General features: G+C 36.7%; 1 protein-coding gene across 1 annotated transcript; it reads left to right on the plus strand.

Annotated features, from left to right (window-relative positions):
* The first annotated feature begins 48,616 nt into the window (after window positions 1-48,616).
* On the plus strand, window positions 48,617-52,079 carry LOC132286319 (BTB/POZ and TAZ domain-containing protein 1-like). Its single transcript, XM_059788639.1, has 5 exons — window positions 48,617-48,864; window positions 49,211-49,344; window positions 50,080-50,383; window positions 50,876-51,192; window positions 51,799-52,079. The coding sequence occupies exons 1-5, from the start codon at window positions 48,718-48,720 to the stop codon at window positions 51,977-51,979; spliced, it is 1,083 nt and encodes a 360-aa protein (XP_059644622.1). The 5' UTR covers window positions 48,617-48,717; the 3' UTR covers window positions 51,980-52,079.
* Window positions 52,080-60,948: the final 8,869 nt, after the last annotated feature.

Consider the following 60,948-nt stretch of genomic DNA (forward strand, 5'->3'; position numbering starts at 1 on the left):
TGAAGTGTTCGAGCACTCGAAAATGGACTTCGAGTGCGCGAAATGGAGACAGTAGCCTCAGGATGATGTGCTGACATTGGTGCACAGCTGCGAGCACTCTAACTTGGATCTTGAATGCTCAAAATTAGGACAGTAAGCTAGAAATGAGCACAGAAAGCTGGAATTTTGAGCATCATAGAAGTTGAATTTTTCATTTGACAGGGATGCATGCAAATTTTTATTTTATTTTTATGCATGTATGAATGCAAAATTTAAACCTTACATTATGAGTGACCAACCGAGCACTTAGGCATACATATCTTATGCATACATATTTTAGAATGCAAACATATATTTTTATTTTTTTATTTTTATTTTTTTAATGATGCATGCATGAATTTCAATTGCGTGGAAAAAATTTCCAACTTGTACAACATCACATATAACATGGATGAATGAAATTTCTGGAGAAAATTTTTTTTTTTAGAACTTTGCAATTTCATTCTAATGTAATGCATGGATGGAAAATTTTGAAAACTTTTCAACTTCTTTTTAATGCATGGACAATTTGGAAAATTTTTTAAAATGTAGCACCTTTCCAACGCATGGATGATTTTGAGAAACCATGATCCAACAATGCATTGAAGATAAGAGGCTATGCATGTGAGAGCCATGTCGAAAGTCCGAGAAAATTGCCTGATAGAGCCAAAAACTTCCGGGAATGAAAACAAGAATTAAGAAGGTCTGCGAAGCCAGTCTAAAAATGTGGAACACAACTTAAGATAGTTCCAGAGAAAGTTAAATTTTGGCATTTCTACACCGTTTCCCAGAAAATTTGCAAGGCACGAGCAATTTCAAAGAGAAGGAAGCTTGGAAATTGAAAGAATTGCTTCCTTTGCTTTGCTAAATTTAATGTCGATAGTTAGACAAAGTTAGAGCTGGCACTAATCCTCATAAATTGGGTCTGTCAAGAGGACTTCCTCAACTTTTCGGGTTGGGATTGTGCCATCAATGCAAGGCTTAAGCCGTTGGCCATTAACCTTGAAGAGTGAACCTTTTGCAGGATCATGAAGTTCGATTGCTCCATGAGGAAATACAGTAGTGACAATGTATGGACCATCCCTTCTTGACCGGAGTTTACCGGGAAAGAGTTTCAAGCGGGAATTGAAAAGCCAGACCTTTTGTCCCGGGGCAAAAGACTTCTTGACGATGTGTTTGTCATGAAAAGCTTTAGTCATTGCCTTGTAAATTTTTGCGCTTTCATACGCGTCATTACGCAATTCCTCAAGTTCATTTAATTGCAACGCACGATTAGAGCCGGCTTGTTTGAGATCAAAATTGAACCTTTTTATGGCCCAATAAGCACGGTGCTCTAATTCTACCGGGAGATGACATGCTTTGCCAAAGACAAGTCGATATGGTGACATGCCAATGGGTGTCTTATAAGCTGTCCGGTAAGCCCAAAGCGCATCGTTTAGCCTTACTGACCAATCTTTGCGATCCGATCTAACCGTTTTTTCCAAAATGTGCTTAATCTCCCGGTTAGAAATCTCTACTTGACCACTCGTTTGAGGGTGGTAAGGTGTAGCAACCTTATGAATGACGGAATACCTAGCAAGGATGGATTTTAGATAACGATTTCGGAAATGAGATCCGCCATCAATAATGATTGCTCGGGGCGTACCAAAACGACTAAAGATGTGAGACTGAATGAAATGAATCACGACTTTATGATCATCGGTTTTGGTAGCCTCGGCTTCAACCCATTTAGACACATAATCCACCGCTACAAGGATATACTCATAGCCATAAGAAGATGGAAATAGTCCCATGAAGTCAATCCCCCACACATCAAAAATTTCAACAATTAAAATGTTGGTGAGGGGCATCATGTCTCTTCGGGACATGGATCCAAGTTTTTGACATCGTTCACACGATTTACAAAAATTGTATGCATCTCGAAACAAGGTAGGCCAAAAGAATCCGCTTTGAAGAACTTTGTTAGCGGTCTTTTTGGCACTAAAATGGCCTCCACAAGCAAGAGTATGGCAAAAATTTAGAATGCTTGTGGCCTCGGTTTCAGGAATGCATCGCCGTATGATTTGGTCCGGGCAATACTTGAATAGTTCCGGATCTTCCCAAAAGAAATGCTTGACTTGGGAGAAAAACCGGTCCCTCTCTTGTTTGGACCAATGAGCTGGAATTTTGCCAACCGCAAGATAATTGACAATATCCGCAAACCATGGAAGAGTAGAATGTGAAACTTGAAGAAGTTGCTCATCCGGAAAGGAATCACGGATGGCTGTGAATTCTGAAGATTTCTCGATAAGTAAGCGAGAGAGATGATCGGCGACAACATTGTCGGTCCCTTTTTTGTCCCGGATGTCAATGTCAAACTCTTGAAGTAAGAGGATCCATCGAATTAAACGGGATTTTGTCTCTTTTTTCGCTAACAAATGCCTAAGAGCGGCATGATCTGAAAAGACGATGACCTTGGAGCCAAGAAGATAAGAAAGAAATTTATCCAAGGCATACACCACAGCTAGCAATTCTTTTTCAGTGGTGGTGTAGTTCAATTGGGCATCGCAGAGAGTTTTGCTAGCATAATAAATGACATGCGGAAGTTTATCCACACGTTGGCCCAAAACCGCCCCTAATGCATAGTCGGATGCATCACACATGATCTCAAAGGGAAGAGACCAATTAGGGGGTTTCATGATTGGGGCAGAGGAGAGGAGAATACGAAGTTTGATGAAAGTTTCCATGCAAGCGTCATCAAAATTGAACGGAACAGCTTTGGCTAAGAGATTACACAAGGGCCGTGAGATTTTGCTAAAATCTTTGATGAAGCGACGATAGAATCCGGCATGGCCAAGAAAAGAACGGATTTGATGGACGGAATTCGGAGGAGGAAGATTAGAGATTAACTCAACTTTTGCCTTGTCTACCTCGATTCCCCGCTTAGAAATGACATGTCCTAAAACAATGCTTTCTTGGACCATGAAGTGGCTTTTCTCCCAACTTAGAATGAGATTCGTCTCTTTGCATCTTTGGAGCACAACAGATAAATTTTTGAGACACGAGTCAAAGGAGGAGCCAAATACAGAAAAATCGTCCATGAAAACTTCCAAGAACCTTTCAACCATATCAGAGAATATGGACATCATGCACCTTTGGAACGTTGCCGGTGCATTGCATAGACCAAAAGGCATGCGTCGATAGGCAAAAGTACCAAAGGGACAGGTGAATGTTGTTTTCTCTTAATCTTGGGGGGCGATTGCCACTTGGTTATAGCCGGAATAACCATCCAGAAAACAATAGAAGCTTTGGCCAGCTAACCTTTCTAGGATTTGATCAATAAATGGGAGTGGGAAATGATCCTTCCTAATTGATGAATTGAGTTTCCGATAGTCAATGCACACACGCCACCCGGTGGTGGTTCGTTGTGGCACGAGCTCACCCGCTGAATTTTTAACAACGGTGAGCCCGGATTTCTTGGGGACAACTTGCGTGGGGCTCACCCACTTGCTATCAGAGATAGGATAGATGATTCCCGCATCTAGCAATTTGATCACCTCTTTCATGACCACTTCCTTCATATTTGGATTTAACCGGCGTTGGACCTCTCTAGTAGGCTTTGCGTCATCCTTCATATGAGTGCGGTGCATACAAATGGAGGGGTCAATTCCTTTCAAATCTGCCACTGTCCCACCAATAGCTTCTTTATGCTCTTGGAGCACCGCTAAAAGGTTGGTCTCTTGGTCTTTTTGAAGGTCCGAGGCAATAATGACCGGAAGGGTTTGCTTTGGACCAAGGAACACATACTTGAGATGGGCTGAGAGCGGCTTAAGCTTAAGTTGTGGCGGAGATAACAATGATGGGACAGGAGGAGTGGTGGAAAGTTGGGGAAGTGGTTCTTTTGGAATTTTCCAAGGAGGTACATCCATGATAGCACTAATATCAAGCAAGGAATTGACTTCTTGAATGGCTTGATCAACATCAAAGTTTGAGAAGTCAAAATAGGACATGCAAGTTTCAAGAGGATCTTTGCTTAGAATGAAGGGGAGAGATTCTTCGACCACTTCATCAATGACATCCACAAGAAAACAATCATCCTCATTGGAGGGATGTTGAGTTGCATGAAAGATGTGGAGTTTGACTTGCATGTTTCCAAAAGCAATGTCCATCACCCCGGTTCGGCAATTAATTGATGCATTAGCAGTGGCTAAAAATGGCCTACCAAGGATCACGGGAATGTGCTTTTTTGGGTCATGGACCGGTTCCGTATCAAGAACCACAAAATCTACCGGGAAGTAGAATTTGTCCACTTTGATGATAACGTCCTCGAGAATACCTCGTGGATGCTTGACCGATCTATCGGCAAGTTGCAAAACCACGGAAGTTGGCTTAAGATCTCCCAAACCAAGTTGTAGGTAGACTGAATATGGAATTAAATTGACACTAGCTCCTAAGTCAAGGAGGGCCCTCTCGATTTTGCTGTCACCAATGACGCAAGAGATTGTGGGGGCACCCGGATCCTTATACTTCGGAGGAGTGTTGTGCTGAATGATAGCACTAACATTTTCAGTCAACCTCACTTTTTTTGGCAAATGATTTTTAGAAGTGCGCTTTTGAGTGCACAAATCTTTGAGAAATTTTGCATAGGGAGGGATTTGCTTGATAGCATCCAAGAGGGGCAAGTTAATTGTAATACCCCATATTTAATTAAAGAGCTTAGTTTAGTTTCATTTATGTGTAGATTTTTCTACCTATTATTGTGCATGCTACATTATTATCTTAAGTTCATTTAATTATGCATGTGAATTAATTGTGTATGTTAAAGTACTCAATTTATTCATTTAAGTGTGCATGTAATATTGATTTTATGTTCTATATAGTATAATAATTAGTTTTGAAATTTTTATTGGTTATGTTTTAGATTAATTATTAGTATTTAATTAAAGTATTTAATTTGTATTGAATAATAATAATATTTATATAATAATAATAATAATATAATAATAATATTTATAATAATAATAATTATAATAGTTTATTTATAATAATAATAATAATAATATTTATAATAAATAATAATAGTATTAAATCAATGTAATGATGAAGAAATTAAATCTTAGGATAGGATTTACCTTAGGACATCTTGCTTGACTTGACTTGCTTGCCTTAAAGCCTTATGGTTGGGAATGTGGTTAATTAAATGCAAAAATAGATATTTGTAATATTTATATTATATAAATTGTATATAAATTAGCTAGCCTACCTTAAAAGGAAGGAAAGGGAGTTAGACACAAATTATAAATTTTAGTAAGCCATTGTAAAAGTGTGGAAAGGAAGAGAAAGAAAGAAAGGAGCTTGGACCGGTGTAGGAAAAATTTACCCGACTACGCGCAACCGGCGGATTTATTTTAAATCCAAAAAGGCAAGTTATTATCTACTTTTCCCCTTTGAATTAATAAATTAATTGTTTAGTTTATTTGTATGCATAGAGCCAAGGTTAGTAGATTAATAAATTATAAATTTTATCTTATTAAATTAATGAAATTTTAATTATATAGGATGGTATATATTTATTTAATATCCTATGAAATTAATAATGGCCGAAAATAATTAAATAAAGCTTTAGGGATTTTTCTAGAATTTTCTAGATTTTTCCGGGGCTTTTCTGCAATTTCCGGCGACCTTCCGGCGAGTTTTCCGGTCGCCGGCAATGGGGGAGATGACCGGAGTGATCCGGTGTGATGCGGCGCACCATAGGAGGGTATGCGCGCGCATCTGGACCATCAAACAGCAGCGATTGATCCGGTGCACCGCGGTCCATGTTACCACGGTACACCCGGATCCGTGAGCGTTGAATGGAGGGAAGGTAGGTGGATTGATCCTGTGTGGCGCGCATGTAGGAAAGATGATGCAGCCAACCAACCGGAGGTCGCCGCGTCAGCAAGGAACCATTAGTGCGCGCGTGGCAGCGCGTGCGCGCGCGTGACTGATTCCAGACGCGCGTTGGAGCGCGTGCGCGAGCGTGGAACTCTCCAAACGCGCGTGCAAGCGCGTGGGAGAGTGGGAAAGCTTGGCTGCGCGTGGGGAAGCTTAGGGCGGCGCGTGGGGGCGCGTGAATGGCCCTGTCAGCTGCTGGAAATTACCAGAATACCCCTAGGGCCTGTTTTGTAATTTCCAGAACCTTAAACTTGCACCTTTGGGCCTATGGTTGGTACTTACGGGTTTAACGGGACATTAAATTATTATTTTATTAACCGTTAGTTATTATTATGTCCGATTAATATTTTTAAATATTAATTGTATTGTTTTCAATACAGATCACCATTAAACGGATGTAGTTAATTTAATAACATTGTTAATCATTAATTGTGTTATTATTTTATTAAACAGTGTTAAATCATTAATGTTAAAATTAAATGATTACATGGTTTTAATTCAAATAAATTGTCCGTTATACATTGCAGGATTATTTATGTTGTTAATGATATACAAACCATGATTATTATGCTGTGTGCATTTCAGGAAATAAATGGACTGTTTAATTATGTCACATTTATATTATATGGATGAGTTGCCATATAGAACCATGTGAGCTGGCTAATAAGTTTAGACTCATTTATACCTTATGCATTCGTTGCTATAGACAGATGTGTGGCTGTCGGGGTATGTGGTTTAATATTATTGGCATGTGTTGCCTAATTGACATACTCAGTTTATTTAGTATTATTATTGGCATGTATTGCCTAATTGTTATGCTCGGTACCTCATTAGTACATTGAGATGTGTTACTACTGTGTAGTATTTACAGTCTGTGTTGTCAGTACCGTGCACCATGTATAATAGCTGATTTCCCGGGTAGGGAAAGACGACACTTAACCACCTAGTGTGAGTCTAAGTGATCACCGTCTATTCTGGTTGAGGTCATGTTATACATTGGATAGTTCCCTTAGGATGTATACAGATATAGTACTCATCCGATTCTTAATGATTAATTTATTTGATTCTCTGATTTGGGTCATAGTAGAGAGGACTTGCTCGTGGGGTTGACCCACCATTGTTGTTATTTCAGGATACGGTCAGTACCCGTTCTAAGGTTGAGGTTAGCAGTGAGGGACCACCATCCGAACTCATCTACTCTTACGATCCAGTTCAGGGTAGAAGTTTTATGTATTACTTCAGTTTCAGTTTTTATTTACTTTTGACGTTGAACTCTCAGGGTTATATTTAGGGATCCTTGACATAGGATTTCCAAGTTGTAATGAAGTACTGTATTAAATAAAGGATGGATGGATGTTGTATTATTTAGTGTTCCTTTCCTGTCTAAATTCTTTTATTATCATCATTTTGTATTCCATGCTTGTATATTGCCAATTGTTTTTGATATCACTCGTTTTTCGTGTATAAGCCTGATCAACTTATGCGTGGAAAATGTGGGGGTGTTACAGTTGGTATCAGAGCATTCCAGGTTCGAGTGTCTTAGGGATCTGTGATTACTATACTTCCGCGTTGTGTATTCTGATAATTAGAGCCTAAGTATTAGGGTTCTTTGTATTCTTTTAGTCGGTCCATTATAATGTACTGACGTTAGATTTTTCTGAATTTAAAAGAAGGATGTCTCGGCGTGGGACAAGGAATGCGAACCGTCATCGCAGTATTTCCCCAACTCAAAATGAGAATCAGGAATTTTCCCCTCAAGTTGCTGATATTATTGCACGAGCTGTAGCAGCAGGAGTAGCATCTGCTCTACGAAACCAGCAACCTCCTCCGATAGTACCTGTTCCTGAACCAGTGGCGCAGCCAATGTCATGGGACAAAACTCGTCACTCGTTTATCAGAGGGAATCCACCGACATTTGCGGGGTCCACAGATGTCTTGTTAGCATATCAGTGGAAACAGGAGAGCGAGCGTCATCTTCGGATGGTAATCTGTACCGAAGTGCAGAAACAGATGCTAGCTACGTTTATGCTGATAGGCAATGCATTGCAGTGGTAGGAGTCTATTACTACTGTCGATGAGAGGACCAGATTGACGTATGCTGAATTTCAGACTCACTTTGACGACAAGTATTTTCCTATGTCAGTAAGATCAGCGATGAAGACTGAATTTCTGGATCTGCAACAGGAGGATATGACTGTGGCTGAGTATGAACAGAAGTTCATTAATTTGTCATTATTTGCACCAGAGGAGGTCAATACGGAAGAAAAGAAGAGAGACCGCTTTGTGAAGGGGTTGATATGGCCGATTAAAGTGGTGATCATAGGTAGTCCTGCATATACTACTTATATCCAGGTGGTTAATGCCGCTTTACAGCACTGCCAGATGAGGAGTGATTACCGGAAGTCCAAGGGAGATAAGCGGGCTAACCGAGGCTACCAGACAATGGAGAAAGGAAGCAGCAGTGGTACAAAGTCCAATGATCGGGGCAGATTTCAAGGACATCAACCTTGGAAGAAAAACAAAGGAAACCCAGATATGCAGAGGGATGGAGTCCCTAATCAGGGTAGACAAGGTGGGGTACCTCAGACCGGACAGGAACAGTGGTCGGGAAATCAACAGAGAAGGCAGGCAGGTCCTTTTACGGGACGTTGTTATCACTGTAGAGAGATTGGGCATCCGGCCAAGATGTGTCCCAAAGCTAAGCAGGGACAGTATGGGCAGCCGAGACCTAATCAGCCATTACCTCTACCGGCCCCACCGATGCCACGTGGGTAAGTTCAGAATTTTCCGGCACTTCCAGCACCACCATTTCCTCCGGGACAACCTCCACAGCAGTTGCATCATGGCAGAGTTTATAACTTCATGCCACATAATGCGCAGGCTCCTCAGGCTATTGAGGGTATGTTTTCTATACATGGTAGAACTGCTCGTATACTGTTTGACACTGGTGCATCACATTCTTTTGTGTCTAGATCTTTTGTTATCTTATCTGGTATGACGACTCAGTTATGTGACCAACCTCTTAATATTTATACACCATTGGGAGTTGGCGCAATTTTACGAGAGTGTAGCGGTGATATCCTTATAAATATGGGCCGGCTTCGATTTCTTACAAATTTGTTAGTGTTAGATATGCATTCGTATGATGTTATACTTGGGATGGACTGGTTATCTCAGTACCATGCTCAGGTTAACTGTTATGAAAAATCTATTGTATTTGCTATACCAGGACAGGAAATGTATCTTCTTGTTGTACCACAACCTGATAAAGGGCCTAGCACTTATTTATTCGTTCTTGAGGAGGACTCACAGGAAGTGACTGCGGTATCTCTTGACAGCATCCCGGTAGTACAGGAATTCCAGGATGTATTCCAGGAAATTCCAGGCTTACCACTGAGTCGAGAGATAGACTTCGTTATTGATTTAGCTCCAGGCACTACGCCTATTGCTAAGGCGCCGTACAGAATGGCACCAGTGGAGATGCGAGAGTTGAAAGATCAGATTCAGCAGTTGCTCAGCCAGGGATTTATTCGCAGGAGTACTTCACCATGGGGAGCACCAGTACTGTTTGTAAAGAAGAAGGATGGATCTCTTCGTCTTTGTATTGATTACAGAGAACTGAACAAGGTCACTGTTCGCAACAAGTACCCGTTGCCCAGAATTGATGACCTGTTTGATCAGTTGAAGGGAGCTACTTACTTCTCAAAGATCGATTTGAGGTCTGGTTATCATCAGCTACGAGTCAGAGAACAAGATGTTCCAAATACAGCATTTCTCACAAGGTACGGATCTTATGAGTTTCGTGTTATGCCTTTCGGTTTAACGAACGCTCCAGCTGTCTTTATGGACTTGATGAATAGAGTATTCAGAGAATACTTAGATCAGTTTGTCATTGTTTTCATTGATGATATTCTGGTTTACTCTAAGTCGGAGAAGGACCATGCCAAACATTTACGCACAGTGTTGCAGACACTTCGAGAACATCAGTTGTTTGCAAAGTTTGAGAAGTGTGAATTTTGGCAGAAAGAGGTCAAATTTCTGGGTCATGTAGTGTCAGAAGAAGGGTTAGCAGTAGATCCAGCCAAGGTTGTAGCCGTTATGGAGTGGGGACAGCCTACCTACCGACAGAGATTCGCAGTTTTCTGGGATTGGCGGGGTATTATCGCAGGTTCATCCAGGGATTTTCCAAAATTGCGGGTCCACTTACTCATCTGACTAAGAAGAATGTACCATTTGTATGGGATGATTCTTGTCAGACTGCTTTTGCTGAATTGAAGAGTAAGTTAACTTCTGCACCTGTTTTAGCCACACCTCAGAGTGGAATCGAGTATTTAGTATTTATCGACGCTTCTCTGAAGGGTTTAGGTTGTGTGTTGATGCAAGAAGAGCGACCAGTTTCTTATTGGTCTAGGAAGCTTAAGCCTCATGAGCTTAATTACCCGACTCACGATCTAGAGCTCGCAGCAGTGGTTTTTGCCTTACGTATTTGGAGACATTATCTTTTGGGGGAGACTTTTCGATTGTTTAGCGATCATAAAAGTCTACAGTATTTGTTCACACAGAGGGAACTGAATATGAGATAGCGCAGATTATTGGAGTTTGTGAAAGACTATCATTTCTCTATTCAGTATCATCCAGGGAAAGCGAATGTTGTAGCAGACGCACTCAGCCGCCGACCCTATGTCAGCCTTTCAGCTTTGTTTGCAACAGAGTGGGATGCTTTGAAGACTGTTGATGAGTTAGCAGACGCTTTTATGGCATGTGTGGTAGTAACTCCTTCTATCATTCATCAGGTCATTCAAGCGCAACTCTCAGATCAACAGTGTATTGATCGGGTTTCGGAGTTAGCCTCCGGAGATGTTCCTTTTTATTCTATAGGGACTGATGGAGGATTGAGGTACAAGGGACGTTTAATTGTGCCTTCAGCTGACAATTTGAGAAATATTGTGATGAGAGAGACACACACTTCTCAGTTCTCTGTACATCCAGGGGGAGACAAGATGTATCAGGACATGAAATGCCAGTTTTGGTGGGCCGGCATGAAAAGAGATATAGCTATCTTTATCTCTAAATGTAGCACCTGTCAGATGATTAAGATTGATCATCAGAGACCGCCAGGATCGTTACAGCCACTTCCCATACCAGAGTGGAAATGGGAGAGTATTTCCATGGACTTCATAGAGGGATTACCTACTTCACAGCATAATCACAACTCTATTTGGGTCATTGTTGATAGATTGACCAAGTCCGCTCATTTTCTGCCTGTTCGGTCAAACTTTACGTCAAAACAGTATGCTAAGCTGTATATTGCAGAAATGGTGAAACTTCATGGCGTACCATTGTCCATCGTATCAGATAGAGATCCAAAGTTTGTATCAGGATTTTGGAGGAGCTTTCAGCAGGCTTTGGGTACAGAACTTTATCTTAGCACTGCTTATCATCCTCAAACAGATGGACAGACTGAGCGAGTTAATCAGATTTTAGAAGACATGTTGCGGGCATGTGTTCTTGATTTTAAGGGCAATTGGGAGGAATATTTGCCGCTTTCAGAGTTTGCTTATAACAATAGTTATCAGAAAACTATTGGTATGGCACCATTTGAGGCTTTGTACGGCAGACCGTGTCGGTCTCCTGTCTGTTGGCTTGGAGTTGGTGAGAATAGCTTTTTGGGTCCTGAATTTATTAAGGACATGTCAGAAAAGATCGCTATCATTAGGGATCGGATGCGTACAGCTCAAAGCAGACAGAAAAGTTATGCTGACCGTCGAACTCGTGCTTTGGAGTTTAAGGTTGGTGATCAGGTTTTGCTTAAGGTTTCTCCCCTGAAGGAAGTAATGCGGTTTGGGTCAAAGGGTAAGTTATCGCCTCGTTTTGTGGGTCCTTTTATGATTACAGATCGGATTGGGGCAGTAGCTTATCGTCTGGCTCTACCAGATAATCTTCATAGGGTACATAATGTTTTTCATGTATCTATGCTGCGAAAATTTCTACGGGACGAAGATCGATATCAACACATTGATGTGGGTGAAATTGAGTTGCAACCCGATGCAACCTATTTGGAACAACCTTACTGGATTCTCGATCGTAGGAATCAGATACTGCGCACGAAGACTATTCCATTAGTACGTGTACAGTGGAGTCATCATAGTGCTACAGAGTCTACTTGGGAACGGGAAGATATTATCCGTGCCAAGTATCCAGAGCTCTTTAATATAGGTATGTAGTGAATTTCGGGGACGAAATTCCTTTATTAGGGGGGGAGAATGTAATACCCCATATTTAATTAAAGAGCTTAGTTTAGTTTCATTTATGTGTAGATTTTTCTACCTATTATTGTGTATGCTACATTATTATATTAAGTTCATTTAATTGTGCATGTGAATTAATTGTGTATGTTAAAGTACTCAATTTATTCATTTAAGTGTGCATGTAATATTGATTTTATGTTCTATATAGTATAATAATTAGTTTTGAAATTTTTATTGGTTATGTTTTAGATTAATTATTAGTATTTAATTAAAGTATTTAATTTGTATTGAATAATAATAATATTTATATAATAATAATAATAATATTTATAATAATAATAATTATAATAGTTTATTTATAATAATAATAATAATAATATTTATAATAAATAATAATAGTATTAAATCAATGTAATGATGAAGAAATTAAATCTTAGGATAGGATTTACCTTAGGACATCTTACTTGACTTGGCTTGCTTGCCTTAAAGCCTTATGGTTGGGAATGTGGTTAATTAAATGCAAAAATAGATATTTGTAATATTTATATTATATAAATTGTATATAAATTAGCTAGCCTACCTTAGAAGGAAGGAAAGGGAGTTAAACGCAAATTATAAATTTTAGTAAGCCATTGTAAAAGTGTGGAAAGGAAGAGAAAGAAAGAAATGAGTTTGGACCGGTGTAGGAAAAATTTACCCAACTACGCGCAACCGGCGGATTTATTTTAAATCCAAAAAGGCAAGTTATTATCTACTTTTCCCCTTTGAATTAATAAATTAATTGTTTAGTTTATTTGTATGCATAGAGCCAAAGTTAGTAGATTAATAAATTATCAATTTTATCTTATTAAATTAATGAAATTTTAATTATATAGGATGGTATATATTTATTTAATATCCTATGAAATTAATAATGGCCGAAAATAATTAAATAAAGCTTTAGGGATTTTTCTAGAATTTTCTAGATTTTTCCGGGGCTTTTCTGCAATTTCCGGCGACCTTCCGGCGAGTTTTCCGGTCGCCGGCAACGGGGGAGATGACCGGAGTGATCCGGTGTGATGCGGCGCACCATAGGAGGGTATGCGCACGCATCTGGACCATTAAACAGTAGCGATTGATCCGGTGCACCGCGGTCCATGTTACCGCGGTACACCCGGATCCGTGAGCGTTGGATGGAGGGAAGGTAGGTGGATTGATCCTGTGTGGCGCGCATGTAGGAAAGATGATGCAGCCAACCAACCGGAGGTCGCCGCGTCAGCAAGGAACCATTAGTGCGCGCGTGGCAGCGCGTGCGCGCGCGTGACTGATTCCAGACGCGCGTGGGAGCGCGTGCGCGAGCGTGGAACTCTCCAAACGCGCGTGTGAGCGCGTGGGAGAGTGGGAAAGCTTGGCTGCGCGTGGGGAAGCTTAGGGCGGCGCGTGGGGGCGCGTGAAGGGCCCTGTCAGCTGCTGGAAATTACCAAAATACCCCTAGGGCCTGTTTTGTAATTTCTAGAACCTTAAACTTGCACCTTTGGGCCTATGGTTGGTATTTACGGGTTTAACGGGACATTAAATTATTATTTTATTAACCGTTAGTTATTATTATGTCCGATTAATATTTTTAAATATTAATTGTATCGTTTTCAATACAGATCACCATTAAACGGATGTAGTTAATTTAATGACATTGTTAATCATTAATTGTGTTATTATTTTATGAAACAGTATTAAATCATTAATGTTAAAATTAAATGATTACATGGTTTTAATTCAAATAAATTGTCCGTTATACATTGCAGGATTATTTATGTTGTTAATGATATACAAACCATGATTATTATGCTGTGTGCATTTCAGGAAATAAATGGACTGTTTAATTATGTCACATTTATATTATATAAATGAGTTGCCATATAGAACCATGTGAGCTGGCTAATAAGTTTAGACTCATTTATACCTTATGCATTCGTTGCTATAGACAGATGTGTGGCTGTCGGGGTATGTGGTTTAATATTATTGGCATGTGTTGCCTAATTGACATACTCAGTTTATTTAGTATTATTATTGGCATGTATTGCCTAATTGTTATGCTCGGTACCTCATTAGTACATTGAGATGTGTTACTACTGTGTATTCTTTACAGTCTGTGTTGTCAGTACCGTGTACCATGTATAATAGCTGATTTCCCGGGTAGGGAAAGGCGACACTTAACCACCTAGTGTGAGTCTAAGTGATCACCGTCTATTCTGGTTGAGGTCATGTTATACATTGGATAGTTCCCTTAGGATGTATACAGATATAGTACTCATCTGATTCTTAATGATTAATTTATTTGATTATCTGATTTGGGTCATAGTAGAGAGGACTTGCTCGTGGGGTTGACCCACCATTGTTGTTATTTCAGGATACGGTCAGTACCCGTTCCAAGGTTGAGGTTAGCAGTGAGGGACCACCATCCGAACTCATCTACTCTTACGATCCAGTTCAGGGTAGAAGTTTTATGTATTACTTCAGTTTCAGTTTTTATTTACTTTTGACGTTGAACTCTCAGGGTTATATTTAGGGATCCTTGACATAGGATTTCCAAGTTGTAATGAAGTACTGTATTAAATAAAGGATGGATGGATGTTGTATTATTTAGTGTTCCTTTCCTGTCTAAATTCTTTTATTATCATCATTTTGTATTCCATGCTTGTATATTGCCAATTGTTTTTTATATCCCTCGTTTTTCATGTATAAGCCTGATCAACTTATGCGTGGAAAATGTGGGGGTGTTACATTAATCTTCACTTGCTTGAAAACTTCCCACATGTCTTGAATTTTACAATTCTTGTTCCCAAAATGTGTCGACGCTTGAAGACGTTGAGGAAACGGAGCTTTTGGCTCATAAGTAGTTTCCACATTTGGGGTGACATGTGTGGGGGTTCCGTGAATGGTATTTGGACAAGAATTTGGATTAGAAGAGCTTGGATTCGGATCTTTCAAAGGAGAAACTTCCTCACTTTTGTCTCCATCGACTTTGTTGTCAACCACTCTACCACTCCAAAGGGTGGTGATAACTTGAACTTGTTCATGAGTCGGCCCACTCGGAGGAGGGGTTTCGTCAATCACATGCATTCCTCTAGGATTTTCAAAAGGTTGAGAGGGAAGCTTGCCCTTGTCCTTTTGAAGCAATTGATTCACCGAGTTAGCTATTTGGCCCACTTGATTTTCGAGATTAGCTATGGATTGAGTATGAGAGTGAACCATTTGGAAAGTAGGCTGCAAGGATGTCAAGAGTTGCTTGTTGGCATCCATTATTTGCTTATTTAATGATTCCATCATTTGCTTGTTTGCAGCTACTATCTCGTCAGTCGGACACACAGGAGGTTGATTGGAGACATTTGGATTGTAAGGAGGACGGTAGCTTGAAGAGGCTTGGAAAGGTCTACCTTGATATTGAGAAGAAGGCTGATTTTGCCGCCCTTGGTTTTGGAATTGGGAATTTTGTGGGGCTTGTTGCCGCCACGAGAAATTCGGATGATCTCGCCAACCCGGATTGTAGGTGTTGGAATATGGATTGTTCCCGGGCCGCGAGAACATGGCATTAGCTTGCTCTTGGTTGGGATTGGGAAATTGCTCCGGTGTGGGGCAATCTTCCGAGAGATGGAATGGACTAGTACACGAAGCACAAACTGAACTTGCTGAATTTTGAGACAACGAAGGAGGAAGATGTGGTGCCATCAATTGGTAGAATTTATGAACGATGGCATCCACTTGAGATGATTCCTCCCTTATTGATTTTGGTTGACAAGGGTTGGTGTTGTTTGGAGTGGTTGAGGTCGGAGCCCTACGAGAATTGTGTTGAAGTGAATTTTCACTCAAATTCTCAAGTAAGGTCCAAGCCTCATCCGCATTCTTGGACATGAACATCCCACCACACGAAGAGTCAACCATGAATCTATGGGTTTCGGTCAAGCCAGCATAGAAAGCTTGCACTAATTGCCATTTTGGGATCAAATGATGAGGACATTTTCGAAGAAGATCTTGTAGCCTTTCCCAAGTCTCGTGGAGTTGTTCTCCATCAACTTGAGAAAAGCTTAGAATGGAACGCCTCATTTGGTTGGTTTTACTCACCGGATAATACTTCTTAAGAAATTCTTGTTGCAATTGAGCCCAAGAAGTAATAGAGTTGGGAGCGAGGGAGTTCAACCAATATTTTGCCCTATCCTTTAGGGAGAATGGGAAAAGATGGAGATGAAGTGCATTGTCAGGAAATCCTCTCAACCGGATGGTCGAACAGATTTCAAGGAACTCATCGAGATGCTTATATGGATTTTCATTATCTAAACCATGAAAAGAAGGAAGCATTTGGATGGTACTAGATTTGATCTCATATTGAGCTGCATCAATGTTGGGCATCACTATGCAAGATGGAGAGGCATAGGTGGTAGGGATGAAATGATCTCTAAGAGTCATTGGCTCGATATTAGGAATTTTAGCCCTTTCATTCCCCGGATTTCCTATATTATCCCCCATTGTAGTAAATTCAGATTCAAGATCCCGTGTAAGAGTAGGTTCCCTAGGGTTCCGTCTAAGAGTTCTTTCAAGAGAGTTAATATCAATGGGAGAATCGATTGTGGGTAAGGAAAGTGACCTACGACCGAACATCAACAACAAAGCATATACTCAACAAAGCAATTCATCAACCACAACTCCACATACGATGTTCCCTTTCTCCTTAATTATCAAGACAGAAAATAAATGGCCACGACAAGGACCGATGCTTGAGCACGAAATTAAAATAGGATAAGAGCCTCAACAAGGGCTTCACAACTAAACTAAAACTAAATTTAACACATGCACGATATTCATAATTCGAAACTAGAAGTCACGAGACTTACCTGGGGTCCTCTAAACTTACAATTTGCTAGCAATCCCACGGTGAGCTTCGAGTCCCTAGAATCTTGCAACACGAAGATGATCAAAACATACAAGGAATATTCACAAGACACAATATGCACAATCAAACTAAATTTAACCCTAAACTTTGGTTGCTAAACCGTTTGCAAGTCCCCAGCAACGGCGCCAAAAATTGATCGGTTGATCAACTATACATCAACCTTCGCAATAGCACGAATCATTGTAAGATAGGGCTATTGGTCGGGTAAGTCGAACCACTGGGACTGCGCTAGTCTATGGCAACCTAAGAGTCTAGAATTATTCTTAGAATGATAAGGGGTAATAAGGGTTTGTTTGATTGGTTTGTCACTAAGCTAGTAATTGAAGTGCATAAAACAATAAATTGCAAGGAAATTAAAGGAGTGAGATACAAGTAGAAAAGACTAGGGAGATGAATCCACACTACACCCTAAGTACATGCTAGATTAAGGCTAAATTGGGGAAGTACAATGTATAAAATGGTCACGAAATATACAGCAACACTAGATTACCATATACCCTTAGAGAAGTTCATTAAATCATTAAACAAGAATAATCCCTCAAAAATTAATACATTTGAGCTACCTAAACTAAAGTGTAGCCTTCAACATACTCACTCAAGCAAGAACTATCAAGTTTGTAATCAAATGATAAAGCACATGAGGTAGGAAACTAGCATAACCCATCAAAGGAAGTTCCTAAGCAATGGACTATCCATTTTCTCTATCAACATGCCTTGAAAAACATTCATAGTCTATATTTTCATTGTCACTATGAAAATAAAAGCAATAAGATTGATCCAAGAATCATCAAAGATATGACAATGAACTTACATCAACCATTTACATATTAAAATTCATTACAAGAAGGAAAATGCTCTTAGACTATGAAACTTCCACACATTATACATTATAGTCCTCAAAAGTATAACCTAATCTAGAACATGATCAAAAGAGGAGGCTTCATCACCTCCCTAGATGGAGGTTTAGCTCTCCATTGATACAAAAATGGAAGAAAAAGAAGAAGAATACCACTTCATTTTTGAGCTCTACTGTAGCACTCAAGAACACTCTCCTCCTTGCTCTCTTCTCTCCCCTCTATCTTGCCAAAATTCAAGGATAGCCAATGTGTGGCCTTTGGTAGCCTTTTATTCTCCAACAAAACCCTCTCTCTCTCCTCCAAGGAACACCTCCAACCACTTCATAAAGAAGGAAGATGGCATTGAGGAAACCAATGTGCAAGTGGCTGAAATTGAGCCATTTCCGAGTGCAATCTGCCTGATTTTCGAGCACTCAAAAAATGGTCTCGAGCACTCTAAATTAGTGTAATGTGCAACATGCTATTCTTGCTCAGCGCTGACCTACTTTGGTAAAACTGCTATAACTTTGTGCCCTGAACTCCGAATGCTGATCTGTTTAAAGATTTGGAGAGATGATTCAGTGCTTTAAAAACTTCATGTTTTGATGAAGACCCAATTCTCAAGTCTGGTTGGTCGAAAATGGGGAGAAAGGCAGTACTTCAGTGCTGCCAGGCAGTTCTGCGCACCTCTGTTAAGAAGATCATAACTCTCTGCTCCGAACTCCAAATGATGAACCGCTTGAAGATTTGGAAAGCTGATTTAGAGATCTAAATCTTTCATGCTATGATAGAAGTCCAATTCTTGAGTTTGTTAGGTCAAAAATGGCGACAAAAGTCAGGATCACTGCTGCCAGAAATTCAGAAATGGCACCCTTTTTGTTCAAAATTCCACAAGGCATCATTTTTGCTTCCTTTTTGCCTGAAAATGCATAAAAACATGCAAATGGAGTTAATCTACATAAAATAATCAATAACTGGACTTTGTTAATGTAATTTAGGGCGCTTGAATATACAGTATTCAGCGCTTATCACCCTCGACAGGTAGAGGGCGGTCAGGTAAAGGTTATCCATGCCATACACGGAAGGTCAGAGGATGATGAAGAGTTGTACAGATCCAGGCTGAGAGAGGCTCATAAGTTACGAAGATTGTCTTCGGTAAACACGGTTGCACCAGGCAGCATCAACATTAGATTCGGTAACAATGATCTGTCCAGAGTCCAGCGCCCGCATGAGGACCCCTTGGTCATTAGCCTCCTAGTAGCGAATTATATGATCAGGAGGGTGCTGATAGATCCGGGAAGTAGCGCCAACATCATTACAAAAGCAGCTTTCGATCAGCTGGGGGTTTTACCATCGTTCATTAGGCCAACTTCCAGCCCCCTAATGGGGTTTGATGGTACTAAGGTGAATCCGCTTGCGGTGATCGATCTATCCGTTACTGCAGTAAAGAGGACTCTGAAGGAGAACTTTGTCATGACGGAGATTCATCCATCTTATAACCTCATTATGGGGAGAGGTTGGATCCATCGTATGAACGGAGTCCCCTCTACCCTTCATCAAGTAATGAGGTATTTATCCCCAGATGGCAGGGAGGTCATCAACCTCTGGGGAGACCAGGTTGCTGCAAAAGAATGTTACATGCTAACGTTATATGTAGCAAAGAAGGCGTCGAAATCACCTCAGTCAGAGGCAAATCCCAAAAACGTAATCAAATAGCAGTTACAGAATATGTGGGGACCTCAGCAGCAGGAAGCTCTCAATTAATTGAAAAGCTACATGACAAAACCCTCAATCATTTCTGCTCCAACGCCCAGAGACACTCTCATCCTGTACTTAGCAGTATCAGCTGTAGCAATAAACGCAGTGCTGATCAAAGAAGGAGGCAAGGTTCAGCACCCAATCTTTTACATAAGCAAAACGATGACGGATGCCGAGACACAGTACAGTAAGACGGAAAAGGTAATCCTGGCGTTAATTTATGCCAAGAGGAAACTTCGACATTACTTCGAATCTCACAGCATAGTGGTACTTACAAATCACCCTATACGGGCTATCCTAGCTAAACCAGACTTGTCTGGTCGAATTACAAAATGGGCTACTGAACTTAGCCCTTTTGATATCACCTATGCACCAAAGGCATCTCACAAGGGGAAGTCAGTAGCGGATTTCCTATTGGAGTATAAAGATCAATCTGAGAAGCCGACACTTCAAAAGCCGTACTGGGAGTTACGGGTTGATGGCTCTTCCAACCAGAAAAGGGCAGGGGCCGGGATTGACATCACAACACCCGAGGGTACCAAGCTGCAGCAGTCAATTTGGCTAGATTTCCCAGCTACTAATAATGAGGCCGAGTATGAGGCGTTGCTTGCCGGACTTCGGCCAGCTAAACAGCTACAGGTACGGTGCTTAAAAGTTTTTAGTGACTCACAGCTTGTGATCAATCAAGTGACAGGGCACTATTATCCCAAGGAGGAACGTATGAAGTTATACAAATATGCTGTAGAGAATGCCATCCGGGAGTTTGATCAAATAGAATTCCATCAGGTACCACGAGATGAAAATGCCGAAGCAGATCGATTGGTCGCAGCCGCATCATCTTCAGACGAAGAGTTGATTCGGCTTGTTCCAATTGATGTCCTCGAAGAACCTAGCATTAATCCCCGGCAAGAGGTGATGGTGATCCCGGAAGTTCCACGCGAGTCATGCTGGATTGATCCAATCGAGGCCTACCTCAAGGAGGGAGTTCTCCCAAATCAAAAAGCTGAGGCAAGGAAGCTTAGGCTTACCGCGGCTAAATACTCAATCATCAATAACCAGTTATACCGAAGGTCATTCTCCGGTCCTTATCTCAAGTGTTTAACCCCTACTGAGGCTCTCACAATTCTTAAACAAATTCATGAAGGAGATTGTGGAAATCACTCGGGAGGAAGATCCCTTGCACACAAAATTCTAACCCAAGGCTATTTTTGGCCATACTTGGCTCGGAATGCTCAAGAATACTCAAGAAGATATGACAAGTGTCAGCGCCATGGTCCAATAAAGCATCAACCTGCCGAAGGTTTGCACGCCATGGCTAATCCATGGCCGTTCGCCCAATGGGGGATTGATGTAGTAGGACCGTTACCCAAAACCGTGGAAAAAAAGGAGCATATGCTTCTGGCTACGGATTACTTCACCAAGTAGGTGGAAGCTGAAGCCTTCTCTAGCGTCACCCACGAAGAAGTAAAGCATTTCATTTGGAGCAACATTATTTGCCGGTTTGGGGTACCAAAAGTCATTGTAATAGACAATGGTAAGAACCTCGATAACAGAAGTATAAGAAAGTTCTTTAACGAACATGGAATCCTGCAAAAATTGGCTGCAGTTAGTCATCCACAAGGCAATGGGCAAGCTGAAATAACTAATCGCACGATATTTGGGTGCTTAAAGAAGAAATTGGAGAAATTGAAGACAAAATGGTACGAGAATCTCCCTCAAGTGCTCTGGGCCTATCGAACCACTCCAAGACGACTCACGGGAGAAAGCCCATTTGCTATGGCATATGGATCCGAAGCTGTCATTCCTACCGAGTCCATAATCCCAACCCTTCGGACATCCTTGGTACTGGAAGGGAACAATGAGCAACAACTCGAACATAGCCTTGATCTTATGGACGAAAGGAGAGATGCAGCAGCAATTTGGCTCGCGGCATACCAACAGCAGGTGTGTAACAGTTATAACTAACGCGTCAGATTCAGGAGCTTTGTGGTAGGCGATTGGGTTTTGAAGCAAGAGACAGCTCATGTAAAGAAACTGGAACCTAATTGGACCGGACCCTACAGGGTTACCGAAATAGTGGGGAAATGAGCATATCGTTTGGCCGAAGTTGGCGGACGTCCCATTGCGCGTCCTTGGAACGCAATACACCTTAAAAGGTATTTCCATTAGTTAAGTTTGTCAATTTTGCTACAAATTCTTCACAAATAAGGCTGAGTATGTCCACAGTCAGCCAAACTTTTCTTTATTTTGCTTCTATATTCAGTACAACTCTACTCTATTTATTTTTTTCTATAAAAATGGGGGCCATACTACTCTATGATTATGCAACTTTTATGCATGCGTCGCGTTAGGCAATTTTTATGCATGCCAAGTCGCACTATGCAATTTTTAAATTTTTATGCAATTAGAAGCAAGCTGCTAAAAAGCATTCGTCACAATGATTTTTAAGGAAAAAAAAAAACATGAGTTATGGCCTATGGTTAAAACTTTCTATCCCACATCGACAAAAAAGTATGTGCTACATTCTGTTATATATGGGAATATTCAAATAGTTAATTACGGTGTAAGGAGGGCCCACTGGTATTTAAGGCTGTCAAGCTCGATACCAGAGGCATTCTTTACAACGACCTTTTTGACAAAATTTAGTCTATATCCCACATCGGATAGAAATAGAAAAGAAATGCGGTTCATATATGCGTGGTCCACTACATTTGGTTGCCAAGAAGGGAGTATCAGTGGAGGAGGAAAGTTTCCAAAGTCAACAAATAGGAAACTTCACAGCCACTGTTACTCGCTTTCTTGGCCTCTTATCATTTTTGTATCCTCGGCCGCATGATAAGTTGTTTGAGAAAAAATATAAACAAACTTCCCCTCAGTCTCAGCGCCGGGGAGTAGTTCATTCGCCTAGGACCCTAAGTGTCCGGCTCGGCAAAAATCTCGCCTCGGACCCTAAGTGTCCGGCTCGGCAAAACCTCCCCTCAGGCTCAGCGCCGGGGAGTAATTCATTTAACCTCCCCTCAGGCTCAGCGCTGAGGAGTAGTTCATTCGCCTCGGACCCTAAGTGTCCAGCTCCGCAAAAATCTCGCCTCGGACCCTAAGTGTCCGGCTCGGCAAAAATCTAGCCTCGGACCCTAAATGTCAGGCTCGGCAAAACCTTCCCTCAGGCTCAGCGCCGGGGAGTAATTCATTTAACCTCCCCTCAGGCTCAGCGCCGGGGAGTAGTTCATTCGCCTCGGACCCTAAGTGTCCGGCTCCGCAAAAATCTCGCCTCGGACCCTAAGTGTTCGGCTCGGCAAAAATCTCGCCTCGGACCCCAAGTGTCCGGCTCGGCAAAACCTCCCCTCAGGCTCCGCGCCAGGGAGTATTCAATTCGCCTCGGATCCTAAGTGTCCGAGACAGCTTCGGACCCTAAGTGTCCTATTCAGCACTATTCCTCCACGACTCAGTGCCGAGGAACAATTCGCCTCGGATCCTAAGTGTCCAAGACAGCTTCGGACCCTAAGTGTCCTATTCAGCAATATTCCTCCACGACTCAGTGCCGAGGAATAATTCACCTCGGATCCTATTGTCTGAGACAGCTTCGGACCCTAAGTGTCCTATTCAGCAATATTCCTCCACACTCAGTGCCGAGGAACAATTCGCTTCAGACCTCTGGTGGCCGGATTAGAACTTTTTCCTCCGGACTCTAAGTGTTTAATACCCTGTGGATGTGGATATATCATAAGTTCATCATGATCCACCCCACATCAGGAACACACGAGAAAGAAAGAGTATGTATACGTCTACTGCAGGCAAGTCAAAGGCAAGAAGAGTTCACTTAACAGTTAGATCATTGTCCGTATGAATCATCCTGAGATATCAATTAAACTATTAAAATGACATTCTTCTTCCCACCATCCTTGCTTTTTCTCGGATAGTATAACTCCAAAGCATAAAGACAATGCGTATTGTTTGTCATAAAAACATTACCAGTCAGAAAAGTATGAACAATATCAAAAGCATATAGTAAAAACAAATCAGGTATTGAAAGCCTAAAACAAAAATTATATTTATTATCCCAAACATACTGTCAATAAAAACGAAATACATGGTTCTACTTCCTCTTCGGATCGAAGGGAGTAGATTCAAAAGCATCCACTACAGTAGGACTTGGGGTAGGAGGAATTGAAGCCGCAGGGGCAGAAGAGCTAGGAGTACCCTTCAGGTGCACCTTCACCATCTCGGCAAAGCGGATTTCAGCTTCCAAAGCCTGTGGCCCTTCATCATATGGGAAGTACACCCCCACCTGCTTGTCAAAAGCGTCCGGATCCATCGTCCTAGGGCCTGAGCCCTGATTATAGCTAGACCGGAACGCTTTAGCACTAGCCAGGTGTGCCAGACAGGAGTAGCGCCTCTGTATTTGCTTCCCCGCCTTGAAATAAGTAGTAAGAGCCTCAGTCAGGCGTTGAATTTTGGCCTGAAGAGAATCCACCTTAGCCTCAGAGGCAGCCAACTGCCTCTTATACACATCCTTGGCTTCAGTAGCTATCTTCAGATTGGTAGAGGCAGTGGTGGCTCTCTTCTCTGTATTGTCAAGATCCTTCTCCAGCTTCTTGATGGAGAGGGATTGGGATTCAGCAATGGCGCAGAGGGCCATGGTGTGATATAGACTCTGTATAACAGAGGAACAAATATGAGCATAAATGGAAACATGAGTAAGTAAGAGTAACATAATTCTGAAGGAGCAATACGAACCTCTATGGCCCGGACCGGGGCAGAGGGGAGTAGTTATTCGAACCCCATTTGGCTGATGGCTTCCTCGTCCTTTGGGAGCCACATCCCTCGGGCCACAGCCAGTGCAGCTGAAGGGTCTGTGATCACAGAATCCCCTGAATGCAGGACTGACTTGTCAGCCCTGGTGAAGGAAGGAGTCCAAGGAGCCCCAATTTCAGCCAGAACAAATGCCCTGACTTCATCTTCAGGTTCAGCCTCTCCAGCCTTTTTCCCTCTGCTTTTAGAAGGGACTTTGCCCTTACCAGAGGATGGGGGGTTGAGGCGAGATTTCTTCATTGGTGGTTCCTCAGCCTCCACCTCACCCTCGGTAGACCTAATAACGACCAAAGGTTGGGTATCTTTGGCTTTCTTTTTTAAAGCCTCAGCCCTCCGTATCTCCTCCTTAGTCATGGGGAAACTATCAAAGGATGGTAGAGACAGATCCATGAGGTCTGCAGCAACAACACTGGAGGCAATATCCTTGAGGTTTGAAGAATTTAGCAGGTCCTCGATAGGCGAGGGACTCGTTCCTCAAGAAAAGAAAGTCTGTTCCTTGTTGCGGAGGATAGGAATGTAGTTGAAAAAACACCAAGAAACTCAGAAGTACGGCGAAACATTAAGACTTGGCAAGGAAAACAGCCAGAACACTTGGTATGAAGGGAGGTTAAGTATTCTATACCTAATTTCCCGAACTTGCGCGGGATGGGGAGCGTAATTGATTGGCGCACGAACCATTTTCCTTTAACTATAACCATCCTTTCTTTCCACTTCTTCTCGGATGAAGGAAGGTTCGTGCATATCCTCTGATGAAGGGGAGAGGTAAAAAAGAAGCGACCAGGCTCGGTCCCATGCTTAGATATATTATAAGTAAACAGAAGGTCGGCAAAGGTCAAATCCAGAGCCTCTAATTTCCAGCGCACCAACAGTGCCGAAAGGATGCGAAAGAAATTAGGATTTACCTGAAGGGGGTCAAGACCTAACTTGTTGAAAACTAAATGATAGAAGGGGTGAAGAGGGAACCGGAGGGCCCTAAGATGCCCTACCGAAAGAAGCAACTCACTCTCTTCAATTCCCTCGCTGGAGGTAAAATTGGCACCCTCGGGATATTCTACAATTTCTACTCCCTCAGGAATATCAAATTCTTCCATTACCGAAGCAATAGAGAACTTAATGCGGCGAATCTCTTCATGAGTAAGAACATTATCAGAGCCTGAGGTGGATGTCTCGGCCGGAAGGGGGGAAGTACCTAATTGATTCAACGAAGGACGATCTGTAAAAACCCTAGGAGGGGGAACCCTAATGCGAACGGGGGAAGATGAAGGTGTGGATTCAGAATCCCCAATGTCTATACATTCGGGAGTAGATGAAGTACTCATAATGAAAGATTGAAGAGAAAGATGAGAAAAAAAAACTAACCTGACAAGGCGATGGAATGAAGAACGCAGGAGTGCAGCTAGGGCGAATGTAACTCTTGCAGAATCTTGTACGACGGAGTAATAATGAAAGTCCTCAAACCGTCTCTGAAGCAAAGTAAAAAACCGGTTTCAATTCCCTCTTTAATGGGAGCCGTCACTCAATTAAAAATGAAATTTGGGGCAAAGTGTGGAGGGAAAAAAACTCCCTCCAATAAGAAGCGTACACGTCATCACTACACATATCTACATTCCAAGGACATATAAGGCCCGTCATGCTCAAGCCCAAATTGAGTGTATTTTTAGCCCAAGACCATTGTTATTTGTCTTCCAACCTCCATCAAGGCCGAATCAAGAGGTCATCAGCCCAACTTGTTAATATTTAACATCAGGTCCGTTACTCAAGCCCAGCCTGATCAAAGTATGTTCGGCCCAGTTATTCAAGAATGCACAAGTCCTACCAGTTGAAGGATTTACTGTAGAAGGAAAATTCTGAGATAGGAAGTTCTGTACAAGGCAAGTTCTATGTATGAAAAATTAGACAATGGAAAGAACTCTAGTAGTAAAGAATGTTTATATAGAAAGAATTGGAGGACAAGCAACGCGAGTCCTACCATAATTCTACAATCTTTTGTATTTAAATAGAGGTTTAGACCTCCAATAAAGGGATAAAGCAATTCTACGCTTCGACATATATTGTTCTTATTTATTTTTACTATTGATTAAGTGAGTTGTTTTATTTTTCTTAATCATTATTGGTTGAGCGAAATTCTGCACCTACAATGTGCATAAAAGAATTTTGGTGAGATGTGCTTGGTCTTGTCACTTTTTTCATCTGTGTAATGCATGCTACATTATCTTCATATAATACTGTTGGATTATCTTTTATTGATGAGAGATTACATGTTGTTCAAATATGTTGGATCATTGATCTCAATCAAATGCATTCCCTGGTTGCCTCATGAATTGCAAGTATCTCAGAATGATTTGAAGAAGTTGCAATTATTGTCTGTTTCATAGATCGCCATGATATAGCAGTGACGCCACAGGTAAACACACATCCTGTTTATGAATAAGCTTTATGTGGGTCAGAGAGATAGCCGGCATCTGCATATCCAATTAATTGAGAATTTGGTGTTTTTGAATAAAATAATCCCATATCAATTGTACCATAAAGATATCGCAATACGTGTTTGATTCCATTCCAATGTCTGTAGGTTGGTGTATAACTGTACCTTGCTAATAAATTGACTGGAAAAATTATGTCAAGTCTTGTGTAATTTGCAAGATACAAAAGAGCACTAATTGCACTGAGATAGGGCACTTTAGGACCAAGGAGTTCTTCAATATCATCTCGAGAACGAAAATGATTTTTCTTGATGTCAAGTGATCGGACAACCATTTGAGAGCTCAATAGATGGGTTTTATCTATATAAAACGTTTTAGAACCTTTTCTGCATATATTGATTGATGGATGAGAATACCACTCAAAAAATATTCAACTTGCAGCCCAAGGTAGAATTTTGTCTTTCCGAGATCTTTCATTTCGAATTCTTTCTTTAAATAAATGGTCGTCTTTTTGATCTCGTCCAATGTTCCCACAAGATTCAAATCATCAACATATATTGCAACAATAACAAAACCAGATTCTGATTTGTTAATAAAAATGCGTGGATAAAGATGATTGCTCACATACCCTTCTTTGAGTAAGTAATTGCTAAGGCGATTGTACCACATTCGTCCAGATTGCTTCAATAAATACGTTGTAATTTTATTGAGTACATATTACGTGGTTTTGTTTCAGGTATTTTAAATCCTTCTAGGATTTTCATATAAATATCACTATTTAGTGATCCATATAAATATGTTGTAACCATGTCCATTAGCTGCATATGCAATCTTTATGTGACTGCCAAATGTATTATGAATCTAAATATGGGTGCATCGATCACAGGGAAATATGTTTCCTCATAATCAATACCAGGTCTCTGTGAGAAACCTTGAGCTACCAGTCGGGCTTTGTATCTCATGATTTCATTTTTCTCATTACGTTTTCGTACAAATACCCATTTGTACCCAACAGGATTAACATCCTCAGTTGTTTGGACTACAGGTCCAAATATTTTACGTTTAGCTGTTGAATTTAGCTCTGCTTGTATCGCTTCTTTCCATTTTGGCCAATCATTTCTTCGTCGACATTCTTCGACGTTTTGAGGTTCCAGATCCTCATTATCAATATCAAAAGTAACGACATATAAGAATATGTTGTCGACAACAATTTCATTTCTGTTCCATCTCGTTCCATAATTTAGTGAGATCTCATAATTTTCAGGTACTTTTGCCTCATCAAGGGCATGTGCCTTATCAAGGGCTATATCATATATGTTGCCTTTGCCTCATCAAATTTATCATTTTATCATTTTTAGGTACCTGGGCCTCATGAAGAGCATTTGCCTTATCAAAGGCTATAATCTTAGATTGATCAATAATATCTGTTGCTCTTTTTGTGCCCTCTTCGGGAGTGCCAATTCTTTTATTGTGATTTCCTCTTACAAGGAGTAATATCTTTTGCACCGACTGGTCTGCCACGCTTCAAGCGTGTTTTGGATGCATTTGTTGCATTACTGACAGAAGGTCCCTCAGGGACAACAATTCGTGTAGGAATATTTGTAGTTGGTATATGTGATTTTATTACTTTCTTTGTATCAGTAAATGCATCAGGTAATTGATTTGTAACATTTTGCAAGTGAATGATCCTCTGAACTTCTCGTTCACATTGATTTGTGCGAGGATCAAAATGAGACAATTCCAGGGCATTCCAAGTAATATCATGTTGCTGCTGTGCCTTTTCTCCCCCTAATGGTGGAAAAACAACCTTATCAAAATGACAGTCAGCAAATCGTGCTTTAAAGACATCATCTGTCAGGGGTTCAAGATATCTAATAATAAATGGAGAATTAAAACCAATATAAATTCCAAGTCTACGTTGAGGACCCATTTTAGTGCGTTGGGGTGGTGCAATTGGAACATATATAGCACAATCAAAAACTCATATGTGAGAGATATTTGGTTGTTGACTAAAAACAAGTTGTAATGGTGAGCACTTATGATAAGCAGTTGGTCGTATACGAACTAATGATGCAGCATGTAATATGGCATGTCCGCAGGCAGAAACATGTAATTTTGTTTGCACAAGCAAATGACGACTAATTAACTGAAGTCTTTTAATAAAAGGTTCGGCCATAGCATTTTGAGTATGAGTGTGTGTAACAGGATGTTCAACATTAATTCCAACTGGCATGCAATAGTCATCAAAAACTTGAGAAGAAAATTTAGCGGCATTATCAAGACGGATTGTCTTAATTGGGTAATCAAGAAAGTGTGCCCGTAATTTGATGATTTGAGCAAGAAGTCTAGCAAATGCAACATTACGAGTAGAAAGCAGACAAACATGTGACCATCATGTTGAGGCATCAATTAAGACCATAAAATAAAGAAATGGTCCACAGGGTAGATGAATTGGCCCACATATATCCCCATGAATTCGTTATAAAAATGGGAGAGATTCAACAAAAACTTTTAAAGGGGATGGTCTAATAATTAACTTACCTTGTGAGCAGACGGTGTATGGATAATTATTTGGTAAGATAATTTTTTGATCATTTAGTGGGTGTCCATGTGAATTTTCAATAATTTGACGCATCATTATACTCCCCGGGTGACCAAGTCGATCATGCCAAAGCATAAAAAGTTTTGGGTCACAAGATTTTTTATGTATCACAGCATTTGACTCAATTGTCCTAATCGTTGTATAGTATAACCCAGAAGAGAAAACATGGAGTTTTTCTAATATCAACTGTAGACACCCAATTTTGCCCCTACTCATTTGAAGGGGTATTTCAGTAAAACTAGTTTGGCCAAGTTAGGAAAATCAAAAAATTAGGCCACCGGATCATAAAATGAATGTCACCATTGGATCTAGAACATCCCAAAACCTTAATATACACATAGATTCAAGTTCGTAATGCGACTCATAACACTCAATTAAGGAAGGGACAAAAATGTAATTTTGCACCCCTTGACCCCTTCAAGTTTAATTAAAACCTGAAAAATAGGCTAATATGATTTCCAAATGTTAAAATAGACATACCTATTGTGTCCGGATTGCGTCAAAACTTCAAGGTAAAATAAAAATAAAATAAAATAAATAATTTAAATAAAATAAAATATAAATAAATAAAATAGTTATCATTTTGTGACTTAAGGCCATAAACTAATTCACCAGGTTGTGGTCATAAGTCACGCCCATATAGAAGGAATAATAAATATAATAGCAATGAAAGGAAAAAAGTAATAAAAAATAAAATAATAATAATAATATAAAAGTATTATTAATTCTGTTACAGTGATTGCCTAGACCTAGGATGTTTTGGTCAAGCTACCTAAATAGTCACATAATTGATCTGTGACCACCACTTCCCCATCATATTATGAATATAATATTTATATAATAATTAAAATAAATAAATAATATAACTGCTAGTAAGTTCACAAATTTGGGGATAGATCGTATCTAGAATATACGACCTTCACCAATCCTCGTGATGATCTTTTCTAAAAATAAGTGAGTCGGTTGAAAACCCATATCATATACCCTATAAATACAGCAGCCCTGTGCGAGGAAAAGGAGGAGGAGAAAAAAAAAACAAACTTGCAACTACATAAGGCCACTCCTCCATCTCTACACTAATATACCTCCTCCATCTCTACACAGACCAACACAGCATACAGGGACCGATTATCCATACCCACATCCATCCACCATAGAGGGACCGGATTTCTCCAATCCACATACACCAAATATCAACCCTAATGACATAGACAGACGCGCAAAAATGCCCAGATATAGACGCACAAACACGCTTTAGTAGCATAGTAAAAATCCCTCCTTATTCCCTGAGGTTTTCAGCAAACTTTCACTAGTTAATCCATTGTGGTGGTGGTTCTGTTTGGCTGCCGTCTGGAGTGGAGGTTGTTCTGTTGAGCTGCCGTCCGGGGTGCTGGTGGTTCTATTTGGCTGCCGTCTAGAGTTGTGGCATTTGTGGTACAATCTGTTTAGTTCTTAACATTTCTGCTCAATTTACTTTGCCATCGCATGTGTGTTTAATATAAATTGCTTGTATATTTGTGTCTTAGTTTCACGGATATTGGGTATTTGTTTTCTTGATTGCATGACTGTTGTGTATATTGAGCATATTGCCGCTCGAATTATATTTTTGCTAAATAACTTTTCCCTCAGATACAAATTATATTCATTACAGCATGATTAGTTGATTGAAAATAATATATAATAATAATAATAATAATAATAATATATTTCAATTGTATTAAACTAACTAATCACACCACGAGAGGTAGCCAACTGATTACGTGGTTTCTGGCATCAAGTCACGTGTTAAGGGTTAATAATATATATATAAATAAAATAAAATAATAATAGTAATAAGAGATATACAACAATAATAAATAAATTTTTTGTTTGTTTGTTTGAATGTTCTGAAAGTAATCATATCATCAAAATATTTATGTTTTGGAATTATTATTTTCTGAAATAAATATTTTCTTAAAAACAATATTTCTTTTAAAATAATAGTTTACATTCTCCCCAAAAATAATCATATCTTATAAATAATGTTTTTAAAAAAAAAAAAATCGGTTCTCTATAATAATATATATCTTCAAAACAATATTTTTCTAAAATTAATGCACTGTGAAATCATATTTTCTAACTAAAGATCTTGAAATCATATTTTCTAGAAAGTAATATCTTCCAAAATTATATTTTTCTAAATATTAAAGTTTCTTTTAAACTTTAAATTTGCATTCTAGTTCCCTAGTAATTAGATCTCCGGAATTAATCTGAATAATACAGGAACCCTAAAGTTCACTTTATGAACACCTAAAAGTCCATTTAAACCACTACTTGGGACTTTCTTAAAAGTCCTTATCTCGTTTTATTTCTTTAATTTATAATTCAAAGAGTAATTCTGCTCTTTTTTTTTCAAAATTCAAGCCATCTTTCAAAGAAATTTAATTTCAAATTTGACTTTCTTAAAAAAAGCCATATTTTTAAATCACAGTATCCATTTAGTTAAAATTCCATCTTTTGAAAGTATTTAAATTCAATCATTTATCTTCCAAAAAAAAGTATATATATACCTTCCTTAAAGAAAGGGTACTTTCTTTAAAACATACAGGTTTCCTTAGAAACATACATACATATATATATATATATATATATATTCCTAAATTATAACATTCTATAAGAGCATTTTAAAATACCAATTTCCTTAGAAATATATGTTGGTTGAGGTTTGCCCTTTAATGTCAAATGCAAGTCAAAAGTGTATTGCTATTATTCTCTCTATATTGGTATCACAGGGGTATTTTAGTCATTTTACTCACGTGTGAATATGTGTTATACTCCTTCAGTATCCTGAAATACACCACAGAGTAAATACTCAAGTATTTATCAACGTAGAATGGTGCTGCAGCAATTACAAGTGAAATGTGAGGGTACTTCCTGGAATTTCAGTGTGCTATGAAGGACTCTCTATAGTGTGCCACGTGCACTGTGGTTCTAAAGGGAGAAGAAAAATGACTGAAATGTATATTCTCAACTCTACGTATCAGCATTGTACTAAATTAGGTTGTAGAAAAGGTGGTTTGTGTGTCACAAGCTAAGGCTGCACAGGGGTAGATTGGCCCATTCATGGTATTTAATGTCAGCATTGTTCTCTATCTATGATTAGTTGATGATGGAATATCCTTATCCATACTAGGGCAGCAATTTCAGTGTATAAATGTGCTGTTATAGCAGCAGCAGTAGGTGTGCATCTGAAAGAGCCCATAATAAACTTTTGAGCTGAAATGAAGAAGGTCTCGAGAGGTTAAAGTTTTTAATGATTTCAGAGAGATTCATTGTTGTTTTAAGCTGCATTTTAATCTCTGATATCATCATGAAGAAGGTGCAGATTTAGTTGGGGTTACATGTTGTAGATTTTTGGTGCATGAAGGAGGTTTGGAAGTTCAAAAATAGCTGTGACTGCTTCTAAGGTCTAAGCAAGGTTTGAGCAAGTTTGTTCGGGGTTTTTACACCTGCTGAAGGCATCTACACAACCAAAATCAAGCTGGTATCAATTCTCACATCTCAGACCTTCAATTTAGCTTGTTTTCTGGTTTATACTCCTGGAACTAAGTTTACCATGATATAATCTTGCTATACTATGTTTGTACATCATCTGAGCATAATTTTATTGAGGGTTAGAAGCTGTTCAAATTGATTCTAAACCAGAAAATTGGCTTGTTCCTATTCTGACTTCATGAACCTCACAACTTAGGGTTTTTGGCTTAAAAGGCTGCTGTGTGTGTGTGCTGTGAATGCTATACCTGTGAGTAGTTGCTAATATCTTTATCTGAGCATACATATTTTGATAATATATGTCTAAGAGAACCAAGAATTGAGTCATGCTACTGCAAAATTACAATTCTGTCCTTAAGAACAGTCCTGCTGCAGAAAATTGTTGAGTGACTAATCTTGTGCTTTATATTGATAACATCTTGCTATAAAATGTGAAGTGGATTTTTGAGCAAGAGTTTAATGTTAAATGGAAACTGTGAGAACTGAGATCAAGAAGGTTTAGCCTCGGAATTACAGTTTTGCCCCCCTTTCTCCAGAAAGTTTAAGTGCAGCAAATATATATGCTGTGAGCTATTTGCTTGCTGTTTTATGAGCTGCTATGGTGTGTTCTTGTTGGTATAACTTGTCTCTGCTACAGACCAAGTATGATTCATCATTTTAAAGCTGTGAGCACCTTTGGTTGCTGAGAATATAAACAATACTAACGCTGTGTGTAGCATTTGCTGAGAATCAGTTTTATAACCCTCAAGTTACTGTTGTGATCCTGTTTTACTGATAACTTGCTGTTCCAATTATAATAATCATCTGAGCAAGTTTATTTTGACTATTGAAGATTGTGGGAGTGCAGTTTAATCAGTTTCTAAAGGTGCTTTACTGTTATGCTATTCTATACCTGATTTTGGGGTTTTTGAGTTGAATTCAAGGCTGTTGTGAACTCTTACTGTCTTACCTTGCTTAACTAACTATGTTTATCTTTCAAGCAAGTGTATCCTATCTATAAAAGTCTATGGAAGTGAAGAATGAGGCCTAGTTGAAGCAACATTACAGAAATACCCTTTGAAGCTACAAAGCTAGGGTTTATTGGGTGTTTGTGACCAACTGAGATTATAATTCTATACCTTGCTGTTTGATTTGATTTTATTCACTTAGCAAGTGTATTTTATCTATTGAAGAATGAGGATGCAGAGTTTGGGGTGCTCTTGAGGCCACATTACAGTTTTACCCTTAAGAGTCTAAAACTAGGGTTTTGAAGACTACAAGGCCATTGTGTGTTATCATCTCTATACCTTGCTGGTTTCACTGAGTTTATCTCTCAAGCAAGTGTATTTAGTTATTGAGAGCTGTGGAACACATTTGCAGATAATTCTAGAAACTGCTTTGTGAAGTGACAACCATACCCTTGAATTTGGGGTTTTTACCTTGTGTGCTCTTTCATTGATCTACCTTTGTTTCTTAGTTGTGGAATTCATTCAAGCAAGTGTATTTGGCTGATTCAAGGCTGTGGGAACCTAGTTTGGGTATCAAGTGAAACTGCATTGTACTTTGACAGATCTATTCCTTTTTGTTGCAGTAAACTGGAAGCTAGAGGTTCACATTGTTCTACTTTAAGCTGTGTGTTTATTCTAATCTTGTGTTTTAGCTGAAGTATTTTGTACTTGGTGTGTTGACACCTTATTCTCTTGTTGACAGAGCTGTGAGAGCTCAGTGAGTCCAAGCAAGGTTGCTTAGGACAGGGGGAGTGCATGTGTGCTTATTGTTGTTGCTTATGTGTGTGTAGAGGGGGTGAAAGTCAGTGTCCTAGCTAGTACAAGGTGTGTGGAAAGTGGGGCAGCTGAGTGAGTAACCATTTGCATGCAGCAAGTGAAGATGAAGAGCTAGTGTGTATGTAAAGGGTGTGAAAGTCAATGTTCTTACTTGTACAAAGAATGTACTAAGAGTGAGACAGTTAAGTGTGTAATAACATACATCACCTAGTGGAGCTTTTATTGGCAGAGGCCAAGAACCTTGTGTTATGTGCCTTAATTGACTTTTGTGTTCATATCTCCTATGTTCAACTTGTTTGTTCTCAAGTGAAAAAGAAAGAAGTTATCCTTAGACAACCACCCCCCCCCCCCCCCTCTCGGTCTAACAATATATATTTACACTTTTCTTAGAAATATTAAAAGATAAAATTCCTTAGAAATATACTTTCTTAAATTACAAAGTTTCCTTGTAAACAATTTTAAATGCTAATTTCCTTATAAACATATATTACTTTCCTAAATTGCAAGTTTCCTTATAAATATTTTTAAAATACTAATTTCCTTAGAAATATATATGCTTTCCTAAATTATAAAGTTTCCTTAAAAACATTTTAAATACAAATTCCTTAGAAATGTGTATACAGTTTCCTTATAAATATACTTCACTAAAATATAAGCTTCCTTATAAATATATATCCTTCTTAAATTATAATGTTTCCTTATAAATATTTTAAAAAATCAAATCTCCTTAGAATATATATGTTTCCATAGTAACAATTTTCACTTTATTAAAAAATATATTTTCTTTTAGAAACATTTCTTCTAAAATAATTATTAAATACTCATCGAACTACATTTGACCTGCTCCTTGCCACTTATGGGATGAGGTATATAGGCAACCTAGGTATTCCTAGGTTCGGTCATGTCATTGACAAAAATCTTTCTTCTCTTATCAAATTCGTATGTTTATATATGCATTTTCTATGAAAGAAAATATCTTATTTTCCTATAGGTAAGATTAAATTTTCAAGTCATTCAAATAAATTATCTTCAATTATTAAATGACCAATATAGTACTTTTTGGAATGTAATATAAAAATAACGTAACCGTGTTTCACGGGTGTCGTGGGGTGCCTAACACCTTCCCTATGCACAATCAAACCCCCAAGTCCTTTATTCTGGTTTCCTACACTAAAATGGATGTCGAATAAATAATACTTAAATATCATTTTTTTTTTTTAGTCCTTAGAAATCATAAGGTGACCTAACACACCGAAATCCTATGTTAGGTGGCAACTCCAAAAATAAATAATAATTTAACCATAGTCACTATGTCGCATTAAAGCCCTTTTTCTGACCCATTAAGTGTTTAATATAACGCTAATAGAAAGGGCGGGAAAAATCCGGGCACGACATCAACTTCTTGCATGAGGTAATGGAAGTAATGTAAAGATATTCCACATTTCTTTCATTTGCGGTCTCAATACCCATTACAACGCAAATATTTAAAACTTAACAAATTTCTCCGAGATCTTGTAGAATATAAGGCATCATTGATTTGTAGCCTTGTTCCACGTAGTAAAATGATGTTGGCTTGTTTGAGCCTTCAATCAAGTCAGTAGGACCTGATATTGTACTGACACTAGCGTCTGTCAAAATTAAGTGAGAAAAATATTTTTGATCTCGAAGGATTGTGTGTGTTGTTCCACTATCTGCAAGATATATGTCTTCACCATTTATTTTGGAACCAGTCAGATCCATTCGTATTCATGCAAATTTTTTTATTAGAAAAGAAATATTTATAACAAAAGAAACTTTAATACAAATTAGAAAATAAATACTTTAATACAAGGAAAATAAAAAATTGTTGAAGATAACATAGTAGAAAAAAATATGAAATAGAAATAGGATTAATTGGTGTGAACATTTCCATCACCAATTAGGTGGTCTATTTTTCCATCACGGTCCTCAAAAAAATCTGATTAATTGGTGTGGAAATTCATTTCTTTTTGTTTTCCCTTTTCTTTCATTGAGGCTTGGTAAAGTTTAGCCAGATGCTTAGGTGTAGGAAAAATATTTTACCAGTGCCTGTTATTCCACACCAATAACAAGTATTATCATGTGCCTTGGGAGGTTGAGCCACATCCTTCCCTTTTACTTGTTTCATTTCATTATAATCTCTCCTTTGGGGATATGGTGTGGATCTCTGATTGCGAAAATTTGAGAATTGATATAATTCACGATAATTGGAGTGATTTCTACCACGACCATATTCATTATTGTGGTAGTTATTTTTACCACGACCATATTCATTATTATAGTCATTTCTACCACCACGACCACGTCCACGTCTACATCCACGTGATGAGGTAACATATGTTTCAGGGATCGGTGTCGATCCAGTTGGGCAAGACTAGTGGTTTCTTAACAAAAGCTCGTTATTTTGCTCTGCCACAGGAAAATATGATATCAGTTCTGAATATTTTTCAAATCTACACTCTTAATATTGTTGTTGTAAGAGTACATTCGAGACCTGAAATGTGGTGAATATTTTTTCTAACAAAAGTTCATCAGTGATAGTATCACCACACAATTTCAGTGTCGAACTGATTTGAAAGGGTAATTTACACAGACCTCCCCTATGGTTTACCATAATTACAGGCGGCGCCCTTCCTGCTTCGGAAATTACGCGGACTTCCCCTACTTTTTAAAATATCCTACACGGACCTCCCTTATCTGTGACGGACCGTTAAATACACTAATGGAGCTATTGAAAGTACTGAAATTCCTTCTCCTTGGCATCTAAAATTACGAAACTACCCCTCTCAGTTATTGGGTAGGCATGACATCAGCTTGTCATCTTCTCCGAAAGCAAAATGTCAATGAAAATTTTCATGTGTGTGTACAGAACGGAGAACACCATTAGCTTTGAACTGATCATAATAGATCAAACAAACCTATACCAATATCATGATTCAAAACCCTAATCACCTCAAATAATAGTTTACTTAAACTAAAAAAACATAAAAATTGGTTGAAAAGAAATACTAAATACCAATCTGAAGAGACTACCACTGAAAACATGAACTATAGAAACTCTGAATTCACACAAAAAAATAAAATAAAAAAAAATAAAAAGTAAAAAATTCACTTTCGGATTCCAAGTTTGTTAAAAGTTCTGCAAGAAAAAGAATGACGAGTGATCCTTATGGCACTTCATTGAAAGACAATAAACATGCAGAAAGAATGTGGAATCATAATTTACTGAAATAAGAAAAAATGTTGAGTCATAAATGGTATAGCAATTAAAAGGTAAATTAATTATATATTCTTGGGAGCAGTAAATCTAATGATCTTAGCCTATCATAGTATATATATCATGATATCATTTTGATGGTAATATATATATATATATATATAGACGTGGTAAACCATATGGTCTGGTCTCTGGTGCCTAAGTTTCGAATGCTATGAATTTTAAGAGATGACCAATCACTTTTTCACACTAGATTAGCAAATTCAAGTTTCTAATCCAAATTCTCTTGCAGTGCTGGAGGAATCGTACCCACCTTCGGCCGGAACTTTCAGGTCCGAGCTCGCCGGAAATCAGATTGTCTCACAGCCTCGCCGTCACAGATCCTTACCGTCGCCACCTCACAGCCTCACCGTCTTAAACCCACCACCACAACCTGTCGCCGTCACATATACCCACCACCACAGCCCGTCGCCGCCACAGATCCTCGCCGCCATCACAAATCCTCACCGTCGCCATCTCACAGCCTCGCCGTCGCCATCTCATAGCCTCACCGTCTCAAACCCACCACCACAACCCGTCGCCATCACAGATACCCACCACCATAACCCGTCGCCGTCACAGATCCTCGCCGCCATCACCAACTAAACCAGATGAAGGCTATATATATATATATAATATCAAGTATATATATATATATATATATATATATATATATATCTTTTAAATATAATATTTATTTAATTATATAGACAAGAAGGATGCCGCCCGTAATTATGTTAAACAATAGGGGAGGTTTGTGTAAATTATCCGATTTTAAATAGGACAGAGTTGTATTCAGCTATAGTTTTAAAATCTTGCAACCGCAATTGCAGCCAATCAGCCCGAGCCTTTGGGAGGCTAACTGTTTTTTTATTATTATATCTTTCTTTCAAATTTTTCCACAAACTCAGTGAATCTCTTTCAATGAGGTATTCAGTTTTTATCTCCTCACTAATATGGCGCCAAAGGAAAATCATGGCATTCGCTTTATCTTGTAATGATGCATCATAATTTTCTTTAATTGTGTTTTTGAGGCCCATGGCATCTAAATGGATCTAAGCGTCCAGAATCCAAGATAAATATTTTTTGCCAGAAATATTCAAAGCCACGAATTCCAGCTTTGTCAAGTTTGACATTTTTAGAATAACTAGACATGACAACAAGATAAAAATACAATTTAGCATAGTATATAAATAAATAAAATGGTATTAAATGAAACATTAACATAATATGAACTATTTAAACCACAAAGGCGGTAAAACCAACCATAGTGAATAAATTATTAAACAATAAAGGCGGTAAAACCGGTCATACATCATTAAGTAATAAAGGCGGTAAAACCGACCATAATTAATAGATAATAGAGGCGGTAGAACCGACTATCATTAAATAATAAAGGCGATAGAACCGAACATATTTAGTAGATAATAGAGGCGGTAGAACCGACTATAGTTAGTAGATAATAGAAGCGGTAAAACCGACCATCATTAAATAATAAAGACGGTAAAACTGACCATAGTGTGTGCACATATATAACTTAAGTAAACAAATTAATTTCATGAACAATAATTAATAATTAAAATTTTTTTACCCTTTGAAATCAGAAATATAATTTTCTTCGATAAAACAAATAAACCCAACAATCTATCAAAACTAATATTATAAAAGAGATATATAGTTGAAATAGAAAGAAGGAGAAATAGCTTCTTCTTCAAATCTCAGGTGGCTAAAGTTTGTGCTAATAACATCTTATAAATATGATGTTAAAGTATATCTTGATAAAGGCAAGGAGATATATAAAGATGAGAGTGTGATATAAATATGAGCAAGAGGAAAGCTGACTACTATTTCATTTCTTCGTACCATCAATTGTATACACATTAGCCTATTTATATGCATGATTGGGAGTGGGCAACAAGCAGCTTATCAAACAAGTTGCTTAGCCATTCATTACAAGTGGACCCCACCCCTATATATATATATATATATATATATAAAAGAAAGTTCAATTAATTTTTGTTTTGTTTTCACAGGCATAGTGCAGTTGTATTATTATTAAGCTAAGCTAATTCCTGTTGAGTGTCTGAGCTTTTTAGTGGAGTATGGGGGAGTTTAATTAATTTACCTTTGTCCTGTTGTTATTTGGTAATTTTATAGATATGTCAGTTTTTTCTGTTTTTTTTTTACTACTTTTCATATTTATTTATAAACTATACTTTTCTAATTTTACAAGGATATTTAGAACCTCCCCTTCTATATAATGTTGGACGTCTCTCTCTCTCTCTCACGCGCGCGCGTATTATCAACATCCATAACTCACACACGTATTATCAACATCCATAACTCTCGAGTATTTTTATGACCAATTTGCTTACCATCATATTATTATACACAAAAGAGATATTCAAATTTTGTGTGAGAGGGAGATTGTTGTGATTAAAAATTAGTGTTGGTAAATTTCGTGTATGTCATTTTTTTTTTTTTTTTTTTTTTTTTTAAATCATTAGCTAATTTGATCGGTTTTGGGTTCTTGAGTTTCTTGCACAAAAAATAAATAAATAAATAAATAGCCAAAAGATGAAATCAAAACCTATATTTAATTCAAAGGACTAACATACGTTTAAAATTTAAATATAAGTATTTTTTAAAAAAAATCTAACCAACTTGCCAAGTTAGGAAGTTTAAATCTGACTTAAATTCCCTCTAGTAGGACTAGCAAATTCCAAAAATATATAATGCCCCTTTTTTTTTTCTTTTCTTTTTTTTTTATTTTATTTTTTGCCATAATCTAAACACGGCAAAAGTGCAAAAAATCTCTAAACTATGGGTGAGTTGCAAGATACACCTCTCAACTATTTTTTGTGTGCAGATGGATCCCTCAACTTCACAAAAGTCTTTATGAGCTTAAATTATGCCATTTGTATAAATTATTACTGCAACATCAAAGGAGAAAAACTTAATTACGTCTCTTGTATTAGCATCGTGGTATCACAAACTGATTATATATTCACGCGTAGTAATATGATCCATTAAAATAAAATACTTTTACTTATGTGACATGATAAAATTAGTTGATGGAACAGATAACGAAGTACTAAATGTGCATGAAAGTTTTACTCGTCATCAAAATTCTCTTTCATCTCTAATGACCTTCGTTAAGCAAATTTTTTTCCCGGTAAATTAGCAAAAAAAAAAAAGTTAAGGGTAAAGTGCAAAATACCTGCTTGAATTAGATCTGAATTTGCATTAAACCTCCTTGAACTATATTTTGTGCATAATATTATTAATACCCCCTTAACTATCTCATTTTGTTGCAAAATACCCCCAATGAGTATACTATTTTCATTAAATGATCATAATGCCCTTTCTTTTTGAATTACATTTAATTTATTTTTCTTATTGAAATAAATTATGAAAAAAAAAACTCATACTATATTGGTGACATATTCTCCATTAAATTTGCATAATTTTTTTAATTTTTATATTAATTGTTTAAATAAAAATTTTCAATAGAAAATTTTAAAACAATTTAAGTAATTTCTTATTTTTTTCATAAATATATTTCTATGAAAATGAAGGTATTTTTATTTAAATCATTTCTTAATTGTTAATAAATATATTGTATGAAAAAAGAAGGAATTTTTTATGATAAAAAAAAGTTTAAACCGAATATAAGAAGTTTTATTATAATAGTATAGTTTAATTATAAGTTACTCATATTAGAAAATATGATTACAAATCTATTTATTTTTTTCCATTTTTATGATAAATTGATACTAATTCTAATAATCCCACCATTCTTCTCAGAACGCCCGAAAACCATGGAATTGACCCATCATCGGACTTAATCCGGGTCTGAGACCCACTTTTATCACCATAGGAGTAAAATGGTCATTTAGGAAAATTTGACTGTTCGATCACCAACCAAGCCGGGCTTCGGTGTTCAAAACACCGAAATTCTTTTTAGAAATATGAGTTCATCATGAACATTCAACAATTGGATTTTTGACAGTCAGATGAGCCTCAACTGGATGGTGCCATATAGGCGTCACACGGATAGGAAATAATTGGCTCTTAGTCAAGTGCTAATATGTTTATATAGTTTGTCTTGAACCCACAGAGCCAAAAACAGTTCCTAATTATTTGTTCTATGGATGTTGAGGACAAAATTAACAATTTTTTCTTGCGTCGTGAAATTGATAGCCAAGAAGCAGCTTGTAGGAAAAGACATGCATGAGTTGAACTCGCAATAGTAAATCACTATGTTTGAGAATTGAGAGTTTTGAATTATATTTGAACGCTAAATTAATTTTTTTGTTTTATTTTCACAGAAATTGTGCACTTGTTATTAATATTATTAATGTCGGATAATGATGCATCTCCCAAATTAGAAGGATGTCGAATGGAAATCATTTGAGTAGGGACGTAGACCCCTACCGCATGATGTCATGTGGTAGGACCCACACCCTTGCTCACATCACCTCATTTGATTTTCTCTGAAATGGTAGGGTATAACATTTTCCTCGTTGGTCCTATTGTTATTTGGTATATTGAAGGATTTTTATAAGAGGAGACTGCCATGGAAGTTTTTATTTTTATTTTTATTCTGACAATACAAAACAATCATACGGCTTCTACAAAGCACAACTAAATAAACACAACACTACACAGATCACAAACAAAGCCACTGCCCAACCAACAATAAGACCCGTAGTCAACTGGAAAAGATTACTTGCAGGCCACACATATTGGCTTAAAACTAAACCAAACTGAACATCGGCCCCATTAAACAACCCACTTTTGATTGGGCTAAGCCACAACCAAACAGGCCCATTCTGTTCTGCACCTTTGATTGCCATGGAATTCAAAGTTGGAACCATAGGATATCATTTCACTTGTATTCATTATTCGAGGACTGATTAGGAAACACAATTCTCAAATTATTATTTAACTAATTTAATAAAAGATTGGGTGATTTAAATAATAAAAACAACACAATGAAATTGATGAAAATATAATAGAAAGAGGTACCAAGGTTTTGATTCCACCGCCAATGATCATAACTCATATTTTCAATTGCTAATTTGTTAAATGTCCACTTTAATTTCCACACATTCAATATATGATAATTGTGTTTAAACTTATTTATGGTCTATCCTGGGTAGGCATAGATTCGATTAAATACTCATTATCCATGGTTAGGCATAAATAAATAAATAACTAAAGGAAAAATATAAATTACAACTATGTTACTATGTACCCATGATAAACAATTATAATTTATTATCTTTTTGTCAAATATCCCTACAAAAGTTACTAGTTCATGATCAAACACAAGCAATCTTTATACTAAAGTTTAAACACAATTAATCTTAGTCTTGGTTAAGCACATAAAATCAATTGTATTAAAATAATAAATTGTATTAAAATCTGCAATGAAAAATAGAGTAAATAATTTTATTCATTAAATATGATCATCCAACAAACTTGACAATTCAAAACTATGAAGTTACATGACTAGGGCTTCCTCTCAACCTAAATATAAATCATGTGCGTCTTTATTTGTTAGACTTGGGCTATTTCACAAAAATCGTCAATTACCCATATATATATATATATATACAAAAACACAAGAATTAAATAAAATAATATAAAATAAAGGGTAAAGTACACAGACACCCCCTGAGGTTTGGGGAAAGGCCATGTAAGTGAAAGTTCGTCAATTTTTGGACAATGACACCCCTTCAAATTTAAAAAATGGACAAAAAGGCCCTGAAGATGGTGAATTGACCTTATTACCCTTTGATATAAAATTTACATTTTAATTGCCTTAAATACCCTTGGATTAAACCCAAACCCAAACCCAAACCCAAACCCAAACACATCTCAAATCCTAACCCAAACCCGACTGTGAAGAGAACCTCTCCCCTAGTGTAGAGAACCTCTCCCCTTTTCTCTCTGTATGTGTGTGTGTATGTATAGACACACACACTACATCTTCATCACCCCTCAGCCACCGCCGCCGCCGCCGCCTCCGCATCATCATCATTCTCAATTTCATTAACACTTGCACAGGCGAGGTCTACAATTAGCTACCCTTTGTATTAATTGTGAATTTGTGAGTATGCAGTGGATGATGTTGGTTCTCTTCTACTGCAACTTTGCTTTTGCTGTTTGGTACTTGTTCATTCAACTTCTTAATTGGTCATGGCATTTCTCAGATCTCAGTTGCAAGCTTGCTGATGTAACTGGTCATGCCTTACTTTGCTCAAAAACTTTACCAATTCACAGTCTCTTTGCTGATGTAAATATGCATCGTTTTCGGTATACGACCTTATCCATGGCTTCCTCAATCCAAACCCATTTCACACACTACAATATCATCAATTTACCAACCACCCAAATTCAATTTTCCAACAAATTTTTGACCTTTTTTTCATCAGCAACAATGCCACCAAAAACATAGAAGAACACCACAAAATACATATACACACATAGTTGTAAACACACACGCATAGATACATGTAGAGAGAGAAAGTAATCGAAGTAGAAGAACTAACTTCTCTGTTTTAGAGAGAGAAGCAAAACCCATCAGACATAGCTCTAGCAGGGGCACCTTTAAGAAATGGCTGGCGAGAATCAGTTTTTCGCTCTTGAACTGCTTAATGGCCCATGTCTTTGCTGCCTTAACCAGGCACCAGTTTTAAATCAAAATTGCAGGCTTTGAGCCAAAGAGTATTCAATCTAAGGTTTAGCAGCATCAATATCCTCAGTAAGAACGAAAAGATAAAGTATACATCTTAATTCTTTGAATTTTAGATATTTTCAACTGTAACAAAGCACCAAGAGGAGAGAAGAAAAACCCAGAATCAATATATATATATATATATATATATATATATATATACACACGATTCAGAAAAGGGAAGAACTCGAGCTTTGGAGAGAGAAGCTCCAAATAGAAGTCAAACGCCGAACGGCGAGATCTCTGGTAGCGAAGCTGAGCTCAGCATCGGAATAAACTCGAACCGAAGCTTTCTGCGACCTTAGTCTCATCTCCAAACACGACCCGGAAAAGTCGATCTCTGATCGCTGACGAGGGCACAATACCCTACATCGCCGAAACCCTCTACTCTCTCTCTCCAATCTCCCAAGAAAATGCCACTGCCACCCTCTTCAACCTCTCCATCTCCAGCGCCGAAGCCCTAATGTCCACCCGCGGTGCTTGTGTTGTTATATAATATATATATAAAAAGATGAAAAAGGGTAATTTGGTCGTTTAATTATTTTGATATTTTATAATTAAAATTAATAAAATAGTGAGGGGTAAAATTGATTTTTCACATATTTTAAGGCTCTGTTTGGCTTGCAAATTTTATAAGGGGGTGTTATTGTCTCAAAATTGAGTAACTTTCATCTGGATGTCCTTTAAGCAAACCTCAGGGGGTGTCTCTGTACTTTACCCTAAAATAAACTACTAACAGATTTAATTTTGAAAGTTAATTATGTATAAATTATGCACTTATCAATCTAGGGTAGAAACCCAGTGAATCTATTATAATTTTACTCTTTCTTGAATGGGCATGTCTTGTAACAAGAATATGTTTTTTTTTTCAATGACAAGAAACTTACAAGTTCATTTTTTTATAATTTTCACCTTATTCAGGAAAATAATTTCAATTTTGATTTTTAAAATTTAACATTAGGAGATAGATAAGATATTATTATATTACAATTTTCCGTTTTGTTAGTATAAAGAATTGTAAAGAATTTAAGTGTTAAAAATTTGTGTATAAAGGTAAAAGAATAATCATGGTCATAATTTTAATAAATAAAAATTATAAACTATTATTTACAATCATGGTTACTAGATAGTAAAATAGTAAAATTTTCATTTTTGCCACCCTATTGACGAACACGTAAATTAGTTTGCCCTTGTGAAGTTTCAAAAAGATGTAAAAGAAGAAAATTTTGAATTGACTACTGCCTCACTGAAAAACAACTTTATTATTATTATTATTATTATTATTTTTTACTGTTTTGTGTTTTCTCGAACAAAACCGTCATGATATGGGTAAGCAATAATAAATTGCGAATTCACTTCGGATATGGCTCAGCGATTTACTCGCTAGACTTTGGAGCTTAGTAAGCCCAAAGTCTGAAATTCGAGTCCCGTTGAGTATTTTTTGTGGCTAATCTCTATTATCATTGCAGTGACTTACCCAACCCGGATGAAGAGGTTATTCTGAGTCCTCAGAAATTAGTCAGGTTGTTAAGAAACCCTAAGAATTCGTGCTATCCCGAACACTCCAAATTAATTAACAAAAAAAAAAAAAAAAAAAAACGAGTATGATTAATAACCATCATTATAGTAAATTAGTAAAATCTTCATTTCTTGTCACCCTATTGACCAACATGTCAATTTGTTTGTCCCATTCAAAGTTTCAAAAAGTGAGAAAATTATTTTGAATTGACTAAAACCAACCTCAAAAAAACTTAACATGAACCATCCTAGAAACATCTACTCGTGGCATATATGACCAGGTTAAAAAAAAACTTAACATGAACCATCCTAGAAACGCCTACTCGTGGCATATATGACCAGGTTAAAAAAAACTTAACATGAACCATCCTAGAAACATCTACCCGTGGCATACATGACCAGGTCAAATATGAACAAGACTGCCTTACTAATTATTATAGAATGTTTCTCTAAAATTTAATCAGGCAAACTGCAGCACCATCGTAGGCTATTACGTCAGCAGTACTAGAGTACCAGTAATGAAGTTTCCAAATCCTCTGCTGTACGGATGCTGTAATTTTTCTCACACATTTAATTCTATTTTACAAGGTAGTAATTTTTCAACACATTAATCCGATTGAAATAAATAAATTTAATTATGCTGAATTATTTTACGTAGACAATAAAGAATCTAGACTATATATAAGAGCATAGAATTAGTGTCTTGAATTTCAAATTTAAGAAAATTTAATACTAATTTACAATGTCAAATTTCACGCTCTTAAACGTAAACGGTTGTGTGTTCCGATTATAACTTTCTCTTGCAATACAACAAAAATTTTAATGGTCTTCTGTAATAAGGGATTATTTGTTCCACGTCAAATTTAAATAAGAGGTAAAGTATATAAAAATAAATGAAACGTTTAAAAATTTGTCACATAAATAAATATGTTAATTTTATGCTATTGATAATTAACTCTTCGTTTATATATCGTCCTGCGAATGGTGAGACAATATAATAATATCTCCCCTGAAAGTCAGTGGGGATTTTAATACTCCGTAGCACAAGTTGGGACAGTGTACAGCTGGAAATGGCTTAGAACGAGTTACACGTCAGACTGAGTGAGGGCGGTTCTGTTCTCTAAAAGCCGCTTATTAATGGCCTTAGCTTTGCTGACGATGTGGTTTATCCATCACTTGACTCGGTAGGACTCACAAAGCAATGTTGTCAAAATTTAGGGGTAAAAATGGAAATCTATATTGACAAAACATCCGGAGGCAGCTCCCACGCGCGGTGAAAGAGTACTGCCATTCTCATTTAAGGACATATTGGTTTATTTACATGAAATTATAGAAAGGGTAGAAAATAGAAAACCTAATCTTGCAAGAGATAATAAATTATTAGATGGTGGTAGACGAGGACTTGATGGTCTAATTTAATTAAAATTAATATTTAATTTTTTTTATAATACTATTATAATTTTGTCTATTCACTTATTATTTTAATCGAAAATTTTGAATTTAACTAGACCACTCAATGTAAGTAATTTAAGATCATCTCATAATTTCTCATCCTACAAAAGATTCTTCATGAAATTATTATTGAGATTCTTCCGATCATATTTCTATATATTCTCATAACTTTATATTTATTATACTCGTTCCACAAAAAAAAAAAAAAAAATGTTTATCTTGTTCTTTGGTCACTTAACAATCGTGTTTATCCACAATCAATATATGTGTTTATCCACAATCAGTGCATTCCTCTCTATATATTCTACGCGGGCCTCTCTTTGTTTAAGTTTTATTCTCTTATTCTTTTTTATATATGATTATATAAGCAATAGAAAAAAAAAAAAACTATTTTGAGAATACTTTTTAATTAATTATATTGTATTATAAAATTGCAACAAAGCATTTTCTTTATAGATGAATTTTTTTTTACAGTCTGACCCAATCACAACAATACACGTAAGCAAAAATTTAATAAGATGATGACCATATAATAATTCTCCTTTATAGAGACATGCATAATCTTAAAGAATATATATAAATTAATTTTTTTTTTTAAAAAGAAAAGTTATTATAATTATTTTATATCTTTTAAATAATTTCAAATTATAGCGAGTGTTCTCTAAACACCACCTAAGCGCGTAGTAGAGTAGCACAAGTTGCACAACATTCGACTCTGTATGTCTTTCCTGACTCCTCACTTCTCGTGCTATATAAAAGCAACAGCCTGAATGGTCTCCCACAAGGACTCGCATAGAAACACCTCTCTCTCTCTCTCTCTCTCTCTCTGTGTGTATAAATATCTCTCTCTCTCACACACACACGCACAATTTAGGATACACTAAAATACACGACAACACAATGTCACCGGGCAAATTTTCCGATGGCTCGAGCGAACACTCATCGTTGAAGGCCGACGTCGATCAATCTTCCGGCGAAATGCCCGAAGCTGATATTCAAATCGTCACCTCCGGCGGACTTCGCATCCCGGCTCACGCTAGCATCCTGGTATTCCCTCGGAATTCATCTCTCCTCTTTTCTTCGTAATAATTCCAATCGCAGAAATGTTGATTTTCAAATTCTCCATTTTGCTTCTGAATCAACTTGATTCTCAGGCGCTGAAAATGCTAATATAATCAATACACACATTAATTTGGAGTCGAATCTCCGACAAGTCGACTGTTCATCATTAGCTTTCAAACTCGCTCTTGAACGTGACCGAAAATGCTCTGTATCTAGCGTTTTTGTTGATTGTTCTGAAATTCACATATAAATTCTCAATTTCGATGTACTACTATTTTTGACTTGTTCGATTTAGAAGATCTGATTTATAATTGTTCTGGAAAATTTGAAGGCCTCATCGTCGCCGGTACTGGAGAGCATCATAGATCGGCCCGCGAAGCACCGGAGCTCTGAGAAGACCATTCCAATTCTCGGCGTTCCTTGCGATGCCGTTGCCGTGTTCGTTCGTTATATCTACTCCTCCAAGTCAGTTACTTTCCACACGCCAATTTTCTCTCTCTCTATATACATATATATTTATAAACACATGCTATAATATATATATATATATATGTATGTACACTATTCACTTACGAATAATCAAAATTTTGACCCTTCACTTAAGACTTGACATAATCCCTCAATTCTAAATTATCTAACCATAAAACTACCCGATTTCATTGGCCAATTCAGTCCTTCTAGATAACTTATCCTTGTAGTGTTGAATGTAAGAATGAAGATATGAACTTGAGAGCATGTTATGTACAAAAAGACTATTCTGATCAAACAATATTTGAAACCGAAGTATAAATACAGATACATATGAGAACAGTTTAAAAAGATTTTTGTATCAATAAAATAGAACTAATACAAGGAAAAAATCATAATACTTGTAACTTAAGTACTACAAATTATTATTATTATTTTTAAAAATTGACACTTAAAATAAAATAACCCAGACAATATGTATAAAGGAAAATTAGATTTTGAATTCAAAAATTAAGATTGATTTATAGTGAGGATTGGGATGTCAACAATTATCAAGAGATAGCTATAACCTTTCAACTTTGAAGAGAAAGATAATTTGAGTCATTTAACACACTACCAAATTACCAATAACCTCATTACTTTTCAGTGACTCAGTTTGCAAGTTAGCATCCAATTTCAACAAATAGGCAGTGTAGGATGATTATTGAAATGACGAGATTGCCCTTGTTGCAGGTGCACGGAGGAGGAGATGGAGAAGTATGGGATTCATCTGCTGGTTCTGTCCCATGTGTTCTTGGTAGCTCCTCTGAAGCAGAGGTGCACCAAAGGGTTGGCTGAACGGCTGATGATGGAGAATGTGGTGGACGTGCTTCAACTCGCCAGGCTCTGCGACGCTCCTGATCTTTACCTCAAGTGCATGAAGATGCTCTCTAACAATTTCAAGGCCGTCGAGAAAACAGAAGGTTGGAAGTTCCTGCAAAAGCACGACCCTCGGCTTGAACTGGAGATCCTACAGTTCATGGATGAAAATGAATCGGTACATTCCTTAACAAAAAGTATTTTTAGTTCAACACTTGCTTCAATTGATGAATTTATGTAATAACTGCAAAATAAAACAAAACACATCTCATCCAAATAATGGCATTAAAGTTAATAACGGAAAGAACAATTGTCCATGCTCATTCGTTAGATAAAATGGTCTTTAGTGCCATGGTCTTCTAGACATCAATCAATGGTCAGAATTAAGGGTTAACCAGGCTTGGATCAACCGAACAAGTGGTCGTTAATTTGTGACTTGAAAACCTTTAAGATTAGACTCTTAAGGTGCAATTTCAGTTTCATACATTTACATGATCTCACTTTGAATCCCATTTCATAAATGTATAGGTTTGAACACTTGTGGTCTTTCACCGTCCTTGACACAACTCTAAATGAATTATTAATATGAAATTACTGCCGAAACATTAATTTTGATAGTTCTTATTAGGCAAAATATTTTTCTTAATGTTAACAAATGGATTGAAAACAGAGGAAGAAGAGAACGAGAAGGCACAGAGAGGAACAGAGCTTGTATCTCGAGTTAAGTGAAGCTATGGAGTGTTTAGAGCACATATGTAGTGATGGGTGCACAAGTGTTGGACCATATGACAAGGAGCCAAAGAAGAACAAGGAGCCATGTAGCAAGTTCTCCACGTGTCAAGGTCTCCAGCTTCTGATTCGCCATTTCGCCACGTGTAAGAAGAGGGTTAACGGAGGGTGCTCGAGATGCAAGCGATTGTGGCAGCTCCTCCGACTACATTCTTCAATCTGCGACCAGCCTGATCTCTGCAGAGTTCCTCTTTGCAGGTAAAATTGAAATCACTCTCTTTAGCCTTTACTGTTAGATTGTTGTCAAATGTTGAATTAGATGGACCCCACAAATTTTGATTTCATATTCCTGATACTCTGTATGGTGAGGAATGACAAATGCACTACTACATGGGCCTCACAGAGATATCTTAGGTAGGATATAGCGGGCATTCTTTTTGTCCCATTAATAGACATAATGGGTCAATGCCAGAAATCATGCTTCTTAGTTGAAATTATTATTTTTAAATGTTTATCACGTGGTATTAATGAAAGTAATTTACTTTTGATACTCTATTACATGCATATCCAATTGTATCTACCCTAGCATTTTATTTGACGATAGTCCTTTTCAGACTCTGCAATGGGGGGAGTTTCGTGCACGAAACTATCCCTTTTTATTGCATGACATTTCCGGTTATTCGGAATGTGTTGTACTTGCTCAGCATACTTAGGTTTTAGTGTAATTGTATCTGCCCTACCATTTTATTTGACTCTGACCCTTTTCAAATTCTGTAATGGCGGGAGTCAGGACTATGCCTTTTTATTGCATGACATTTTTTATTATTCCGAATGTTTTAGTTTAATTGTTGTCTCTGTTAACAGACAATTCAAATTGAAAGTGCAACAAGAGAAGAAGAAAGGCGATGATGCAAGGTGGAGGTTACTGGTTAGGAAGGTGGTGTCGGCGAAGGCCATATCTTCATTGTCTCTGCCCAAGAGGAAGAGAGAGGAGGAAACAAGAGAGACCACAAATCATCATGGGATTAGAAGCTTTCAATTATGAAAAACAACAGTGATTGATGATGCTGATAAGATTGATTATATATATATTTATTATTATTTCATTTTTAGTTACTGAAAATTTGTGAGGTGTTTCATTGTAAGTAAGTGTTGTTGTAGGGTTTTTGGGAGTGTCGTTTGTTATATCTTCTTTCATTTGTTTATTTTTTCGCTGTTGCATCCCTTAAAAAATAAGGGGTATGTTTGGGTCGATATATATAAAAAAATATTTTTTATTTAGTGGTTATTTATTTAGTGGTTGCTTATTAATACTCTCAAATCACTCAAAGAATAGTTTACATCTAAGAAATTTGGCTTATTAATCTATTTTAATTCTATTATTATTATTATTATTATTTTATCTGACAATGAGAGATTAAAATATAATTAAAAAAATTACAATCTGGAACAACCTCCAACATAACATATAAAGGAAAGTTTACAACATTTTCAGAACAAACTCAGCTACTCTCCTTAATCATGAGACTTTTATTCACCAATCAAATGTATTTTACAAACCTAGGATGCTTACATGACGAACTATTATGATGATCAAAGTGATTCTCCTTTATGAGAAAATCTCACAGCCTCCCAAAGATATATATATATATATATATATATATATATATATATCCGTTGTTGATAAAAAATTTCCTATTATTACCTACCAATTTGTATATATAGTGATACGGTGATACCGTTCAGAGAATTATTATAATTATTATTATTATTTGGTTTAACATTATTGACACCTTAAAAACGTGCTATTTTTAATTTTTAGCGTGTAAGGTTGAACTAGTACTTGGAAATCCTAGACCTTGAATTTTGGTGGAAATGCCCATTAAAATAAACATAAAAAATTACATCCACAATAAATTAAATGGCCATGCATTGCATATGGGTTCACATTTCCCTCATTAAAATTTTATTGGTCAAGTTTAATATTAATGTTGAAAATTTATTTAAATTTTATGATTTTTGTTTTTGGATCAATAATGGTATGTCAAGCCTCTTACCGCATTCTATTATTCATTCAGATACATTTTGCTATAGATTTTACGAGTTTAATTTAGTCTTTTGAAAGTTTTTTTTCTCTCAAGCAACAAAAATTCAAAAAGAATTGCTCAAAACTTTACTTTCTTTATTATTATTATTTTAATTGTCTGAGAGCCGTTTTTATTTCTGAAAATCTTATTTCAGATTATTGAATTAAGCAGCCCGCATATTATATAAATCCATATGATGGAGTCTCAAATAAAGGTTAGAAGCTTTTGCTCATATAAATAAGCTCTCATTTCAGGTCATGTAAGTCTTTTAAGTGCAGGAGGAAGAAGAAGAAAAAAAATGCCAACAAAGGGCTTTTCAAGAAATTATAAGTCAAAATGACATAATTTCATTTGAATGAATTTATTAATTTAAAAAAAAAAAAAAAATCTAAAGTTGTCGACAGGCAATGCCTCAGTTGACCTGTGTCTTAATAAACTGTCGTCAGTAGACATGTTTATCATAACTCAATAAAAATAAAGACATTATACTCTCTATTTTCCTTCAAAAAAATTCTACAGGTACAATCATACCAAACTCGAGCAAACTAGCCATTAAATTTATTAATAAAATATTATTTAATATTCCAAAAACACTTGGTGTAGAGTTTGTTATGAAATATTGAATAAAAAACCAAAATGCTCCCTTGAAAGGAGAGAGTATTGAATGGGGAGCCGCATTACGGGAAGCCGAATAGGGCTCTCCATCATCTTCATTTGGATTCCACTTAAATGTATCAAGTTCATCTCCCCATTAGTGTGATCTCTATTCGTATTTTCGTTGAGCAAATAAAATATGAATTCCTACGCATAATATTGCAAATGTATGCGCCTTTGGTTAAATTTTCTGAATAAAAAAAAAAAAAGAAAAAAAAAAAAAGAAAAGAAAAAAAATTAATGAAGAATGATTTGACACTTGAACAAATGCCTGAAATCATTAGTACTCATTGCAGTTGTAATAGATTACACGAGTGAGGTTTGGAGAGAGAGTGTTTTGAAGTGGACTATGGGAACCATGGAAGGCTAAAAGGAAGGTAATGATGTGAGAGAAACGGAAAGAGAGCACTCACCAACCATGAATCTTCCTTGGGCCCAACTTTGACATGTTATAATACTTTAGGTTTTCAATTGTCCCCTTCTTTGGGCTAACAAAGTGGATGCGCCCCTTGGGCTTTACTAGGTCACCTTTCCAATAGTTGGGTTTTTATTTTTTATTTTTTATTTTTTATTTTTAAGGCAAGAAATGTCATATGTCATATTAACAGATTTAAAGAGTTGAAATTTGAACGAGAAACACTAATCCATTGACTTTCGAGGCAACTATCCTTTTCACTCCTCGTTGGAGGGTCTTAGAAAAACGAGTTAAGGCTAGGTGAGGAAAGTGGTTTCCATGATTTTGAAATGGAGCCATAGAAAGGTAATACTGTGGAGCCGGGATCCTCTACTGTAAAATTTGGTGTTATAGTGGTGTTGTAGATATTTTCAACGCCATCACCTCTATTTTTATACCTATTTTTTTTCAGCCATGCATAATGTGTTGAAAACTATTATATTGAAAAATAGATGTAACGTGTTGAAAAACAGATGTAATATGTAAAAAAGTATATAACAGTAATAATATAATATCGGTACAAGAGGGATTCGAGCTTAGAAACAAAATCAAAGTACTAAACAACCACGAAGTTTCTTTGGGTCCTATCTGTTAATGTGTAAGGTTTTCAATTGTTCCTTTCTTTACCAAAAGCAAAACATTAATTATGACTTGTGGAGTTTCATGCATTCTTTTTGGAGGCAACTTTGTGATAAAACACAGCTAGTGTTGCATTTGGTTTATTTACAATGGTGATTTTACACATAGTACAATAGAATGATGACCATAATTTAACAGCATGCGCATGAACACACTTTATCTAGTAGTCATCAGATCATTTTGGTCATGGGTTCAAACACATAAATCTTTGGTGCCCCACATGTCACTTCCACTAACTTGGGGTCTTTCACTTTTCTTTTTCTTTTTCTTCATATTATAATATATGATTTTATTTATTTATTATTTTTGACTTCTACACTGCAAAATCTCCCAATGGATTATTGTTTTCTTGACCCAAAACACAGTATCATGACAGACAATTCTTTGGTCTCTGCTTTGCTCTTTTTCTCTCTTTCCCCACAATCCACTCTCAACTTCTTGAGTGGCCTATATATTGACATAGTTTTCCATGACCCCTATTGCTAATGTCACACAAAAAGAATCCTAAGAAATCATATCACATAAGCCCTCAAAAACACACACGCACACAAAATAAATTTGAGAGGAAATGGGGCACTCTAGTCTCTATTCAATGAGAACGGGATGGGGTTGGTGTCCCAAATCGTCCCGTTGCCATCCTTAGTTATGTGAAATAGCTATTAAAAGTAGTAGCATAATGCCTCCCTTTGTATAAATATTATATGAATAGGTGGACATTGGTTCAGTCTTATTTAGAGAAAATGTCGAGTGTTCGAGCTCTCTTAGTATAATTTTGTGGGTACGTGTGCATTTAATTACTTAAACTTTAATGAATATATATGTGTGTGTGTGTGTGACAATTGTAGTGATCAAATTTCTAGCTTTGTCACAATGAAGTTATTATCTGTATTCAAATGAAGAGAATTGCAGGATTCAAGCATGATTATAAATGACCATTACTTAGGCTCTGTTTGGTGCCCGTGGTGGTTGTTTTCATTAAAAAGTGTTCTATAGCAAAACGTTTTTAGTGTCCAAGATTGAAAATCCACATTCTCATGTTTGAAGAGTCATAACTTTCTTATTCTCTAAACAATGAAAACACAAGTTTGTAAACGAGAACAATTATTTTATAAATAATGTCGAAAATTAGATATGCAAACAATAATTGTGAATCACTAATTGAATAGTATTACATACCTATTCATTATGTATACCCCTATTTATTTAGCCCACAATAGTTTCAACTAATTTATTATTAAGGATGAAAATTTAATTTTTATTATTAAGAATGAAAAGTTAATTTTCTGTTTGTTTACACATTTAGAGTATTCACACTCTTCCTCTTTGTTGGACTCATTTAATCTACCTTCTTTCTCTTTTTAATATTCAATTATTATTGATGAACGTTAATAAATTCTGCAATATATATGACCAATGTTAAGAAACTAAATTCAAATTATTAACATAAACGTTGGTATTGGGAAACATGGGCCATCTGAATAATTCCTTCAAGGAAACATGGGCTACTCACTGGATTTCTTATAGCCATGCCTTTACTTTTCAAATCCCTTTGATGGATATTTCTTTCTCTTGGTCGTCGGGGACGGAGAATCGATTTCCCGGTGTCCTCCCATTACGGCATTTTCCGGTGATGATTGATTCCTCTTGCGTCATGCTGACGGTGTTTCTTTGGCGTAGGGACCAAGCTGGTGCGGAGCTGAGTCTAGGCGACGCTTCTAGTTCTTGGGCTTTATCTCACATGGGCTTCTGTAGTTGGACCTTCGCTCTAAGTATTGTTACTGGTTGTGTGGGCTTTCTGTCTCTATTGGGCCTTTTGCTGTAGCACATGTATGCCTGACCCAAAAAAAAAAAAAAAAAAAAAAGTTACAAATATCATCACCCTTCAAATAATTATTTTTTGAATGGATTATAATTTCATTAGCATCTTCTTTGTTTTTTTTTTTCTTCTTCCAGAAACTAGTGTTTCTAGATATAGAATACAGAGTACTTTTAAACTTTAGATAGTTATAACTTGTAAAAATTTGAATAGTTAATTATAAATATCTTGGACTATATAAAGGGTGGTTCTTGATTTGCATCTCTCAACTAATCATTATAATTATTTAATATGTCATACAAGTTTTTCAATTCATTTGGTTGTTGTTCAAGTTATGCTACAATATTAAGCGACCACACTATTCTAGTTTATAATAAAGGTATAGAAATAAAAATCATTCGATCACATTCAACAACGGTGATGATAAATTTTAAATTTGTAATATGAATTGCTGCTACCTTAGTATTATGTTAAAAATTTGACTCCCAATTAAGAAATAAAAGTATGAACAAAAAAGTAAATTTTTTGGGTTGTACCTCTTGAATTGGGCTGTTGATAGCAATGTGCTAACCATATTTTGTATATTCTCATCTTTTCTATATAATTGATTTAACATTTTTAAAAAAAAAAAAAAATTATACTTACCAAGTAAGTCACTGCAAGGGCAATGAAGGTTAGCCACAAAGAACACCCGGCTAGACTCGAACCCCAAACCTTGGACTTGCTAAGTTATAAAATCCAAGAACACCCGGCTAGACTCGGACCCCAAACCTTGGACTTGCTAAGTTATAAAATCCAAGAACACCCGGCTAGACTCGAACCCCAAATCTTGGACTTGCTAAGTTATAAAATCCAGTAAGTAAACCGCTGGGCCATATCCAAAGTGGATAAAAAAAAATTTATACTTTGGGGCAAAAAGATATATACAAAATCTAACTTAATTTGCAATCTTGGAACGGCCGAGTTTGGTAATACTTGATTTGATTTTTAGTTTTTTTATTTATTTATTTTTTATTTATTTTTGTTGACATTTTCAAAATTAGTTTTGATTTTTGACCACTTAAAAGAAATAAAAAATTCCCAAATTTGGTTGCCAATTTGTTTAGGATTTCACAACTTGAGAGAGAAGCTTTGGTTTTATGTTTTGGGTTTTTTGGGACACAATTAACAGAGCAAGGAATGCCTTACTGTCAACCATCCCCTTCCTTGCCAAAAAGAAAACTGGTTTCCAAAAAAATCATCTCAACCCTCACATTACATGTGCCGGAACAATTTTTATTATTATTTTAATTTTTTTTGTAGCTGTTTTTTAATCAGAACTCTCTTCTTCTTCTTCTTCAACATTTTTTTGTTTTTTGGTTAGATGTAGATGGTGGTTCTTGCCAAGGGAATATATATATATATATATATATATATATATGCATTATATCAATATTTTGGACTTTTATAACCTATGGTAGTGTGTAAACAGTAGTTCCATTTAGTAATTTTATATCAACGTGTTTATATATTTTGATTTTCTTCTCTTTTTTTTTTTTTCTTTAGAGTGTGTATCATACATAGACCAGTCAATGGAGCAAATTCTGATTCGGATCTGATTCGAATCATATCCGATTAGTCGGATATAAATTGAACAAAAAATTCGATAACTTGGTTACGATCCGAATCCGATAATCCGTTAGCTTAACAAATTAGATATGGATTATGTTGATCCGATCCGATCCGATTGAAATTATATATATAAATAATAATATATATAATTATTTATCAATAATTTTACATATATGTATATATATCAATACTCTTATTAGAATTGTATTAAAGGTAACCCAAAAATCCAAAATAATAATAATAATAGTCATAATAATATTATATATAAATATTGTGGTGTTGTCATCCATATGCTAATAAATTTCTTAGTACACATACTAATAAAATCATACTCGCTATAATTATATATGTTAGTAAATATATTTTAATCCGATTTCGAATCCAATCAAATCCGAGTCCGAGCTAAATAGGATATGAATTGGGACATTCAGTTCGAGAACCTATTAGTGATTCGAATCCAATAATCCATTTACTTAATAAATCGGATATGGATTTGATCGATTTGATCTATTGACAGGCCTAGTCATACATTAAGATATTGTGCTGCAACTTTGGGAGACCTCTCCAAGTGATGAATATGATTAAACAATTTACATAACAAGTATGGAAATTACCATTAGCATGAGAATTATAGAAATGCTATTTTTATTATTTTATTATTTTCCAATGATACTCTAATAGTAAATGACATTAAAAGAGTATTTTAAAAAATAAAAACAAAAAATTAACGGACATATTGTCTCTTTTATGTTTTAAAAAATTTAACAAGATGGTAAGTTATCAAATGTGTTTTGTTTTTGACAAAAATAACAACACAACTTTTTAAGTATTTAACCAGTACAATTAATCTAAACACTCTACCAAAATAGATTTTCACGCCAACTTAATAATCGAACTTAGATCAAACAATATCAATGGCACAAAAATACCAATCAAAATCATGAATCTTTCAAAATACCAAAAATAACCTTATAATTGTATTCAAGAAAAAATAAATGTCATTTGTATCCTAGGCATTCATTGTAGAAGTGATTATAACTTTCTACTTTGGTCTGCCAAGTTAATAGTTTCACTTTCACCACTCTTATATATATATATATATATATATATATATATATATATATATATATATATAATTAGAGATGTATTTGTGATTGTTTTATTCCATAATGAATTGATCAATTTTATTCTTTCTGGCTAGAGAATTTGAGGAGTTTCATTCATATATATATCTATGGAGAATTATATCTTTTGTAGCCTCTTATATATATATATATATATATATATATATATATATATATATATATAAAAATTACAAATAGGTTTATTTTGTAATATAAATTTAAAAGAGTATAATAATGTTGAGGGTGAAATCTGCACGGTCCGATACGATACCATTTACCTGCAAGGGAAAGAGGAGAAAATCGATGAACCTTGACAGCATCGGTGTGGTGTCTGCCAAGAGCTCTCCGACGATCAAGTTAGTCATCGGAGGTCTAAAAAGGAAGGCATGGATTTTATAATAGTTTTTTCCTCGTACCTTATTCCCAAGTCGTCGTCCTATTTATCGTTACTTCCCTTATTCTTGATAAGGGAATTTCATCATCCTTATCCCATGGAACTTATCCCATAGAGATCTTATCCTTGATAAGATTTATCATCATTTTTATCCATGGAAATCGTTACCTCTAATAATGAAATATTATCATTAATCACCGGAGAGGTCTGGCGGCTGGTCAGAGTAGGTTAGGTTTATTTTTCCCTATCAGTTGCCCCCCATTCCCAAGCTTGCTCGTCTAGCTTTGGGAATGTAATAATAATAATAATAATAATATATATATATTTTTTTTACCCTTGGAACGGTACTCACGGGTACTATTCCCGCGATTACCGTTCACATGAACAGTAGCTCCCTTTTTTTTTTTTTCCTTCTCCTTGCCCTGGAACAGTACCCCGCGGGTACTGTTCACATGAATAGTACATGAAACTTTTTTTTTTTTTTCCCCTCTTGCCTTGGAACAGTACCCGCGGGTACTATTCACATGAACAGTACAGATTTTTTTTTTTTGCCCCCGGCACTATTCCCTGGAACAATGCCGCGAGTACCCTTCCCTTGGGTATTTTGTCCCTGGGTACTATTTTTAGTACCCTTGGATACTCTGCCCCAGGGTACTATTTTTGGTACCCTTGGGTACTCTGCTACTGGGTACTATTTTTGGTACCTTGGGTATTCTGCCCCGGGGTACTATTTTTAATATCCCTGGATAATCTTTTCCTGAATTGTACGAGTTTCACTCAGGTCGTCACTCCTTTAATAAGGGAATTAAACTTTACGAGTTTTACTCGTTCCTTTAATAAGGGATTTTTATTTATTATCCCTTAAAGTACAGGGATATAGATTACGGGATTCATTCAGCCCGGGTCCTGGTAATACAGGACACTCATTTACTATCCTTTATAGTACGGGGATATGGATTACGGGATTCATTCAGCCCTGATCCTTTTAATACATGACTTTATTTACTATCCCTTATAGTACATGAATATTGATTACGGGATTCATTCAGCCCGAATCCTGGTAATACAGGACACTCATTTACTTTCCCTTATAGTACGTGGATATGGATTACGGGATTCATTCAGCCATGATCTTTTTAAGGCAGGACTTTATTTACTATCCATGTAATACGGGAAGTAGTCGTCTCGTCTCTCTAATAAATGAAGAAAGCTTTAATTATCTCACCCTTCTGTAT

This window comes from Cornus florida, unplaced genomic scaffold, assembly GCF_030987335.1.
Source record: "Cornus florida cultivar Cherokee Brave unplaced genomic scaffold, ASM3098733v1 CherokeeBrave_3.0.0_Hap2_Chr11, whole genome shotgun sequence".
NCBI classification, from domain to species: Eukaryota; Viridiplantae; Streptophyta; class Magnoliopsida; order Cornales; family Cornaceae; genus Cornus; species Cornus florida.

Excerpts from the sequence above, each read along its gene's own strand:
- LOC132286319 (XM_059788639.1), top strand. The coding sequence starts at position 48,718 with ATGTCACCGGGCAAATTTTCCGATGGCTCGAGCGAACACTCATCGTTG. Across the intron at positions 48,865-49,210 it reads CGGCTCACGCTAGCATCCTG|GCCTCATCGTCGCCGGTACT; the intron begins GTATTCCCTCGG and ends GAAAATTTGAAG. Across the intron at positions 49,345-50,079 it reads CGTTATATCTACTCCTCCAA|GTGCACGGAGGAGGAGATGG; the intron begins GTCAGTTACTTT and ends CCCTTGTTGCAG.